The sequence below is a fragment of the Dinoponera quadriceps genome, unplaced genomic scaffold (assembly GCF_001313825.1).
Source record: "Dinoponera quadriceps isolate SergipeBrazil2010 unplaced genomic scaffold, ASM131382v1 scaffold3061, whole genome shotgun sequence".
NCBI classification, from domain to species: Eukaryota; Metazoa; Arthropoda; class Insecta; order Hymenoptera; family Formicidae; genus Dinoponera; species Dinoponera quadriceps.
In genome coordinates this window covers 915,415-979,573 of record NW_014557306.1, presented here as the reverse complement: position 1 = coordinate 979,573, position 64,159 = coordinate 915,415, and the positions used below count along the sequence as shown (strand labels likewise).

At 44.2% G+C, this 64,159-nt stretch overlaps 3 protein-coding genes across 5 annotated transcripts; all 3 read right to left on the bottom strand.

Annotated features, from left to right (window-relative positions):
- Positions 1–5,058: 5,058 nt before the first annotated feature.
- LOC106749024 lies at positions 5,059–15,920 on the bottom strand. The gene is made up of 2 exons (XM_014628051.1): positions 13,647–15,920; positions 5,059–6,628 (listed from the first exon to the last, which is right to left on the bottom strand). Exons 1-2 carry the CDS (start codon positions 14,353–14,355, stop codon positions 6,528–6,530), a joined length of 810 nt encoding a protein of 269 aa, XP_014483537.1. The 5' UTR covers positions 14,356–15,920; the 3' UTR covers positions 5,059–6,527.
- Positions 15,921–22,994: 7,074 nt separating this feature from the next.
- Positions 22,995–36,197, bottom strand: LOC106749026. 3 transcript variants are annotated; one of them, XM_014628054.1, is made up of 3 exons: positions 36,048–36,197; positions 23,974–24,178; positions 22,995–23,709 (listed from the first exon to the last, which is right to left on the bottom strand). In XM_014628054.1, the coding sequence occupies exons 1-3, from the start codon at positions 36,065–36,067 to the stop codon at positions 23,509–23,511; spliced, it is 426 nt and encodes a 141-aa protein (XP_014483540.1). In that variant the 5' UTR covers positions 36,068–36,197; the 3' UTR covers positions 22,995–23,508. The 3 variants fall into 3 exon arrangements, with proteins under 3 accessions (XP_014483540.1, XP_014483541.1, XP_014483539.1); XM_014628055.1 differs by lacking the exon at positions 36,048–36,197 and adding an exon at positions 27,375–27,522; XM_014628053.1 differs by lacking the exon at positions 36,048–36,197 and adding an exon at positions 26,114–26,364.
- Positions 36,198–46,542: 10,345 nt separating this feature from the next.
- LOC106749025 lies at positions 46,543–52,972 on the bottom strand. The gene is made up of 2 exons (XM_014628052.1): positions 52,339–52,972; positions 46,543–47,327 (listed from the first exon to the last, which is right to left on the bottom strand). The coding sequence occupies exons 1-2, from the start codon at positions 52,628–52,630 to the stop codon at positions 47,140–47,142; spliced, it is 480 nt and encodes a 159-aa protein (XP_014483538.1). The 5' UTR covers positions 52,631–52,972; the 3' UTR covers positions 46,543–47,139.
- Positions 52,973–64,159: the final 11,187 nt, after the last annotated feature.

Sequence of the window (64,159 nt, the reverse complement as noted above, 5' to 3'; positions counted from 1 at the left end):
ATATATATATATATATATATTGGTATAATTAAATATGTTATATTAGTACCCACCGAATAAATATTTATTTTTTTTACATATTTTTCTCTCAGTGTATCGACTTTGTATAAATTTGAATAAAGCATTAAAAGATAGCATCGTATTTATTATTATTCATTATTCGTATTTATTATTCGTATTTATTATTTTAGCGATTATTTAACTCGTAATAATTCTCATCGATACTTGTGACCCAAAGTAATTTAATCGAGTCGTTTGAAGATGTTCGAAACGGGTATTCGTGCCGAAATTCTTTACCTAAGGTCGAGCTGAAAATATATATGGTATTGTATTCACTCGGAAATTCTATATGTTGCGACGATTTATCATAAATATTCTTACGACCATATTCTCATTGAGCAAATTCAGGGGCTCGTCCGATTCATTCGGAAATCGCCGGCGACACGCGAGCGCGTGTATCGTCTAAAAATATTACTGGTGGGCCGAGGTATGCGCCTAGCAACAGAGATTGCATAGAAGCATAACTATAGAGTGAACGCCGCGTCGCGTGTCTCTACGTCGCGTCGCAACGAGGACACGGAATGCGAGAAAAAGTCGCGATTCACGCGCCAGGTGGATGCATGCGAAGTTACGAAAATTCGTCATCACTCGAAAGGTTATAATCTCGAGACAATGTCCCGAAATATAACTTTCCCAAAACATTGAAAAACATACAATGGCCCGGAAATGCTATAGCATATTATTACAAAATTAATACTAGGAAAAAGTGCGTTAAAATACAATTTTTTCCGAAATATCGGAAGTAAGCAAATGTCTCAAAAAGTTTAATACCATAATTGATACAAGATAAAAAAAGTTACTATATTATTGTCATTATATTGTCATTATATCGATCCCAAAGATTGTCTCCTGGCATCGCTAAATACAGTATTGATAAGGAAAAACAAATGGGAGATGGCAAAAATTGTAAGTAAAATGTAAGTGAAATGAAAAACCTCTTGACTCATTTTCTCTCTCGATAATACAATAAATCACGCAAATAAAAATCGGTGAGTCACGTGACGATATTAAAGCGATTGTGCACGCTGAAACAGTGAATATTTCATACATGATGCGCGTAAAGTGCCGGGACTTTTCACATCAACGACCTCCTCAGTCAGTTTGCGTTAATTTACTTGCAAATTTGGCAGCGCGAAGTGCAGCTTTGGTTCGCGCTTTACGACACACTGCTATACGTCGATAAACAACGTGTTGGCCAACGAAACGTTCCAGCTCGCTAATTGCACTCGCGACACTGGCGTGATATATCATTGTAATTGATGTAAACGATATAAAACAGCCCGCGGCCCTTACCACTTGATTACGAATAACCATGCTAAAATACTTTGTATGACGTACGTGAGTGGTACTTTAAATCGTCTCACGTAAAATGTCATCTTGCAAATATGCTTACAAAGGGACTCGGGAGTTATTAAATTTTGAGAAATTTGAAACTCTGCGGGAAGATAATGTACTTATGATCTTAATAACGGAATTAACTCCTATTTTGGCTGAAAAACGATTCTAAAAGTGAAAATATTCCTTCAAAGGAAACGATTTTTCTTACTATTAATTTCGAAAAACTTTAGTGGATTAATATAAAATATCACTTATTCGAGGACAGAATCAACGAATCGCAAAGTATTCGGCGATTTTAAGGAATTCATCTTCGTTCTCGATGAAAACTGTCTAAATATCTTTCATTATTCCCTCGTAGAGAAATCTTTTGTATATTTTTAGCAGTTTGTCTCATAGCGACGTTATTCGTACCATTTTTCGGAGATCTGTACTCTGTGTATTTCTTGTACTTTTCATAAATAACGCATAATTTTTCACGGTCGATATGGTACTATGTTATATATATTGCCGTTGTTAGCTACGCTCTCCGCGTCGGAATTCGACCGTTACAACCGCAAAATTGGCCTTTGAGCAGCGATCGAAGGGACGTAAAGGTGAAATGAAATCACTTAACGGCGAGCACCTGTTCCGGGCTATCGGGAACAAGCTCTTTTACTTGCGCAAGTCGCGCACTTGCACCTGCCACAATTTCCCTTGATAGCCGGATTTTGCGGTGTAGCCGAAGAAGAACACGCGGCGCTTGATCAATCCTTGATATCCTCCTGTCGCGAAAAAGCGTTAAAGCGCCTGTTTTTCTTCGCGAAAAATAGAAAGAGGAGAAGAACACGTGAAGCACGTGAGATTGGATATTGCTAATCGTGTGCTAACATATATTCGGAGAATAGTAGTTTGTACTAAAAAAAACAATACTTGAGAATATGTTTAAAAAACACACAACCATGTTAAATTAACATATTCATTTTGTTAAAGTGGCATAACAATTTAAATAGATTGTACACAATTTTTACTATATATTAGATGTATCGGTGTAATATTCGCTATTTCTTATCAAATTAAAAATTTATTAATTTATGAATTTAAAGAATTTATTAAGATTAAATTTAAAGTTCACAAATTGATGAAGAACCAACAATATAAGGGATCATAAAGGAGCTGAAAAATTATTTGGATTTAAATTACTTTTCAGTTTTATCACTTTAATAATAGCGAATTACTCAGGATACATCCGACAGTGGAAAACATTTTTAAGGCGGAACATTCATAGGCGGATTTTATACTTGAGATCGTTTTAATTTCATTTTAAAATGCTACATAGCAAATAAAGCAACTTTAACAGCATTTTAAGATGAATTTAAGATCGAATTATGAACATTGCATTTAAACTCGGTGTTCGAGGAAAGATTTGTCGCGGGAAGCACTTTGTGAGAGGAAATGAAAACGCTTTTTATATAGATAGATCCTTTTTCTTTAATAAACAAGTGGGACACGATTCACTTATGTTAGTTAGTTAGTTAGTATTTAGACTCTTTTATAGTTATAGTTTATAGAATTATACACAATATATAATAATATTGTCGTTACACACATAATTTTATCGTTGGGTTACCGATTAGAGGCATGATTCAACACTGGGTGGTCTTTCTCTCGCTCTTTTTCTTTCATTCATGGTCTCTCTCTCTCTCTCTCTCTCTCTCTCTCTCTTGCTTTCTGTTCTTTTCTCCCTTTTTTTTATTTTATCCTTTATCTTACAAGATTCATACATACATAGGATCGCTCGCTCATTCGCACATACACATACCCACATACGCACATATATGAATCGTCGACTTTTATCCATGATTTATGATTTTTCATACTTCTTGGCTATCGCATATACATATATGATCTAATTATCATAGATAAAAAGTACACGCTAAGTTACGTTTACTGAGATCATACTAATACATCACAGGGTTACATAGACGTAAGATTTTTCTCTTTTTGCTACTTTTTTTTTGTTAGTTTTCCCCGCTGCAGGCACCAAACGTCGCAACTTTTTTTCAGATCTTGCGAGATTCCAAGATTCGTGGTTATTGTTTCTTCGGTTTCATTTCCAGTAATGGGGAGATATAAAACGCCGGCTCATTTATTATATTAATAATTTAATTTCAACTTGATAGTAATTAAAAAGAAAGAAGCACGATTATTTTGTAGAATTTGAACGTTACCAAATTCTGCTCGTTACTTCCTGTCAAATGAGATGCGTCACCAGCGAGATGCGTGTTATACCTCATGGTACCAAATTGCCAGATTAAATCGATTCGCTTCTTCCCTCATTGAGACTTGCATTAACGTTGAAATCACAAGGTGCCAAGTATGCCACGAACGTGCGCTTCGCGCCCGCGAAATTGACGATTCTTACCAACCACCGAACCGATTGCATTGCGAATTTCCAAAAGTGAAATGTTCAATTTTTCATTTTCGCTTCGCGCGGAGGAAAATTGATTTTGAAAATTGCGATTGACGCGTCGATAACTTCAAGCTTAATTTGCATTTTACACGACGCTTTTCTCTTCCTCTTACTTTGTCTGCCTATCGCGCTCAATGTCGCAGGCGGACCTTGAAAAATTGCCTGTAACCACCAGTCGTATTTTTGAGTTATAATCTCAAAAAAGAAAAATGGCGGGCGGGAAAGTATTGGGACGAGTTGGGAGACAAGGTAGAATATACCTTGAACGAAGAACAGGATATTAATAAATGGGAGATCGCGTGTGCGCCCGATGTATAAACACAGCTACTCGTTATAAAAAGAAAAAACAAATTCAATTAAGAATATATAATTACGTGGTACGCTAATATTACGCTCTATAACAATTCGTTGGCGACAAACGAAGTAAACGTTGGCTTTCGCAATTTGGATGTATCATCCCGCGTTGTTAAATGCTTAATTCGTTCGACCTCAACAAAGAGTCTGTCAATGGAAATCTTTTTCTCCGTATCGATTACGAAAATAAAAAATTGGCAAATTATTTAACCTCTCGTTAGGCGCCCAAAAATTTGATTTTTTGCGGTATGTATTCTCCTTAAAGAAAAAGAAAGAACAGAAAGTTATATACTATCATGGAAGAAACTCGTTCCTTGAGGTAGTATATATACTGTTATGACTAACAAAAAGTTAATGTCATTTGCGATTGGCTTGGCAGCATTTTCATAGGAAATCAGCAGATCGTAATCAGCAAATATTTCCTGTCATCACTGCAATGTTCTTTTTTTTCAGTCGCGAAGTTAGGGAAAATCAAAACTTTCCATTAATTTTTCGTTCAACCCGACATTAATGTGCAAAACCTTACATTTTTCTACATCAATTGGAACGTGAAAAAATGCAAAATGACTGAAAAACACTTTTCAGACAGATTTTCGAAAAAAATATCGCGTCGTGAGAACGAGCAATTCAATTTGACCGAGAGTTAAGTTGTGAAGACATCGAATATTTTCATAGAATAGACCGTTATCTCTTAACTGGTAACATAAATAGATCGGAAGCAATATGTAAGAGAGAAAGCCAAAGTTTTTTTTTGCGCGGAAGTTGTAAATTCACATGCCTCTCGCGTTGCTATCTGTCGGGAATAAACGCGACGTAGGATGAAAAAGGGGAAAGAAGAAAGGAGTCGGATTTCTTTGTTTTTTTTTACAGGTAAAGAAAAAATCGCGGGGTGATTTGGCATCGGCTGTACTTTCTTAAAATCGTACAGGAGATCAATGCTTAAACTCGGGTAACAAACTATAGCTAAATTCTCGCTCTCGCTCTCTCTCTCTCTTTCTCTCGCTCTCTCTCCTTCTTCCTTGATACTGGTCACATTTTAGCCACGGAATCACGCCTTTTGCGTTTTTATCGCCTAATTGTACCTGATTGTTCGATTCTTCTGTGAATTTCAAAGAAAGCAATGTAAAATTTCGAAAATATGAGATTTCGATAAAATTCCATCAAGTTTTAAGTTCCGTAAAGTTTCGTGAAATTTATTCTAATTTATTAATTCGATGGGAGATACCTGAGAATATCGCGCGTGTTTCAAGGATTGAACGTCGAAACCAGCGCAATATGTTCCGCGAGAACTGTTTCCAATGGGACACCGGTTTCCACGGGTACTCCAAGGAGAACTCGTCGCTGAGTACTCGGGGAAATAGGAACGCAATAGCCGCGATCCCAACAGTTTTTGAACCAGCTCAAGCGATTCGTTTCGTCGGATCCAATCAATACATGCGATATACTCTGCCTTAGAATCTAGTTAACTAATTCCTACGAATAGCCTATGAACAGCGTATATTTCGTAGCTCCTCGTGCTCTCTTTTTCTCTCCCCTCCCTCTCTCTCTCATTCACCCACTCACTCGCTCGCTGATTCGTTCGTCCTTTCACTCGCTCACTCATTTATTCACCTATTCACTCTTCCACTCAATCTCTCGTAAAATGCTGTGTAACGACATCGTTTAATCTTTTTTTTTTATATATGATTGTTGTGTGGAAACAAAGAATATATTACATTAATTAATTTGGACAAATCATAATTCTATCTACAATCTAATTTTCTTCTCCGAAATTTACTTATTCTGTCTATCCTAAAAGAAAAATAGTGCTGTATATTATAAAAAATAGCGACAGCCACTGTCGTACTTTTTTTCCTCTCTCCTCTCTCTCTCTCTTTCTCTTCTCTCTACCGAGCGTCTTTTACTTTGACACGGTATCTGTCTTGATTTTTACCGTTTCCTTCGTCCCACGGCTTTTCTCTTTCGCTATTGCTCTCGCAATCCTCGCGGTACTACAAAGCGACGTTACCAGCGAAGATATATAGAGAACGACGGCGCTACTACCATCTCTCACTTCGGTCTCCCCCCCCACCCCCACCCCCGACTCGTCCAATCCATTCGTCTCTCCGTCGGTTTCGCCCGCGGCGGATAAATCTATGTGAATGGCACAGCCAACGAGGAGGACCTCGTGCCTCCTGCCGGAGCGTCTCTGCGCCCTCTTTTTCCCCGTTCCTCCCAGTGGTACGATGTCCCGTTTCCGGTACTATCTTTCGTCGCGTCCACGCGCGTAGACGAGGTGGAAGAAGACGTCGAGAGGCCGAAGGAGGAAGGAGGAAGCTGAAGGTTTTTAGCTGCGTATTTGGCCCGCGTTGCGAGCGATCTTCTCCGGCGGTTCTATCATGCTCTTCGTGGTGCCGTTCAGGCCGCGCTTACGACTCTTCATGAAATCTGCAACAGACAACGGGAAGAATACGTCTTTACATGAATCCGTGCGAGAAACTCATTGAAAAGAAATATTAATGGATAAGATTACCATGTACGCACAAGATCATGTAGGAAAAGGATCGTGAGCCATTGGAGTGACTGGATTGAAGCTTGAAGTTTCCAAATTTCTCGTAGATATTATTTTTACTAGGTCTTTTTGGAGACAGGAATAGGATTTATATTTCTTTTATAATATAACACAAACTGAAGAATGCGACAACTTCGAAGATATTATTCTTAAAATATTTTTAAAGAAAATATTCTCCAAATATATGTTTCTTTCTATACATGTATAGTGTTAATTCAAGAGGATCTGCACTATATTGAAACGTTTCTTAATATTTCACACGATGAATTTTTTTTCAATAAATTATAACGTTCGTTTAATAGCAGTCGGGGCTTTTATAGGCCGGATACTTTTATTTCTCAATATTTTCTTCTTTATTTCCATATTTCTTTCTTTTCTCATTATCTTTAACACAGCATACATTTTTCTTAAAATTATGTAATTAATTACACATTGTGTCTAACGTACGAAAGAGATAATTTCCCGTAAATAAATAAATAAATTTGATGACGACGACTTCGTGTATTTTCAGACCCAAAATGAAGTCGCCAAGTTTGTCGACTCGAGATTTGAGATACGCTTCAATCGTACAAACATACGAATTTTATAATTAAGATAATTTCAAGCGGAAGTGCTAACGCGAGGTTACTGCGGCTCCACAGATCGACACGACTATCGCTTGTTATTACGCATATTTTGCACTTTTCCTTTCATCGGAATCACGTCGCATCGGGTATGAGTTAGCGTATGTTGCGCGTCTCCGAAATAAAACGGGCACATTTCGCGACTTATCTCGAATTCCGATTTCTCACAACCACGTGCAGCAGTGTCACACTTGACCTCTTGCAATCTCGGCTTTACTAACGGTGGTATGCATGCGAAATCTCCGGCGCGATAACCTTGGAAATGTAATATCGGCGCACCGCGCTCGTTAATTATAACACGGCGAGATAAGGCGCGCGAGGTCGCGATTTTATATTGTTCTTATTGCTCTCGGCCGACAGCTCGAGCTGCAACTTCTTCCAAGCGGACCCGAATGTCATTACAACGGAGCGGACATATTCAGTCACACCGAGAAATCTCTCTTGTCACGCGTGTGTATAACGTGTAAACAGTTTCGACCGAGAGCCACAATCGCGCCGAGACACGAGCCCGGCCAGTCATGACTCATAAATCGATGCGCCGGTACGAGGACGGAGCCCGTAGCTGCGCCACAAAGGCACCCTCGCGAACCCCTTCGGGGTGGTTATACCATTTGGCGATGTTTCCACGTTGAAATTGAGCGCATCTGTCCAATTTTCGGTGCGAAAGTCCGCCGAGCCACGCGACAAAGCGGGAGAAGCGATCCCTTTCCTTCGCCGAACGCGGAAAAATCAATATCACGACGAGAGACTCGTCGCTTCCCTTCGAGACCCCGACAGCAGACGTTGAGCGACGTTCGCGAGTCGGTGAATTTCGCCGATATTTCTGCACGACGTACCATCCCCGATACGTGGGGTGTACTTTAAATAGCCGGCGTGCGAGAGGTATGCGGGCGCGCTAATCCTGATTTTAAATGCCGACCCCTTCGAACCATCCGTATGCCCACGGCAGACCCTTCGGGAGGACGAGGGGGCGCGATTGCGTGCACAGCTGATGGCCCCACGCGTGCAAACGCGCGTCACAAAGGGGAGCGGACGAGCCGGCTGAGAGGGAGGGTGGGGGTCACGGTGGAGAGCAAAGCACGGGGGTGCATTCGACGGGGCCGACCACCCCATATGGATCGCAACAGCTGACCGCCGCCGGCTCATTAATAAAGTACGTTAGGAATATCGTTCGGCGCCCCTATGACCGCCGCGTGTATATATCTGTACGACCGTACGTTACTTCGCTTCGCTGCTCCCCCGTACGCGGGGAAATTAAGCGGCGCAGATAGGAAACCCAATGTAGGGCTTCCCCAATCGCGCGTGTTCGTGTGTGTCTGTGAACACGTGTATACACGGCGTTCCGGAAGTCGCGCGCTTCCTCCCAAGCGGCGCGTATGATAGCGGAGGACCAGCAGTTACGAGAAACGACGATTGTTTCGAGTGCGTAGATAGCCACGCGTGCGAGAGTCAATGGTAAAATATCAAAAGTCGCACGCTTTCTCCGCAGCGTGCGATGACGGAGAATCATCGATTGTTTCGATGTATGGAGATAACCGCGCGTACGGCGGACTGAAAAACATCTAGAAGATAAGAAATCTTTGTTCGAACGGTATTAATAAGATATTTATTCAAATCTAATTTCTTTCATTTAAATATATATAGAAGCAAGTAATATAAACGATCGTTCTTTTTTTTTTTATGAAAAGCTACATATAATTTTTCATTTGAAGGAAAAAAAAATCGTTTCTCAGTGTTAAAACGTGTATATATTAGAACATGTTTAAGTATTATATCTTCAGTATATATATTTCTCTCAGTGTAATAACAAATGTAGAGATCGAATTGTCGAAATCAAATAACTCTTTCTCTTTGTCCACAAATCAAGTATATAAAATAAGAGCCGCGGACAATATGAGATGAACATAGAAAACATGATCTCACCGGCGATCCGTGACAGATTCCAAGCAGCTTTTCGGCTTTTCGCGGCACGGAGACACGACGCATCGAATGCGTTTTACATGCGTGCGCACATGCGTCTCGCGCGACGACGCACCACGTCCAGAAATAGTCGCGACGCGTGGGTGGTGTGCACGGTCAAATAATAAACAGAGGAAAAAAAGGGCGAACTAGATCCCGCGCGAGGTTTACAGTCGCGTGAACGAGCTGCGCGGCTGCGTTGGCAAAACGAGGAAAGAAAGCTCTGTCGCGAAGATTGAAAGCGCGAAGGTAAGAGCTGTTTTCGAACTGTTTTTTCGCGCGATAAATAATCCCACTCGCGTCGGGCGTATCGTTTTTTTCCTCTTTCCATAAAGCAGTCAAGAGATCGATGCTTATCTCTTAATCGTATTATACCCTCCCGCCTCCTCTCCCCACCACGGCCCGCTGCTCCGTCTCTCTTCGCTCAATTAACTCAATCTCCTCTCATCTTCGCACAGCCGATTAATTTTTATCGAGCGACTTTCCAAACAGAAAACCGCGGATCGGGCTCGAACTTGGCGCTGCTAAATATCGTCGACGATAACGCGCATCGGACAAACGTACGTGGTAGCGTTGTCGCGATAACTTCCTGCGGAAATGATAACGCGCGCATAAGTGGATCGCGTAGAAATATTTGATAAACGATCGGTAGTTTCCCCGTTTCCGCCGTTTTCGAGTGGAATTATCGGCAAATATCGCTTGCGCGCTTTCATCGCGTTCCTCTCGGACCGAGTGAACGTGTCTCGTTTGTGTTAGAAAAAATGTCGCAACGATATCAAGAACATCAAGGATACGAGAGGCGAGGGAGCGGCTCAATCGAGGTCGATCTACTCGACGAGCGTGGAAATGAACTCTCGTAAATACGTGACGTATACTATGTCAAACAATGACGTATCCTCGTCGCGGGACTAGAATGCAGCGCTATTTATTTTTGGTGTCATTGCGATGCAGACCGGCGGGTGATTCCGCTTATCTGCGACCGAGGAGGAAAGAAAGAAAAAATATTTACAGCCAGCGTCTCCTTTCAACGTTATCGTGGCACGCGATAATGCAGTTCCGATAATTCACCTCTCGCCTCTCGTCAACACAATTAATTTCTCATTGCCGTGGCTCATCTCGGAGAAAGTTTATCACCGATTATAAGACATTTCGTGCACTTTGGTGAATACTATAATCTTGCTAAATTCCTCGATTTGCTCCTCTCATATCGCTCCGTTACAAATAACGCAGCTGCTGTACCGTTGAGCACTTGATAATTATTTCCTCAACGGGGAATCGTCCCGAATATATTCATATATTTTCGCCACGAATCCGTATCATTGACGCTGTACCCACACGTGAGAGACAAAACGAGAGGAAGGTGCAAACAAGGAAAATATACGGGTGATCGGAGCGAGCGTACTTCGTCCTTATCACCGGTTGCTTGCGTAATTCTATGCGCAAATTGCGACAATCCTCCCCCCAATCGGACTGACCTAGGATACACGTTTCCCGCATAAATCGGCCGAGCAAATTAACCGCGATAAATCGCACGATAAAACGGCTATGCCTAATGTCGGCTGGCCGTCTATCTTTGCTGGTTGATGTGGCGTCATTTTTCGCGCAACGGATAATACAGCTGAAAATCTTCCGAAGAATTGTAAAATACGTACTGCGCATTCAGGTAAAATATTAAATACTCGTTTCAAGTATTTCATAAGTTTGTACATCCGCAAGTATATCATAAGTATTCACCGTAAAATTTATTCAAAATGAACTCTGAATCCTGGCAAGTTTAGTACTTCAATCAAGAATATTAAATTAAAACATTAAAACTAAAACTTCGGTTTACTTGTTTCAATTAACCGAACTTAACTTTTCTTTGACAAAGTTTATAATGTTCTTGAAAGGAACAAAATCTTTTGAGTAAATGGATAACAAACTTTTTTCATACTTGGGTCGAATATATTCTGACACTATCATCGAGAAAAAATGTTCTTTGTTCAAGATAACTATTAATCTTAAAAAAAAAAATTAACCGAGTAATTGCTTTTTTTCGCAATACAAATAATATTTTACTAGGTACAACATTGATGACTATACGCCGACTATACGCGAGCGACGGAAAATTGCGACTCGTCCACACACCGGAAACGCGCGCGTTGATTCAGTTTTTCGTGGGATCGAAATCTTCATCTCTCGTAGAAATGTCGATCTTCCATATAACGCGATCGTTATATCGCTTTCCCTCGACGTCGTCGAAAATGGCATTCAACGCTACATTTTATCGTTAACAAACGATAATATTGCAAATGATAACATTGCAAACGATAACATTGCAAATTTTCGCGCAAACGGAAAAATCCGATTTCCTCGACCGGCCGGTAGAACGGCCGATTGTAAGGTAAATATACGCGGATAATGCGATTCCTCGTGAAGCGCGATGAGTGAAGTCCAACGTGGAAACAATGCAAATCATTTCCCGCCCAATTACAACAGGCGGCGGCGTGCCTTTCGCGCATATGCGATGCAGGTGTAAACAAACTTTTTATCGTGGCCAAACCTCGCCTCCGTGAGCCGGCTGATATGTGGATGACTTACGAACAGATTAAAGGAGCCGCGGAAAGCGGCGCCGTGCGCGCATCTTACAATCACGCGGAGCATCACCACACCACGTCGTCATCGTGCGACACGCGTCGTTTCATCGCGGCCGAATCATCGTTCGTTCGTGGCCGATAACGTCGCAGCCGTTACGTATTATAATTTCGTATGTAGCGCGTGCGCGCGATCAAACAACATCCGAAAAACAAACATTGCCCGGTTGCACGCGTTTATATAATCGGCCGTCGGCACGTCGATGCCTTTTAGCGCGCGCCGCGAATAGAATTTAATCTAATGCAAATAGAAGCAACGAATTCACGAGCGACACCCGGAGAGTTCCTTTCCGTGAGATCTAGTTAAATCGAGATCACTACACTGAGAGAAATCGTACTGAAATTATAGCCATTTTCAGTTTTAATTACATCTTCGGGTTCAAATCCGAAAATAATAATAGCTGTACGCATGTGAGATTATTATCATGGACATTATACGGGGAAAAATATCATTCGATTGTTAAGAAAGCTGATTGATTACTCAGTTTACCTCCTTTCTTTTAAATAATTATTTTCAATAAAAAAATGTTTTCTTGATACAATAGTCCTAAAATCTATTTATCGCAAATTTTACGAAAACTCATTATCACGTATTTGAAAGAGGAATTTATTCTCTTTTCAAGAATATTGTAAACTTTATCGAGAGAAGATAAGTTTAATTCGGTTAATTTGACGCAAATCGAAGTTTGTTTTAACTTAATATTCTTGATTGAAGTATAAATTTACCAGGATTCAGAATATATTTTGAATAAATTTAATGCTTATGACGAATTTATTTATGCGGGTATATAAACTTATGACAACACGATGATAAAAAAAAAAGAACGTTAACAATAAACCGATCTACTTATGATTTTCGATTATCGTTCAATAAACGCATCTGATACTGTGACCAATGTCAACAATCGTTACGTGAGACTTTCCTCGTGTGAAATACTCAGATCTGAATTTCGAGTTAGATCTGATTTTCTCTCAGTTGAATCGCAAGATATTTTGTAAATCGCGATTCAACAAAAAAAACTCGCATTTAACTCTAAATTCCAACTGGAATATCTCGCTTGAGACAAGTTTTAAGTTACAATTCACAGATTTAAAACGCTCATTCAGCTTTTGGAGCCGATCGTTTCGTACTTCTACATCATAAGATTTGAAAGTGGTCTCAGACCCAACAGTTTTCTGTGAGCGATTATACCGCTGAACACATTAAACAGTTGCTACAATCGTTCATGCAGCTTTTTCACCTCATTGTTTTTTATTTTCAGATCCCAATTAAATCTGAAATCTGAGAGCGGACCCAACTAGATCCGAGAATTTTCACTGAGCGTGAACTCGAAGCGACAAAATATCACGTAATTTCCGACAAAAAGACGTTTCCCGCGCTGTCACGTCGTGATAACGCATGAATCTTAGAAAGCGTCCGGCAGCGCTGGAAATACTTTATTCTAAAAATAACGTTAGAATTTCGAGCTCAAACTGACCTAGACTCACCTATTGTGGATTCATACCCTAAATGTCGAGTGCACTTATCGCACGGATTCTCGATACTACAACAACTAGTTCGATGAATTTCCCGGTCGCTTTGTACCTTTGGATCCCGATTAGATCCGAGAATTCTCACCGGGCGGTGCGACGGTACCGAATGCGCGCAACAAGGTAAACAACGCTCGTTCCACTCTTACCTGTGATAGCTGACTGCTTCCTGGCAGCGAGGGGTAATACAGGTGTGGTCGGCTCGATGGGGCACCTCTTCCTCTTGGCGTTCGCGTCCAAGAGCTCGCCGGGCGTCGTGGCGTCGCCGATCTCGGGCACTCTGGCTTCCTGCGGCGGCGTCCTCTCCGTCGCACCGATCGCCATCAACGTCGCCGCCGACGTGGCGTTCGTCGTCTCGGTCTGCTCGGTGATCCTCGCGGTGATCATGGTGGTGCTGCTGGTCGTCGTTATCGACGTCGCGACCACCGTCGTCGTCGTCGATGAGGCGGTCGTCGCGACGGTGTCATCGGCGCGCGACTTGCGCGACGCGCCGGGCGCGTGTTTCCTCAGATAGGGCATGCCGCGGAGAGCGTAGGGCTCTGGCACGACATCCTGCGCCGTCACCAGCTCCCATTCGTAGCGCAAGTTCGGCCGCGGTATCTCCAGGTGAAAGTCGAAACCCCATCGCTCGGCGTCGAGCAGGGATTGGGCGCGAAGTTCGCGCTCGGCGAGCGCCCTGGCCGCTACGTGGTCCACCGGGCCGAAGAGATCGCGACGTACGCGGGCGAGCGCGGCCCTGCTCGGCACTGGTCGCCCGCCGCCGCCTCCTGCGCCTCCGCCACCGCCGCCGCCGCCTCCTCCGCCTAGGTTCCTGCTCATTTCCGTCATCATCGCCGGGTTCAGTACTCGTGCGCTCATATTTCGTCGCGCTCTATCGCCGCCGCGGCGCTCCACAACGGCAAAGAACGCTCTCCTCCTCCCGCTCTCCCACCACCCTCTCTCTCTTTCACTTGATCTCGTCCTCCTATCTACGTTGTTCCGCTCTCGCGCCGCTCTTTTCGCGGGAACGAACGCGGAGGGAATGCGAAAACACTCGCCCTCGGAGAGAAGAAAGAGGTTAGGGAATGAATAGCGCGGACTGTCCCTTCTCCCGAAGTTGCTTCGTTTTCTTTCTCTCTCACTCACTCTCTTTCACCACGCGATCGTGCGCGACTCCGCGCGATAACAGCACGCTTCTTCTTCTTCCAGCATCAGCCGTGACGCGGGGATGACGATGATTCCTTCTGGGAATCTCGTCCCCGTTGCCGTGCGTCCGTCGCTCGTTGAAATAATCGCGGCTACGTACCGCGGCCGACGGAACGTGGCAACGTCGCCTGCCGTGGCGCGACCCACCGAATTTCGAATAATGGCCGCGCCGCTGGTGCTGCTGACGATGATGCTGCCTATTGATGCTGCTGGTTTCGTCAGCTTCGGCCGTCGCAACGCCGAGCTCCACCGACGCGACGTCTCCCCGCGGTGAAGGTGAGCGGCGACGACGACGATGCTCGGGTGACACTATTCAGGTTACCGCCGAGGAGCGGAGCTCACAGGACAACGCGTGTACGGGGTCGTAACAGCAGTCACGCTTGGCAACGCAGTATGGCCACGGTTACTATGGGCCGGAGCGAGATAGCGGCGAGAAACGCGAAAACAGACTCAAGCTCGCGCGCGAACCCGCTGCTGCATCGCGCCGAACGATCCGTCAAGGTCGACGCGAGGACGCTCCTCTCGTGAAAACGCGACGAAATACACGCGCGCGCAGTCACACACATACACACTCTCCTTCTCTCTCCTCCCGACACCGCCGCTTCGCTCTTTCTCTCTCTCTCTCTTTCTCCTCGCAACACGACGATTCCTTCGGCGTAGCCTGCGGAGAACGGGCGATTCGGCAACGTCGCACTCCGGCACTTGCGCGTGAATATACCCGAGCGACGGCCGAGAGAGCGTGTTACGTGTCCCGCGCGAATTTTGTGGTCCAACGTCCAGATTGTCCGTGACTCTGTGTGTGTGTCTCTCACTACTCACTCACTCTTTCCGATTAGTCTTTTTTCCTACGTTTTCTCTGTCTCCTTGCTACGATTCCCCGTCTCACATTCCACACACGACCGAGCACTGGCCAGGAGCGCACACTGGAGACGCGATAACGCGTGCACCGGGGGTCGAGAGGAAATCCCCGTCGGAAAAACGCTATATTGCACACGGCCCGCAACGGCACGCCGCGGTGGGGGCGGTCTCCGAGTCAATAAACATGGAAAATACGCGTCTCGAGGCGCTTCCCGCCAAACACGCCGACTGTCAAGACGGGCGCGCGCGCGTGGGTCCCACCGGGGTCGGGAAGTAACGTGCGGGCACGATTGCGCAGTTACGTGACGCCGTACACGACGATACGTGCGCGATATGCGGCTCACGGAGCTGCGCGGAGGTACCTAACGACCGTGAGAAGCGCTCTCTAGCGACTGAAGCGCGCTTCTCTCGCTGCGGGCGAGCGAGCCTCCCTCGCGAGCTCGGCCGTCTCCGGCCGGCCGATCGGCCACCTTCGCCGTTTCCCCGTCTCCCGACCCCGCCGGGCCAATCGCGCGCCGAGCGAGAAGAGGGACGAAATAACCGCCATTCGCGATGTATAGTCACCTCGACGCGACTGCGGTCTCCGCCGTGTGGGTTGTTCTGTGCGGCCCGCCAGGCGGAGAGATCTTGTACAGTTAATCGGTCCTTACTACCACGGGAGCACGGTCAAACGGAATGCCGAACGCAACCTCCGCTTCTGCCTGCATTCACGCGTTCACCGCTCTCTTCCAGGTTCCGGGCAGTTGCGAAATTGCAAGGCGGATTCCTCGCCAGAGTTATCGGTAGAGATGTCCGATAAGTGTGAGCGTCAGCTCGCGATGATTCTTCCCGAGGTATATATATATATATATATATATATCCTGAGGGTGACTCTCTCCAAACTCCAGTTAATTCGATCGACGATTATATGTATACATATGTATACAACCGGCGGAACATGGCCAACAGCAAATTCGTTGTCTGACAGTGACCAAAAGATTAGTCATTCCGGCCAAGTTCGTCTCGCATGCTTTCGTGCTGAAAGCATTGTTCTATCTTCCTTCAGCATGTAATGAGAAATGAAGACAGAACGAGGCTTTCGGCACGAAAGCACGCAAGACGAACTCAGTTTCTGTGCGTATGTTAACAGAATAGAACGGTTAATCCTCGATTTTAGGAAGAGAAGACGCGATGATTTCTCTCACTGTTTTAACAAGCTGTTTTACATTGACTCTGCCGGCTGAGTTAATCGTCGATAGCTTGGTTAGAATTTGGAAAAGGTCATCCGGAATGTTCCAAATATTCATGTTCGAGTCGGGAGTTAGATGTGAGTTTGGCGGTCAAATTACAACCGTAAAGGCCGAATGTCACACTTGTATCGTGTGATTCAACGGGAAAAACTCAGATCTTAATTCTAGATTGAGATCTGTATCGTGCATGTGAGATAAGCTTCGAATAACGACTGCCGATACTCGGATCGGCGAGTTTACGTGAAACTTTTCACGTTTCGCGTCTCCGCTCTGAGAGAAAAGTCACACGATCGCGACCTTTCAATTAATCCTCGTCTCGTTTATCGTCACAGAGATGTCCCGTCGATCTTCCGGGCGCGTCAATGTCCCATGAAGAATAAAGCCGCTGTATTTTTCTTCACGCCGAGCATTATTCACCTCTCGACCAAGCGATCAACGTTGAATGAAACCGTGGCTTTAATTTGTCGCTTTAATTGCCCATCACACGCTTGTATTCATGAACGGTAGCGTCACGAGAAAGAGAGAGAGAGAGAAAGCGGGCGCGTCCTCCGGCTTGAGAGAGCGCGGGAGACGCGAGAAATAAATAAATCCAGTCTCCAAAACAACATGCGTAATCTTATCGCGCGCGTATATTTGGTGGATTTCCATGTTTGCACGACGCGAGGCGTTACACACGGTGAAGTTATTTGCATACCGCCCGGATTATCGCCGAAGTTTTATACTGCGCGATAGATCCGTCGCGCGAAAAATCTGAACGAGAGTGTCGGGCTAGTCCGCACATAGAAACAAGATGTTATCGTAATTTTCATGAGGCGACGCGAACTCTCCGAACCGGAGAGAAGCGGTGAACGATATGAAACGACCCTCCATTCCGGTCTCCACGTTCGGTTGTGATCTACAATAGTAAACCGGAACCATTATTTACTATTTGTTATTATTTAGCAAAAGATTAAAACCTTTTGCTCTAAACGCTTAAATGCAACTCAATTTCTAGCAAAAAATGTTTCCCACGCTATCAGACACGTCACAAATCCTAAGATTTAAGCGGTTATTACGATTATTTGGCAGCGTGGGAAACGTGCTTTGTCAGAAATAACGTTACGTTTTATTGTTTAGAGAAGAAGACTCTCACCACACCTATTGTAGATTCGGACTTAAGATAACGCATCTGAAGTTACTTGGCAAAAGTGACGAGATAATTCGATCGAGGGATCTAGAAAAGACCCTTTAAGGACCAACGCTGGGTGATAATTGCGCAAACGAGTTAAGTTGCACAATTAATTTGCAATGATGTATGGAATGACGAACGAAAAAAAAAATTTTCGTATTTAAAATAAAAATAAAAATCGTATTTTTTTGTGAGCGCTGTGCTCGATTCAGCGCACGCGATTATAGCGGATCATGAGGATCGAGCGCACGTTGCAACGTCGGCCGCGACGACGTAAAGTCGACGGGACGAATTGGAACTTTTCATTGATAATTGTCAATTTACTCGGTCGCTCGCGTCTCGCGTAAGCGGCACGCGAGGCGGCCCACGGGCAAGACTGCACGGCAACTCGCGGCGAGCGGAGCGTAGATAAACGATCGCGAAGGCCAATTGGAGAGCGCGTTCGCCACAAAGCCGACGCTGCCGACGGCGTGTTGGCGTGAGCGCTGCCTCGACACACCGCCATAACGCGGCGCGAGTATTTCGAATTTCCGAACGCGACCCGCCGCGCGAGAACCCGGACTGAATCGGCGAGTGATTCTTCGGTTAATTTTAGAAGAATATCGAGGTGTCGCGAACATTCGATAAGACTTGTACCCCAAGTAGTACATGTTAGATTCATGCACGTAACGTTTTATGATCACATTACATATGTATATCATCATATTGCATACGTTTAAAGAACGTGTATGAAACTAACTGTGCTATCTAAATGTGTGTGTATATATATATATATACATATACGAGAGCATTCAACAATTACGTCACATAACGAGGGAGGAGAGGGTTTATTAGCGCACATGATGACGAGAGGGGGAGGAAGAGGAAAGGCCATGGAACGTCACATTTAGATGACATAACTTGTGACTATGAATGTGCGTGTGTTATCTACTTTGTTTGCATTCACGAAACATTTGGTTACACTTAGTGAACATTTTTAAGTTTTAACATGATTTTGTGTTAATGATCAAAATATTGATTTTTTAAATATTTTTATTCTTCTAAAAACACAATTTTTATAGTCAAAATTATACAGTCAAGATTATAAAATAAAGTAACTAATTTGATTTGATATATATTTGTAGTTTAGAAAAAGTAAATAGCGTACAGTCTAATATTTGGTAATGTGATTATAAACAATTTTTCCTTATTCTATTCCTTATTCTATGCGGAAGCGATGGGAAGAGAGTCATATGTCACATAATATTGGAAGAAGGTCCGAATATTTTGTGACGAAAAGGAGGAAGAATAAAAAATATTCAAATTTCGTGCTACGTAATTATTGAATGACCTCATATGTATATGTAATCAGTAGCAGAAAGGTTGCAACATTTTTTTTCACAATGTATTCGTACACAATACGAGAGAACTTGTTTTTTTAATATTCCTCAGGAGATAAATTTTCGTATTAGATGCGAGATATATTCCTGTTAAATGCGTTATGAAGTTCATTGAGTTTGCAACTTTTCTTCCTGTATATCTGTTTTATCAGGATTATGACGAAAATAAAAGTGCTCATCGAGTATTTATTCGAGTTAAGCCATTATCAGATTATTGAAGATCAAGAATTGTTGATTAAAGATTACAGCGTTCCACGAATCAGGAATTAACTTCGTTCGATTAACTGGCTTTTTCTCGATCGGTCAACTTCTAATTTCCGGGCGAAAGAAAAAGATCTTCGATTTGCAATCCTCAATCTTCGGTATCTTGTCTGATACGGGCATTATTTTGTCTCGACACCCGGTGAAAGGAAACTCGACTCGCCGCCGCACCGGTGTGGTGGTACGCTGCGGCGTTTCGGGACACGAAAATCCCACGCAGCATCCAGGAAGTGGTGAGAGGTGGCACCGGATGCATCTCAATAAGGGGAGACGAGCGAACGAGTTTGCGTAAAACAATTCTTTCTGCGTTTCGCAGGCAGNGAAATGGGGGGGGGGGGAGAAAGAGAAAGAGACCACTGGCTTGCGTTCATTGTCCGCCGTGTAAGTGCATTTCAGTGAGGTGTCCCGTTACACAGATGTGCTTTATAACTCGCGATAAAGCGAAGGATATCCACTGCCCGCTTCCCGTGATACTTATTACAAAGTACATCCGCCGAATAATTAATTAATCGGGCGATCATTAATCGAGTAATCAAGCAGGCTCGCTATTACTCATCGCATTTTTAACACTGCTCGGTTCAAAACAAAATAATTCTCTCTCTTTCTTGGTGTTATAAGAGTTAATGGATACACCGAGAGGAAATAAATCAACGAACATCCTCGTTCAGAAAAATACTGTAATATCCACCGAATGAACTAAGCGTTCGTGCGATGATACATCGCGGCGATGTGGATCGCTATCAGATCGTGGTCATTGAATCGGCTGATGACTCGTCAAAGTAACTGTTCATTGAGAGAAAAAATATTTATAATCGCATAAGCGAAACAAGTATAGTCAGAAGAACGATTTTTTTTTGTGTCAACGATAATAACCTTATGCATATTTTTACTATTATTTTTGTGGTTAAAGGTGTAAAAAGGGTATAGTTAAAGTGAAAAATAACTCTAATTTCTCTCAGTGTATAATTTGTCCGATCGACTTGATATTCGCTCGGATAAATTCCGCTCATCCAAGTGAAATTCTGTCGATCTCGCTGTTCTCTGTTTTTCTCGGTGTGTCGGCGAAGCTTTTATTTATGTTTATACGTTACACGTGTGCGCAGGTGGTTGACGACGTGGAGGGAAACAAACATCGCTTGCTTCACGGACAAGGCGTACTATCCAAAGCGCGGCGGCTACACAGATTATTTCTACAGGTTAGTAGTTAATGTTTACTCACCGGCGAGGCAAGACGTACGACCGGAAGACGCGTGGCCGCATCTGCATCACGTGTTTACCATCGGCAGAGAGTCACCTGTTCCATCGTTTCGCTACTAGAGCCGGCTTTGCCGGTGTCGCGTTATCTCCTTGCGTGCCAGCAAAGAAGATAGTAACGATGGCAAAATTGCAACCGCGATAAATTACTTTTATCGAGCTCAAGGTGGCGGGTCGAGGTTGAGAACGGGAGCATTGTTTCGCAAATGCCGAGAAAAAGCCGGTTTTCCTTCGCGGTATCTCGGCGACCGCGAGTCGAGACTTCACGCCAGACAGACAGACAGAAGTGTATCGAAATGGCACGAATATCGAAATACACTGCCGATCAAAAGCTCGACGCGTTGACTGTCACCGGTGACTTCAGGGAGGTTTGGTTTTTGATGTCATATTAAAATCAGCGTGTTATTTTAAAATGCTAATTAACTATGGATATTTTAGGCTTTCGCGATTTGAATAAATATTCCACTTGGTTTTCGAGTTAGCATTTCAGTTCTTCAGGCCGAGGAACGATCCGAAACTAATATTAATTAATTATACATATTATTCAGCGAAACTCACGCAATAACAATTTATCATTGATTATTAATTTACTATTTCCCGCAAAAAGTATCTATGGGAGTCTCACGTCGCAGTTGGCGCATGCGGCGGAGAATTCTTTTCACACGCTAACTGAGAGATAACTCGCACTTGGCAGTCCGTGTATTAAAGTGATCCGGAAGAAGGGGGGGAGGGGAAACTAATGATCAATGAATATGTTACGTGGTGTCTTTCGCTTCTTAAAAATACCGAGAAGCACGAGACGCAAGGCGGGCGTGTTCCTGTTGGCCGCGATGGGATCGTGACTCTTCCGAAAAACGAGACTTTCTCGTGAGCATCCCGACATTAAGATCCGTTCGCGTTCGCGGAAAGTTCTTTATCGAAAGGACCCTCAATGCTCGGTCAGAACAATGTGTGTGGTGCACGTTGTGCGGGAATATTCTTTGTCGTCGTCGCGATTGTGCCCACTTCCGTGGGAATTCGCGGAACGGAAGTGCAATTTCTGGCTGGTGCCGAGTCGGTGGCCAGCTTCCATGCCGCGAGCAACGCGAAAAAAGGGCGATCCTTAAAGAAACGATGCCAGGTGCTGCTCTCGCGCCTTTTCACAAATACGCCGCGCAAGTTCGACGAAACCGTGATACTCGTGGTATCGGCCCTTCGCCAGCGAATATCCCACATATACGACGAAGGTACGTAAACTTGTTTGCTTGCAAAACGGTTTAGACACCGTGAAGTTGGGAACACAGCGAACTTAATCACAACTGAGAGTCGCATCTGTGACGCACGGTGATGCCTAAATGTACGTTCGCGGAAATACTTCGTGACTTTTTTATTACACAAAGGCATGAATGGAACACGATGTAGAGATTAAAGTGAGGAAATATCGATTAGTTAAAACTCCAACTCCAAGATCAAAAAAGTGTGTTACTATTGAATTCCACTATTGTGTTACTATTGAATTCCAAAATAGTGACCGCTCGCTTCGAGACAAATGTTTTATCTCGCGCGCGCGCGCGACTTACGCTTAACGAGTTGCAACAAACACACGAGTATCGTTTCACCAAACACGTGCGCCTGGAGTTACTCCTCTTTGTTGAAGTGCAGAGGTAGGAGAAGGGAAGGAGAAGCCGGGGAATCTCAAAAATGAAACGCACGCTCTGAATATTTAATAAATAATGCTGTGATATTTATTTCATTCTTCATATATTATCGTATTCTGTTCTATATATATATGTGTATATATATATTATCACTCAAGTACAATCGCGTATATTGCACATTCATTTTGTTAAATAAATAATATTACGCGATATTGTAAAAATTAATAAAAGTAATTTAGTTCGACATCGAAGATTCCTTCCCTTTTATCCGCGCGAATTTTACTTTTTTATAGGATTTACGCGCATTTATGAAAATGGAAAATTCAACCCAGTAAGCAAGAAATCATTAATATAGTGTTATTACATAATAATATTTTATAAATATGTAACATTTTCAAATATGTAATCTTTAATGTTATATACAATTTGTTATTGTTACTGATATTTGACCCAAATATTAAAAATAATATTTTTGCACTATGATTTGGATATTTACAAATATTATATTATCAAGTAACAATTAAAAAAAATATATATAAAATATCATGTTAAAATGTTTATAAAATCTATATAAAATCCATTTTTCAAAAGATTGATTCAATGTTTCCCGCTTACTAGGTGGTTTCTGCGAGATGTACCGCTGGACTATTATTTATACAGATAAATAATCTAGTTTAATTAATATACATAATTTCATTGTTCGAAAGTCGTTAATTTATCACATTATCTATTTATAAGTCTTGAAAACATCGATCGTTCTCGTTACTCGTACGAATATCGAACTTCATCGCATATTCTCAAAAAATATACGAGTAACTTTCACCGCTCATATCCTTCCGATTTTTCGTATCCGCGAAAGATGAGTCGTTAATTACAGAATACAAAATCTCTCAGCTATTTCAATTACTACGTTTTCTTGACGGTCTACATCTACTGTAATAAATATGAAATAATATCACGATACTCAGTCAGAAGACTCAATTCAATTTCTCTCCATTCCTGCCTTTTTCTTGTCATCGCGTGCTCCGACCGCCTGATCGTTATTCTCTTTCTTCCGCATCCGTCTTTGCTGCATCCGTCTTTGCCGCCTCCTCTGGCCGTCCCTCTTGTAAATCGGGCGCCCCGTTCTTCAACTGCGCGAAATCAGAGATTTCATTTCCGTCACGGTCGACCCTCACCCATTCGTAACGACCGGACAACGGCACTTCGTTCTCGAAATCGAAGTTCCATCTTTCTTTGGCCTGTCAATTGATAAACATATATAAAACATATATAAAATAACATAAATATAAGTGCCCGACGCAACAACTGATTACTGTTGTTTGCGTCGAAAATGTAATCGGAAGAAATTCGTTTGGACGCATATATGCATTCATAATAACATTCGAGACGCTAATTATACCGAATCAAGGCGTTTTAATTCGCAACAACCTTGGCCCGCTCAGATTTAATGGAATTTATGAACGAAAATGTGAAAAAGGAGAACACTCCTTTCTGTTTCTTACATTATCTCGATCTCGCCGTGCTTCCTCGAATAAGCGATTGACCAAGTTATCGTTCTCGCCATTGCTCGTTCGTCCATTGTCGTTCTTGTCGTTTGTCGATTGTTCATTACTATCCACGTCGTCCTGGAAAAGCCTTCTGCAAACATTTCGGCGTCTAATCCCTTCTTGTTGGTCGACGTTCTTTTCGTCCATCGTCAGGCGGGCCCTTATCAGGAAAATGAAATTGTTTACTCGTGTTTGTACGACTCGCTACAAGACGGAAATTTTATTTAAAGAAATTTATCAAATCGGCTGTTAATGTCAGACAGTAGAATTTTATAAAAAGTACGTCTTAAACTTGTGTTGGTCGATTTTTGTCAAATTTTAATTAAATTTTATTTTTTAATTAAATAATTATTAATAGTCGTTACTTGAAACTCGTTTTTTTTTTTAGACATCTCTTGGACATCTTAGAAGTTTACGTTGTTGTCTGAGTTGCCTCCTACTTTCGTATTTATCACGATCGAGCATCATGCTTGGATGATAGTGACCTTGATATTTCCGGGTAAAGCCAACAAATATAACCAAACAGCCGAGCAAGTTTCTTTACGGAATAACAGTACTTAACAGTATACCGTATTAATCGTGCGAAGCGATAGCGGCCGAGTTAGAGGCATTACACTTCACGTTTTGTAAACAAGGTGGCACACATTGAGTCGAGGTCTTTGCGTTTGGACAAGGCTCTCTATGCATGCAAACGGCGAGAAAGAAAGAGAGAGAGAGAGAGAGAAAGGCAGAAGAGAAACCCGTAATACTGTTGGTTAACGTGCCGTCGGGCGGGTGTATCGGAATGCATCTCACTTCCGGCACACGCCATCGCGGACGCATGCCGAAGAACATAATATTTATTACTCTCGTATGTAGGATTCTCGGAAGTCCTTTATTTTGCACGCGCTCGACCTTTTTCAAACTGCGAGCGCAATATACGCGTTACGATTAATCAGCATAAATCGGTCGAATATTTCTATACTCCAATACTCGGATATTACCCGGGTGCTCAAAATCGAGAAATTCTTTTTCCAACGGTATCATGTATTTATCTTTATTTAAATACATTCTCCGCGTCAGTCTGCATGTAAAAGTATCAAGGTAAGGTCAATGAAAAGTGAGTAATTACGAAAAATTGTCATTGTTTGGAAAATAAATACCTCGTTAGACATTCTATATTTTATTTCACATTTTAATATGTGTGTAAAGACTGAGTATTCAATCGTGTGTGGGTTGACCTTAATACTTTTGCATTATCGCGTGCATCATTACGAGACGATTCGGCATTCGTCATCGCCGAATCATACCTTTCACAGCGCCGAGAAACAAGTCGTCGCCGAATACTCGCGGCTAAGCGCGAACTAAGCGTCATCGTTAAGGATATTATTCTTACGAATTCATTCATAAATAGCGTCATTTTAGATCGAGAGGCTCTTGTTTTTTTTCTTCGCGGGCTCTATCTATATATATTACAATTTATCAAACGGGTAGTACAGGTTTACACGCCTTTCCTTGACCCACTTATTCCGACGTACAACTAATCCGCGCAAATATCCGCTTATAATATAGTTTTTATTGCACGTGATGTAAATTGATCGTCGGGTTAATCGAGGAATTCGATTGAAAGGAAGCCTGCAAAATATATGAAATTGGATCTTAAAGAGGATAACCCAAAAGAGTGGAGTAGTCTTTGCTCCACAATGGAAGGAAGAAAATAACGTCGAAACATTAGGTCTAGCCATCACAATCATCAGACGCGAGTCTTATTGAAAATGTCTGGGCATTGATAAAGTTAAAATTGTGTGGGAAAAAAATATACACGATAAAAACAGATTCGTTCGATATTTATCTCGACAGCATGCTATAAAATCGGTAGGAAGGTATGCCTGGAAGATGTCGGGCAATAATTAATTGGCAACGACGGCGATTGAACGCCTTGTTAATGCAAAAACGTTGCAGTACTGATTGTGTAGTACATGTGTAATTTTTTTCATTTTTTATAATAAATAAAATTAAAAATTTTACGCCGGTCACGCTCTTATTAAACTGGTTGTACGCAAACTGATAAGCCGGGTTCGACGAGTTCAACCTGTTCACGCGATCGTCCACTTACTTTCCCGCGGCATCCCTCATTCCGTCTCCCGTGAGTGTGTCGAACGGCGATAAGGTATCGACTTTATTCACTGCTAATTATACAGGCGAGCGCACTCGATCCGGATCGTACTTTCCTCGCTACTTCGCGGATCACACGCGCTCATTTATCCCGTCTTGACACGCGCGTCTCTTTAACACCATTCCGTCCGACGCCCGGTTTAACAGCCTCGGTTGCCGTCGCCAGTCGGTGTGTCACCCGATCGATAAGCGCCTTTCAGTCGGGGGTGCGGATCCGCGATTCCCCGGGGCTGATTTCGTGCGCGCGCATCGCACTTTAGGGGTGCCTTCGTTTGTCAACGCGCGTTTCCACCAACAAGAGGTCTGTTCTTTTTAGCTAAACTGTCATCGAAAATTTCTTTCTTTTCCCTTCAACGCTAGAGGATATATACTCCGACAGAAACGTATGGAATGGCAGTTGTCGTTTGCGTAACGGAGGCGATCCGACGCATTGATCGTTATACTGTCTGCCCATCCTCCCCCCGCGCGTTTCCGAAGGAACGTAATAAAGTTCATGAAATGCGCGATGACGAATTTTCATGGAAGTTGGTCGAAAGGGAGCCTCGTGTCGCGAGAGATGAACGATGAAATACGCGATGAAACGGCAGGGTTAACGGCTTGTTTCGCGCATGCGTTCTCTCGTAATGTCGTTCCCGTGCGAATCTAGGCTAGTCAGCTGCAATCGAGATGCAGCAAATGAGTCTAGGCGGTCTATGGGGCTAGTTGAGACACGACGAGGCTCGGAAGTGTGTACTAACTATTAAACGCTTTTCTTTGATTTTCCTCCATTCTACGATTTGAGCCAGTTTTCTTTTAAAACCTCTCCCACTTAAAACATCCGCTACATTACGTTATCTGGATCGTCATCGATTCAGCACACTTATAAAATTGGACGAACAGTTTTCTTTCACTCGAACACTTACGAGTATACGAAATAAATTAATAAACAGTCGCAAAATTAATTTGTACCTGGAACGTTCCTCTCTAACCTCCTTTCTCATGATTTCGTAAATGTTAGTTTAACGATTATTCATTGATTGTTTGAATAAAAAGAAAGTGTTCGTCCAATTTTACAAGTCTACTGAATCGATCAGAAACGTCATGTTTTGGATATATCATTTTATTTGAAAGTATAACGAAAACAATCTTGCGTGTTCTCGTTTCATTAAACAAGGTCAGGCAGCGAATAATCAGGAGCCTTGATATATGTAAAATTAAATTACCGGTATTACAAGTCTGGTGTAAAAAGTGTTGCTGCAGTCCACACTATTCACGTATCGCACTCGCAGCACGGCGCGTGACATGCGCGCGAAAAGCGTCTCGAGCGCGTCGGAACGTCTAAGACGGAGAGACTCGTGCCGCAGACTGACGCGAGACCGTCGGACTGCAACTAGCCCCATAGACCGCCTAGACTCATTTGCTGCATCTCGATTGCAGCTGACTAGCCTAGATTCGCACGGGAACGACATTGCGAGAGAACGCATGCGCGAAACAAGCCGTTAACCCTGCCGTTTCATCGCGTATTTCATCGGCGATCGTTTATCTCTCGCGACACGAGGCTCCCTTTCGACCGACTTCCATGAAAATTCGTCATCGCGCATTTCATGAACTTTATTACGTTTCTTCGGAANGGGGGGGGGGGGGAGAATGGGCAGACAGTATGACGATCAATGCGTCGGATCGCCTCCGTTATGCTCTAAATTAAAGGTGTTTTTCACCAGGCTCGGATTAATCTAACCGACGATTTTTAATTATTGCCAACCAAGCTGTTACCTGCTCTATTTTGCTGACACAGATAGAGAGATCGTTAATTTTCTTTTATTATTGTGCGTGTTGAACGAATTTGTTGCGCAAATCTGAAAATTGGCCTTGGCAAATTCTTGTTATTATTCATCGATTAATTTAATCTGAGTCGAATGAATTTTACCCTAACACGTTCCATGCAGGACTATAATTTTTCGTGACTTCCCGTGGATCGGTGGTCCTGTTACGAGCTAAATTTGATCTGCCGCATAACATGAGTCTCGTAATAATGATATACAAAACATTTTATGATTACTGACGCTTCGTCTCGGAGCTAAAATATCAAATTGACCCGAACGAAAAGTTTAGCATGCGATCACCGGTAATTGGCGATGTGCGCGTGTGATACCGTAACAATAGCGCTCCTGTAACATGCGATACTGTAACAATAGCGCTTAATGACGAGCGCGCCATCATTATTAATAGCGACGCTCGAAGCCAAGGTTACAATTTATCAAGAAGTGTATTATATAGGGTGTCCGAGAATTTTCTTGGGATCCATGCTGTGTAAAACATGAGAAGCTCAATAAAAAAGTCATGTATCATTTTGCAAAATTCGCATTTGCAAAATAATAGAAGGTTTTTGTCGTCCGATTTACTTAACCTTCCACCAGAGATGGAACTAGTTTTATTATGTAGTCAGATCCCTACTGGTAGTTGAAAGAACTGTGCGTCAGTATATCGAGATTGATTCGCTTATTTCCTTTCAAGCTTCTGCGTAGCAACCACGTGAACGAACGGGCCGAACGATTATTGCGCAAACGGTATGCACGTAAAGCGGCATAACGCGATCGATAACATCGATCGTGCCGGGTAACAGTAACAATATTTACCGCGTTATTATCGCTTTAGCACCGTTATTGGCCGTTGTGTAATCGTTATAGCACGCGTTTCGTAAGCGGTACGCGACGTGCAAGGTTCCTCCGCATTGTAAATTCAGCAAAGTTCCTGCGTAAGCGTCTACGTAATGTCTCTGACGAGACAATGCACTTTCGTTTAATTCTCGTGAATTTCCGCGAAGTCGTAATTACGTGTTAGATTACCGCAAAAGTGTTTTTTCTCTTCCTCCGACGATTTTCACTTCGAGTCGCATCTAAACGCTTCTCTAATTATAGAATGGACACGGTGCATATTGCACATCGATGTTATGATTTCTCACACAACAACCGCTGCGTAAAACCAAACAACAACAATATGTGTTACAACTTATGTTATATCGTACTTATATTGTCGAGTGGAAAATTATAACATTAATGCAATATATTATTGCTACTTGTTTACCGAGTTGTAGTTGTGCAATTTTATTTAACTTTTATAGCACAGACAAATCGTAATTGATTGTTTTATACATTTATTCATGAATAGGTGGAAAATCGTCCGCTGTGGGATTAAATCTGTTACGAGAACATTTTCTCCGGATGAAGGGAAAGTTATTGAAAAGGAATGAATATTTCGAACGATAGGGATCATTTCGAAGTAATCGCGTAATTCCGCTCGGTAATTCTACTCAACGAGCGATCAGTATGCAAGAGGGAGGGGAAGCTTCGGCTCAGGTGAGAGATTCGAAAAATCCGGTTCGCGCGGCCGCGCGTAACGCAGTTCTTTCGTTCCGCGCCTCGACACCTGTGCAAGAGAAGAGACCCCTGAGTAAATTTGCCTCACCCCTGCCGCTTGTGGAGTCGGCTGAAAATGCGAAGGGAGCACGACACCGGAGTGTGTCTATGCAGGGCCGGTAATTATTCCGCTTGAGTTACCAAACGGCAAACGGACAGTCGCTTAGCGCCTCGAAGAAACTTCTGCCGGGTCCCCTCCTGGACACCATGAACAGGCCATGCATCTCTTACCGCGAGACAAGATTCCCGATGCCACTCGAGATAGCGCTAATCTATGCCGCCGTAAAACTGTACGCGTCTGCTTTTAAAACTCCCGATTTCTTTCGCGCCGCAGCGATACACGCGATGGTCGCGTCACGTGATTCGATTCACGTTATCGAAAGCACGTGTGCGGAAATGCCTGCCGAGTGAGAAAGATAAGCGGAATTGCGTATGTGGAAAAACAAAGAAAGAATTTACGGCATTATTTAAGGCCTTTACGAACAAAGCACTGGGTATTAATATTGTCAATATTAATATGTATTGTTGGAGGATGTAATGCGTGAATGTGCGTTATCGCACGTGGGGTTGAAATTTGGAGCAATCTTCGAGCGAAAATTAAAAAATAATTTTTTTTTCAGTTTAACATCAGTATAAAAACGAAAATATGCAAAAAATAAAATTGCGCAAAATATGTCGATATTAACATAAATAAGCAAGAGAAACGATTGCGCGCGCGCACGAACATTCCTGCCGGAAGTCCTAATGGCAAAAAAATGACAATAGTTTTATATTCTATGGAGCGATATACGTTAGAAAGGAAATGGTTTGTTGAAAACGAGTGTCCGGAAGATCTCCATAATCGACGTATCCGCGAATCAAACCTTGATTTCTCCATAAACCGGGCGGAACGCCGCATTAACTCGGTATTACCGAGATTTCGACAGTATTCATTGCAACAATCAATGTTTGCAACCTCACCAAATGTATGTGCAAATAAGTATGTTCTGCCACCATATGCTATAAACGAAATATCAAATAAGACATCTTTTTACTTGGCTGCACCAGAAGAAGAATTTACAAGTCTTTAGGAATGAGTTAGTAGTTGCTTTTTTTAAAGTAGAATTCATTATACCGCTGCTCGTTACGTATTTAAGGAATAACTCGTTGCCTTGACCGTTACTCCAGAAACAACGAGTCATTACAGTTTCCGTTACCTTCCTTATCGATTGTTAGGAACTCTTTATCCTTTCATTACCCGTTACTGCCGTTACATAAATTACCCGTTACGTTACATAAATACGTCAATTCGCGATAAAAGTAACGATTATGTTCGTTACTGTTACAGAAAATATATAATTACGTCGCCGTTGTTGTCATTGACGAAGAGAAACGATGTGTTGCCAGGCCTTCACTGAGAAGAAGCGACTTGTGTAATAACGGTGACGGTGTTACGAAAAACTCGTTACTTTCCGACTTTCCGGGGATAATTAAATAGTCATATTGTACAAGGCGAGGAAATCCTCGGATATGCATGAAGAAACGTTCGTATTCAGTTTTCGTTCCGTTCCCTTCGCCATCGACGACGGTTTAGCGTCGCGTGTGACTACGCGTAAATACCTCTAACTCGGCGTACGCCTGATCAATATTAACGTTCGAACGGCACACCGTTACTATCCGAGGAGGCCGTCGCAACGGTGATGTACATTCTTCGGCCGTTCGATCACGTACTGCGGTGTAACTTCGCGTCGAGAGAAAATGTTATTTAATCATTTTATAGAAGAAATTGTTGGCATTTGCAATTATATAATCACATAAATAAGACAAATATAATCAGAAGAACCGTTTTTTTAGTAATTATTACGATAGCGTCAGTGACAACATTTTACATATATATTGCTATTACTATTGTTTGAATTAAAACCAGAAGAGAACATAGTTGAGACCGTAAATGGCCGACTATGATTTTATTGGGATTTCTTTCAATGTTTGGACGAGTAAGATAAAGTATACATAATGACACCTGTTATATTGAATACTGTTGGTGATTAACTCGTTGAGTGCCGTGACGGTCACCAATGACCGGCACTGCGATACTATCGCGCATCTCATTAAGTTACGTATAAAGTATAATTAACTGCGTTTGAAAAATCGGTTGTACGGTTGGTAAAAATTCATGCCTATTTCTCATCGCTGCACTGAAAGTGATATCTCACTGAAGTTATGTCCTCAACTATATTTTCTTCTTATGTTTTTAACCCAAAATAGTAATAGTAAAATGCAGGTTATTACTCCTTGACATTATTCACGAAAGAAAGACTCAGTTCTCGCAACTGAATAGGGACGAAATAAACATTTAGTGACGAGAAATGAGAACACGGTGAAAAGAAGAAAAGAAAATTCGGTGGCAAGAAATGATGTCTCTGTTACAGTGACTGAGAACATTTGTGTGAGCACTCGGTCGCATTAAAATCCGGTTGAGGCAACTCAGAGCAATTGGCTGAGTTAAAACCTCCTACAGGTTAAATCTTTCTGTTTCTACAGCCGACCTTCCGTCTGGATCTCAAGCAAGAAATCTCCGCAAAAAAATCAATTGTACCGAACAGAATTGTTTTTCCATGCAGTAACACTTATTAGAAAAATATAGAGGTACTCTTGGTGTAATCTCTTCATTTATGTGATCATAGTTACAAGCATCAAATATCTTCTTCTCAGGTGTGTTCGTCAAAATGATACAGTTCGCATTTCGCGCTCGGGCGTTCACCTTCGCATTCAATCGAAGTCGTCGCTTGATGAAGCGATCGTCGGGCGAATTCCACGAGAGGAAGCCGTTCGTCAAAGTAAGGAACCGTGGTTCCTAAATGCGCCTAATTCCCTTTTGGGCACGTTCGACGAGCCCCTTCTGGATCCTCGCGTCGCGCGCATTTGCATCGGAAATCACGCGCCTTAATTCCGAGTGACGGGGGAGTCGGTCGCGCCTTCCTCCGACCTCGCACGAGGAAGGCTCTCTCTGTGAGCGATTCCCTATGAATGGAATGCATATTCATTTGTTTCTTCGCGGTAGCAACGGTGCACGTGTTGCTTTCCACGGGTCCGACATATGCTAAAATCTTTCTCGCGCCAACTGTCGCTTCCTGCATGAATCCACGGACCTTGAAATGTATTCTTCGCGAAAAGAAATCACCCCGGTCACGCTCCGCGCGGCGAGAAGGAGGCTCAGGTTGCCTTGCGAAGGGACAGGTTGCACACGGGGTGTAGGAAGCGACGGAGTGTTCGCTTTGCCTTCTCTTCGTAAAGTCGTAACGGATTGTAACGCGCCGCGTGTCGCGTCCTGTCAACGATCCGCAATTTCCCGCGTGGCTCGCCGAGATCCGAGATTCCACGTGTGTTTCGAAATCGCTTCTTTAGGATTAATGCCACGTTTAGCACGTGTCCGGATATGCTTTTCGTTTTATTCCGAGTTTATTTATTTGCAAATATTTCAAATTCAAGCATATTTCTTCGTATATTGAAATATATTCTCAAGTTCAACGTTTCTCACGCCTCGTACATCTCGCGAATTGACGAAATTCCCGCTCGATGTGGCTTTTCTTTATTTTAATCTTCGAATGAACACACGAAGTTGTGCGCTAACCCGTGGAATTTTCTCGCGCTAAGATCGATAATTTTGGATGAGCTGATTACTCCCTTCTGTACACTGCAGAGTACATCTGCCGCGAAATCCGGTGACCGTATCTTTGGCCACCGAAGAAAGCCCTCGAGGTGTCATACGGTGCCCTTTTACAAACGCTTAATGAATCCCTCCGTGACCGCTCGGATTCGAAGTTAGCTCACAACCCTCATGTCTTTCCGCAGCGTAAACGTGCTTTAAATCGTTATAAAAAAGCAACCCTCCTATCTGGGCTGGGCTCCCCTTTTCCCCCTCCACTTCGAACGAGAATATTTCCTGTCGGATGTTTTCATCCGGCAGAAGCGGTTTTTCCAAGGGCGGAAAGCTGCGCATGAAAAGTCTCATCACGTGCGGCCAATCTGCTTGCACTGTAAACCGCGGTCATTTATAAGCACACGGGAAAAAGAAAGAGAGGAAAAGAGAGAGTGAGAGAGGGGGGGGGGGAGACTGCGGGGAAGAAGAAACCAACCGCGGAATGCTCGGAAAAAATAAATCACCGCAATTAACGACGTCTGCGTCCTATTTCTTTCTTTTTTTCTCCCTTCTTTTTCTTCTCGGGTTGTAAAGATCTTTTTCATTTTATTTCCCTCCTCAAGAAGGGTGATATAAAGTGAAGAAAGAAGTCAAGCGGATCATAAGTCTCTCGTTCGGTGTCGGAACGAGACTGAGTCTCTACCCACACGTCGTGTAATCTACCCGCCCCCTTAGATCTTCCGTTGCTAGACGAAAATAGATTCACGTAGGTCGCGGCCGCAGCCGCGGAATTCAGTCTAGTATTTATTTCGCATCCGTGCATTCGCTCGCATGCGGCAGGTCAGTGACGCGTGTTCATCCCACGCTGAAGAGACAGACGATTCGGCGACAATACTTCGGCGATTTTGGCAAACTTCGTGAGAATACATACAAACTTTATTTATAGCCTTACAAGGACCTTGGAACGTAATAACATCGATATATTCGGGTTGTTCCGCAAAATTAAAAGCTTATTCGTAAAAAAATGTTTTTACTCATTATCACATGAAAAAAGAATTGAGCATTCTCTCATCGATAACGTAACAGGGATTGGTATAATCATCGTTGTTTTGTAAGATCTTAGCCATTTTTCGGGCAGCTGGCTAATTTCTCATTATAGGAAAACTTTGGTGGTTATAAGTTGACAAAGTCGTTTCCCAATTAATTTATATCCATTAATATAAGGATGTATACTATATTATGAGAACAATATTTGAAGATCGATGGAAAGATGGTGGAACTGAGAATTTCGATCGCGTGTTCCGTCGCTTCGAGGCGAGTCGCTCATTAGGGTTGAAATCAACGTCTCGTTGAGGAACGTCTGGAAATGAAATCTTCCTTTATATTACGCTTCTCGATGCGACTTCCGGCCGCGTGTACTCTAGGCGCGACAAATTCCGAGAGGCCGCACACGCAAGCAGCACCGAGCTCGTGCATTGTTTTACCGAGACGGTGACGAACCCGATGGGATATTGTTCTCGATATAGCCGAGAAACGCAGGACATAAGGAGGAGGGGCCCTGTGGGCGCATTCAACCTGGCCCCGGAATTTAAAACCCCGACACAATTATCTTTCCCCGGAGAGAGAAATCCAAGACTTACGCCGCGAATTCGAGGAGCGCAGGAAAGGCCAGGCCAACGACGGCGTAACGTTACACTGTTAAATCCCGTATGTGACGCTAGTCACGAGCCCTCTCTCTTTCCCTCTCTCTCTTTCCCCCCTTCTGCCCTCCCTCTATGTCACTTTCCTTACCGTCGCGAGTTACCGGATGTGAGAGCCGCAAGATCGCGAAATCTGTGCGATATATTTCACGATAAAACCACGATCGTCCGCTTCGCGTGGGTGTGCGAGTACGTCTCTCACGGTTAAAAATGAGATTATCTGTCTCGCAAGTAGGTTCCTCTTGTATTTGTGAGAACTTATGTGAGAGAATTGAAATAAAAAGCATATTAATGCTATCGATATAAAGCAGATATTTGTGTATCTGGGTACGCAAACTCGCGAATTCAACGGGTACTTAAATTTAAGATGAGGTAAGATCGACGAAAAACGTCTGGCAAAAATATCTCATATTTTTGCACTGAAGGAAAAAAGTGCTACATTCAAGTAAATATTTGCTAAAGAGTATTGGAATAATCGTTTTACCTGGATTGAATATTACTTAAATGCAGCATATTGAAGAGAAAATGCCATATTCAGGTAATATTTAATCAAGTAAAATAATTACTCCGATACTCCTTAGCGAATATTTATTTGAATGTAGCACGTTTTCTTTCAGTGTGATATAAAAACTAAGCATTTTTCAAAGTACCTACTTTTTTGTTAACCTTATCTTAACATATTTGCATATGATAACTTGAAGAGAATAAGAGAATAACACTGAGAAAAAAGTACAAATTTATTTCTGGAATATAGAGTTGATTTCACAGAAATAAACCTTATATTCCACAAGTCAAGTTTTTAACCAATTTTTTTCTCTGTTTAAGTAGGAATAATATAAATAAATAACTATTTATATATTCGGATATCCGGTGATTTGAAAAAAATACCCGAAAGACTTGAATAACCACCGGGGTATCCGGGTGGTATTCCAGATACCCGGTTACCTGGAATTGCCACCACTGCATACTCTAAACGAGCGATACGAATTAGTCATCCTGCGGCTTTCATCCGTGATACGATAACCTTTGTTCAGACCTGATAAAAGGTAATAAATAAATATGATTGTAAACATTGCATCCCCGTATCGAATACTGCAAGACTGCTCCTCCTCTCCCGATTTCACCACCGTTCTAGACGGGCGAGTAATTTACGCTCACCTGTGTCTTGCCGCCAACATGACGCTCCTCCGAGAAAGAACTCGCGCGCGTCGGTCAGCCGAAAATCGCTTCCTCGCGCAGAGATCCTCGCGTTTCACTCGCGCCGAACAAACGGCGGAATTCCGCGATCGGAGTAACCGTTCTTCGCAAGTTTACCGCAACGACTGAAGCTTCATGCTCCTCGTCAGCGGGATGCGGAACGGCGCACCAGGCGCTGCACTATCAATGCCAGCGCTTCTACGTATTTTAAAGGGGCCCCTGCACCGAACTGCATACCGTTGCGGTTAATCCATCTACGTACGTCTATTTATAAGTGGAACACGCATGGGCACTGTGGATTTCGAAGCCGGGTGCATGCGTGCACGCGTGCACGCAAGCTCGTGGAGGGCCGTGTATCGCGGAGAAACCTCCGTGCCGTCGATTTTATTTATAGAATGACGTGGGACGGGGCCGTTGCCTGCGGGAGGGCTCCTCCTTACCGGAGGAGTAAAGAGAAAGAGAGGCAGATAGAGAGAAAATGAGAGACACACCGGGGTGTGCGTCAAACAACAAGGGGATACCGTACAAGCCGGGGAAAGGAAGTCCATTTCCGGGGAAAAGAGGGAAAACTCAAATTCGCCGGCAGTCTCGAAAATGTACTCGCCGATCCGTTTCGACAGTTCGACGATATGTTTACGCACGCACATTGACGTGTCACACGCTGTGTCAGACGTGACCACAGAATCAGATCATCGGACTGTCCAGGTGATTTAACGGCGGTGGACGTGTAAAGAAGCGACACTCGTGAATTCGTTCCGGCGATTTTCGCACTCTCCGCTCGTTGTTAAAAAAAACTGGTGGTGTTAATCCCGACTACCGCATCCTGATTATTACCTGGGTATCCGAGGCTCGAGTTTTACCTGGGAACCCGGGTACTAAAGTATCTCTTAAATTACCTTTATTGTGCGGTGGTACCTGCGCACCCGGACATTCGAGCACACATTCAGTTGTTTATTCTTGTTATTATCTCTTCTCATTTGTTCTTCTTCGTCAGTCCACACATAAAAGTATCAAAACAAAGCCGGCAAAAAGTGAATGATTCGCGAAATATTTAGTTTTTACACAATGATATTCGTCGAAATAAAATATGGAATATCTGGCGAAATATTCACTTTTTGCCGGCACTTTTTGTCGATTCTACCTCAATTTCTTTTGCGTTCCTCCTATTATTAATAAAAATGTCATAAATATTTATGGCTTGAAGCATAAAATTTAATTATAAAAATTAATTCTATAGAATTAATAAATCAAGAGAGGAGTTAACGAGGTATCGTCAAAGTAAGTTTTTATTAGTCTATAGACCATCTTTAAATATGCGCAAGCCATTCTTAAGAGTGTCAAAATGGCAGAAAAATGTTGACTTGGGATTACTCGAATTAGAGCCTAGACGATCCGTGGCAACATAGTTTCCAAGTTGTTACCGCCTACTACGTGTTACAAAGAGCGTGCTTTCGTAGCATTTTTTTTTCTTTCTTCGAGCCACCGGTACACCGGATGCGACATATACAGCGCGCTGCGAGTCATAAAAGTACGTTAACCCGCTTGGCAACAAATTTCCGACCGTTTCTTTTTTGCCCGAGCGTCGGCACTTCCTTCGCCTCCGTGATAATTTTAAAACGCGTCCTCCTCCTGCTCCTCCTCTTCCTCCACCACCTCCTCCACCTTTTGCAATTCGCCTGTTCGCTGCCGACCGTTATCTCGATGTAGCGCACTTTCGGCAAGTAATCGAAAATGTACCCAAAACGAGAACCGACGTCGGCCGTGCATTTTCATCGGGCGATCAACGACTCGCTACGGGAAGCAATCTCGGAATTTAAGCGTGCCTTATTTCCTCGCTTCTCGCGCGATTCGGCCACCTCTCCGCCACTTTTTAAATACCTCGCGCGAACTCTCAGTGTAAGAGCTCGCTTTTCGTCCGGTCCTTAAGTCTCATCGTTAAAGTAAAAAAAAAAAACGAAATTTACGACTCTCGACTCGACTACGCTTTTCTCAGGTAACGAAGTGTTATTTACGATAGAAGCTTGTTTGTCCATTCGTCGGACGTGAACGACTACACTATAAAGAAGGATCCATCTGAACCACTCGAATCAAGTTAAGCGAACTCAATTTCACACGGTGCTGCACGGACTGCACGCGGCGAACTAATTGTCCTAATTCTCTCAGCGAAATCTCGATATTCTTATATGTTAAATTAACGTATTCACCTTGTTAACATGTTATTTTTTAACATATTTACCTCGTTAAAGGTAACACAAAAATTTCGGTGGATTATCTGTATCACAAATTTGTTTCCGTGTACATTCGTCGGATTTGACACTATTCTTCTTTTTTTTTAATTTTACTTTTAACTCGATTGCAGTTCGCGTAACGAAATTCACGTGACCCTGAAAACTTGGTTCTTTGTTGCGGACTTTTTGTCAGCATGCGTTCTAATCTACGATCATAACGCGCAAGTGAGCGAATCAGTGTGTGGGGAGAAAAATTAAGAGAGAAAAACACGGGATTTCTCGCGAGGTCACTTAAATAACGATGCGTGTTCATCGTGACCGCATCTTTGAGCTCATCTTAACCGCCGCTAAGAGCGATTTCTTCGAGTGCCGTGGAAAAGTAATCAATGCTCTCGGCGCACGAAGGGAAGAAGGTTAGCAGGCGCGCGATCATTTCCAGTGCAGTTGCGGAGGCGGTGGTACGGAACGGCCGAAACACAAACGGACACTCGCTTTTTCGCTCTTTATATTCAGGCTGGAAGTGATTTCACGCTTCGCAGGACTTCTCTTTGGCCTCCAGACAGGATCTAGGCGAGGCATCCTGCCTGCGATCTTCCTTCCTCACAAGTCCCCGCTCGTCGTTTACTAATTATTTTTCTTGCATTCTTTGCGACGCGTTTCTTAAAATCAAGCCTGGCAACACCTTATTACCGCTAATCGCCACAATTAACGCCCATCGCTTGAGATTTGCATCAGATGGGTCTTAAAACGCGCAATTTCTTCGGAAACAAGAGAATAGGTACGAGAATCAAGATAGAAGAGATACTAGGAGAAAGAAAAAAAAGAGAGAAAATAATCTTAACGGGAAATTAAGAATTGTGATGCAATGAGAAAACAAATTTAGGCATTTGTAACGGTAATCGCAAAAGCGAAAGGATTATAGTCAGGAGAATTTTTTTAGTAATGTGTTATTATACACGGTGAAAAATTTTGCGTTAAAAACGGTCCACTGAAATGTTTCGTCACATCATATTTTCGTTAATCATAAGAACGAGAAATGTCTCCTTCAACCAAAACACATCCGGTCAGTTCATTGTCACGTTAATTCAACATCAATCTTTTCTTCCGCGTGATGATCGACCCGAAGAGCGAAGAGGAAGAACAAGAGGAGAGGTAGAAGCGAGAAAAGAGGAGCGAGTATCGTAAGACGCGCATTACCGAGCTCGTAGGGTTAAGAATACAATATGTCAAGATTGAAAGGGGAGAGGATCCAATGGTTAATAGTAGTTCAGGGACATCGGTTATGGCAGCAGATGGACGATAACTCGCGCGGATCTGCTCGCTAAAAAGAGTGTCTGAGAACAGTCTCGTCGGCAACAGTTTCTGCGGCGGCGTGGTCGCGATCGAATTTGCGACGATTCTCACAAGGAGCCGTCAGAGAGAGAGAGAGAGGGAGAGGAAAAGAGAAGGAGAGAGAGAGCGTTGGCTCTCTGGGATTCGTAACCTGGTCGGCTCGACACGGTCAGTTTTTGCGGTGTCTTGGTCCACCGACCAAGAGAATCGGAGGAAAGGCCCCTCCGTGAGAGATCCCCAGACGGACGGACGGGGGAACCGCACGCAGCAAACGCACTCACTTCGTACGGTGTAAACCATAATCCATCGACGACGATGGATCGATCGAACTTGGACGGAGCCGAGGGGAAAGCTACTGAAATTTCATCGGGAGCCAGAAAAACGCATCGAGTGGGGACCTGCTTCTCTTCCTTTCTCTCTGTCTGATTCTCTTTCTCTCTCTTTCTCTCTCTCTCTCTCTCTCTCTCTCTCAAGCGATATTCACTCACTATTCATATCATTATTATCGTACATTCGTGCATTATCATGCTATTTGTTTCTCTATATTATTTACTCACATTCTTTTGCGAAGTATCGTTGATAATTGTTTTCTCATTCTCCATCATCCTGCGGTTCGTTGTCTTTGGAGTCCTCATTTTGTTTTGCAGTATCATAATTCTTTTATTATTATATTATATACTTTCTTATACTTAAATTATTATATTATATTTAAATACTGTATATTACATTCATTCTATGTATTAGCGGGTCACTTGTAATGCATTATGTTCTTTGTGTATCCGAAAGTGTCTTACTCGAAAGTTGAAAAGATTCCTTTCCCCTTGTTCTATTTCTCTCTCTCTCTCTCTCTCTCTCTCTCTCTCTCTATTTCGTTCGCTCGCTCTTGAGATTTCCAAAATGTGTGCAGATATCAGACGGGAGAGCAATGAGTACGCGACGTACGTTCAAACATTGGTTTAACCAATCGTGGAAAAATGATTAAATATAAAAAATAATATCGTGAATCACCGGCTGATCATGGCATGCGTGCGCGGCATGAAAGAACGGTTTCTTCTTCAAATAATCGAATCACTCGGTTCACGTGCTCACCTCATTAAGCCGAAGCTCGAATGGCGCACAAGTGCTAATGACAGATTTAAGATATCTCCGCACTCGCATTTAACTGTCAATGGGATTATTGTTAGCTTAACGATGAGCGATGCATGGCGGCGGATGAAGATGTCGATTGAAATCGCAAGCCCGATATCGCACGGCGGTGCAATATCGCCGACGCAATCTCCGTGTGAAAAACGCGTGATAATTGTCGCCTCGATCGACGAGTGGTTATTAACGAACGGAATTTGGCTATTACGACCAACTTTACGCGCACTTTTACTTTATTTATCACACTAAACGTATACATTTTTATTTATACCACCGGCTTTTAATCGAACGTACACATTTCCTCTTCAATATTTGACGAGTAAGATTAATATTATATTCGTAAATAAAACCGATAATCTTTCACCCTCGAAAAAGATTTGAATTTTGGTAAATACATAAAATATCTATTTTGAGGTAAAAGGCTTCGTTCGATTCTCCTGAAAATTACAAGTTTAATTGGAACGTGGGAAGTGGGGTCAACGTAGACGAATCTCAGTTGAAGATCCAACATTCGACGACAGGCAATATTTTACCTCATTCGTTCTGTGCGTACGCTCGTTCTATCCAAAGCACCCGGAGAACGAAATATACATTCGAACGGTAGCGAGACTCGAAATTCATTATCCCCTCGGAGCTGGCGAATAACTTAGTGGAATTGGAAAGTGCGAAGAGCCAAATGATATGCAAAGAGAAACGGGCGAATGTGTGATCGGCGGACGCCGGCCTGAGCGGACACTCGAACCAGTTCTCGCGAAAGCCAAAAGTGAAAGGGGTCGGACAAAAAGCGGGCCTCCCGATATGAATGTCCTTTAATTAGAGCGGCTGGCCGGATCTTCCTCGGGCGCGTGTTTACTACGGGGCATTAGTTAATATACGTTGCAAACGTCAACGGCGCGGGGCGAGGGGGACGGGCGCGTGCTACCGTTGACGAGTGAAATGCTACCGGGCGAGTTCGTTTTCGCCATTGTGGACATCATTTCGCGATCCCCCGATCGGACGTTGTTGCACGCATTTTCGGACCACCCCGATCCACCGGAAAGATCGTAATTTATCGCCGCTGCCGACACGCGCTTTCTTGCCAACGATTCTTCCCGCGACGCCTCGTTCGTCGCCCGGCGCGCCGGTGACGGTTGAGGTTTTTGGCGGGAGAGAACGGCCCGTTGCCGGTTCACTTGTCACAGATACAGTCCGATAATCGGAGAGATGTGACATTTTGCCTCGATGAGTTTCGTCTCCCGTCGGATGATGGGAGAGAATTTGCTTGCTCAGTAATTCGCGGAAGATTCAGTTTCTTACTTTCTTGCTTATATATATATGAGAATATGAGTCTTGAATTGACACTCATTTTTTTCCATGCACAGTGTTAGTGATAATAACCTTATATGCACATTGCTGTGTTGTTTTTGGTGGTTAACACCATGAGAACGAAAGGTATAGCTGAAAATAACTATAACTTCTCTCGGTATATATCGAATGTCGGACGGCTTCTGAATATCATTCAGAAACAAGAATATATACTGAGATAAACTCCCACTAAGATTTTAGTCGTTTTCCACCTCAATTATCTCTTCTTCTGGTTTCAATCTAAAAATAATAGTAGCAGTATGCATTTAAGGTTATTACTGACACTAACAGTAGCAACGTTCACCAGAAAAATGACTCTTCTGACGATAATTCTTCCGCTCGAGCGATTACAGTTACAGGCACCAGAAGCTTTTTTCCTCGGTGTAATAACGAATGTAATCACGATTTTTCTGCCACTGCCTGCACAATACGCGAACGATTCAATACGAACTTTGTACACAATTACCGTAATAGATGACACTCGAGACGGATGAGACGGGCATGATCCCTCCGAGTCTTTAACGGAGATTTTATCTTTTACCTTATATTCTCGGCTCACGTGCGTCATCAAAGTCTTTAAAAGAGGAATAAAAGGATATTATGGACAAAGGAAACTTCACCGTGTGCGTGTGTGTGTGTGTGCACGCAAAATGCGTCTAAATTGAAATTGTTCGCTCGCCTCGTCAGTGATGGATGTGACGAAATATTCGTTTGATTAACAGGCTGACTGTGATACGAGTATAAATCAAGAAAAAAAAAAAACTATGATCGATAGGGTTCCGTGCATTAAAGGAGGATATTTGACGGATCGCTCGATCGCGGTGCGATTTGTCGAAATCGATTGCACCGGTAATTTGTCGCGCTCAGGTGGCGTCCCGATATTGTATTCCCATGTAAATTTGCCCCACTGTTAATTCGATCAATTATAAGTGGGGAGCGTTGCGCGCGTATCGATGATAGATGCCCGGTGAACGTACATTCGATAGCGCACCTGGAGGTGACCTCCTGTCGATCGAACCGACGGAAGCATCGAATTTCAAAATGTGAAAGGCTTGAAAGCCAGCTTTGGACGATCTACGATAATGCAGCTTGCTTCAGCTTCGTTTCACAGTGAGCATGCTTACAAATTTCACTCTTTCTCTTTTTCTCCCGCTCTTATAATTTCTCGCTTGATTCTACGGTGCAGAATGCATCTGCAAACTACGTACTATTTTTTAAAATAATTCCGCATACGGGAGTCGACTGGAATTTACTCGAGTTGAGCTTCAACTCTTTGCACTCGAAGAGCAACGTAATGGCCGTTCAATTAGAAATTTCTTACAAAATTCTAAATCTAAAAGCGTGACCGAAACATCCTGTGCATTGAATCATATGTGATATTTATAATTTGTTTTACAACAGAACTCTTTCTTTGTACACGTCCAACTCGACACTTTCCCCTACGTGCGTACGTAAGCCCAAACTTGTCGAGTTCAGTGATTTCGCACTAATCACCCGGTAGATATTAATCGAACCGTCCGTTGCAACGTGTAACGGTCGAGAGTCCATTTACGAAGCGGCGTTTCGTCGATATTCGATTTAACGATATACGGTTCGGCGCGCTCTCGGAGGGCTCCGCATTAGTTACCATTATCGAAACGACCAACTAGGATGACAGCCATTAAAACCACGAACCAGCTGCTTCCCTTCGTTCACGGAGTTCCCTCATGGTTTGGAAGACCCCACGATGTACTGTGCATTATAATTAACCGTACAGGGACCTCGCCGCGCCACCCCCGTATTCATGATCATACCTACCCACGTATAAAGCACGAGCGAACTGCCCACCTACGTCGAAAAAATCGGCTAAGAAGAACCGAGTCCTCAGGGTTACGTGCATTTTTGTCGGGCGAACCGCAGTCGAGTCGAATTGAGCAAAAATCAAGTCTGACGCGGGAATTTAAATCGCAAAATTTAGTCAACGATAAAAGAAAATGTTCGGAAATTCAACGTCGTTGAAGTTTGGAGAGATCTTCGGACGAAAATTGAAAACAATTTCCCCTCAAATTAGACTTCAGATAAAAAGGCAGAGTAAAAGTGACAGTTACTGTGAGAAATATTCATACGTACGATATAAGCGCTTTCTTTTCAATAATCAAAACGTTGATCTAATTGTGTAACACAAGTATAGCACGAGTAAAATTTTATTGAAAGAATCAAGCCGTTTAATACGCCATATAAAACTTTTCGGTTCAGTTCGTTTAACTCAATTCGAGTCGTTTCTGATCTTAGAAGATCAGATCTACATCCCTCGAAATAGTGTCTTCGCACACGTCTAAGAAATAGAACATTGTTGCGATATAATGAGGACACATTAGGCACAGATTTCGATGCCACATGCGTAGAACCGCACGCAATAGGCGTGTACAGCAACGAACGTTGCCGTGTCGGCCCATAGTTTACCCCCATGCGCGTATCGCGATCACCATGGCACGCGTCCAGGTGGATGTTACAGAACGTCCGTTACAAAATGCGATTCGTGCTGCTCAGCTGCCTAATTTTCGATGATTCCGACTCGAGTGTTTCCACGTGTCGATGAACCGCCAGATAACGTCGATTCGCCTGTCGCTTCATAACGCTCGCACAACGTATCATTAATTTAAATGGCTCGACCCAATGCGTGAGAGAAGCCAAACGCGATGATTTTTTGTGGTGATATATAATACCATGCGAAGCGGCTACTTTCTCAATCAATCCGGTCATTTAATTAATTTGATAGTGTTCACTGAATTTTGCCGCAAGTCCACTTCCAGTTCTAAAGGACGTGTTTTATCTTAGACACGCGATTGGTCTTGATTTCTTCGTGCATACGCATTGTGCAACTGTGCAAAGTTTATCTAGGTAAACGGTTCTTTATAATGTTCCTATAATAAGAGTTGCGACATAGAAGTGACGATTTCTGTTTGGTTGAGCTGTTTCATGGCGGATCAGCGTAACTGTAAGGGATTACTATATTGTTGATCATAAACATCCTTGTCACTTTGCTAATTTTTTTTCAATACATTTCCCACGCAGCAGAAATATCCAAAATATTATAAATAAATATAACGGAAATGTTCTACAGACGTTGCGATATCTTTAGGACATCCCCATGATATATTTGGGGTATTTCTGCTGTGTAGGTTGGTTTAACAGCTATCGGTGTTATATTGAAGGAAAGCGCAATGGATTCAATTTAATGTTAGAAAAATAAACCAATACAGACGCGCGTTATATTGTTAATTATTATTTTTATATTGAGAGTACAAATTAGTTCAGTCCGTTTTTCGTGGTCGAAAATGCATTTATTTCAGAACAAAATGAATGAACAGATTAATCAAAATATTGTCCATCGCTGGCTACTACTTTTTTCCCACCTCTCAGGCAATTTTCGAATTCCATCTCGAAAAAATGTCTCGTCTTTTGAGGCGATCCAAGTTAGGAGCCAATTTTCGATTTCTGCGAAAGAAATGAACCGGTGACCTGCCAAATCGTGCTGCATCCGTCGGAACAACCAATAATCAGAAGCAGCAATGTCCGGCGAATACGGCGGGTGCGGTAAAATATCCCACTTGAGCGTTTCCAAATAATTTTTTACGACTTTTGCGACATGAGGCCGAGCGTTATCATCCAGAAGAATAACTTTGTCATGTCTTTGTTCGTATTCCGGCCGTTTTTCTCATAATGCACGGCTCAAGTGCTAACTTCCAATGATTCTGCAAGCTCCCCTTGCGTTTGACTCGAATCTTCATCGAATAATGCCTCCAATTCTTTATCTTCGAATCTTTTTGGCTGTCCAGAGCGAGGCTTGTCTTCAACGCTGAAATCACCATTCTTGAAACGTCGAAACCATTCCCTACATGATTTATCAGTTGGAGCATTGTCATCATAAACTTCTACAAGCATTCGATGCGCTTCAGCTACACTTTTCTTCCAATTAAAGCAGAAAACTAAAACCTCCCGCAAACGTTACTTAGTTAACACAAAATTTGACATATTCAACATAGTAAAAAACAGGGGTTTTGTATGAAACTCAAAGCGATATAAACTGAATATTATTGACAGATGTCTAACCTCTCTGAAACCACCGAAATCAACTGTCACTATGAAACATTCGTAACAGCCAGAGCCATGTTTTGAAAACGGACCGAACTAATTTGTACTCCTAATATAAAAAAATGTCGGTCCGTGTAATTAAATAAACGTCAGAATAAAATTCGTTGACAAGGAAAATGACGTTATTACCGAGTCTATAAATGGCGGCGGTTTGTCGCAATTCTTATTACAAAAAATCTAATTCTTTACGGTTACTTCGCCGGCCGATGTGGGGCGATAGGGATGAGAAATAAAGAGCAACGCACGTACGAATGAAAGCACGATAGTTTATTAATATTCCTTTAAATTACTAGATGACTAGAAGAGTTTCCTAATCCTAAACCAACATAGGAATTTCTCCTGTCTCTCGCGTGACGAGAGTGCGGAGCTGCGAGTTGGCGTTTTGTGATCGGTTAAGTCTTTGGAGGTGCTGCATCGTCGCTTCATCGAAGAAGCGACCGCTTCAGGCTCCCGATGGACTATCCTGCCGATAAGGAATCTCTAATAGGCGACGCGAAATCTGTCAGCGCGAAACTGCCGATACGACGCGGTAAGCCGCGAGCGCTCGAGAGGGGGAGCGAGACTCTCCGACTCGGACGCGTTCCAAGCCGAGACGATGAATCATCGATCGTAAAAAGCGGCCATTTCGGCCGGGAATTATAATACGACAGTGAGTCGTCCATCCAAACCTCCATAAGTCTAAACTTGATTCGAATTATTTACAAAATTTAATTAATACACCGCGATCGCGATTAATTGTAAGAGAGGGGGACTCGCCCCCAGCAAATTCGATGATAATGATGCACGGAAATGTGGCGAAGGAATAAATATGTAAATTCCGATAGCATAGATAAAGTCTGATGTACGTAAAGCGTTCGTTAAGGATGCACGTTTCATTTCGACGCCATCGTCTTCTTCGGCGACATCATCTTCTTCGGCGACATCGTCTTCGCTGCCGATGAAATCGCGGCAGTCGTCTTCGCCGCTTTCGACGAATCCATGTTTTGTTGCTTCGACACATCCACCGAGGATGACAGAGGCTTTTTATTCACATCGCATATTTTTCGAGCTCGCCAGTAATCTGCAACAGGAAAAAACAACAGGAACATGAATAATGTGTTACTTAACAGTCAAAAGTTTGCGAAAGTATTCTATTTGGTATTCCGAATGTTCGATTGATCGGACAATGCGGACGACGGTTGAAATAATACGCCGAGACTCGTTTGTTAGGCATATTTGGTATAAAAATCGGCGAAATAATATTTTATTTCTCAATATAATAACGCGATATTATAAGGCCATTTGTTCGCGTTCCAAATGATACGAATAATTTCAATCAAGTCTTAGGATTATTTACATTACTATTTATCAAAACTCGCTGGTCTTTCCATTCGCTTGCACATTGTGTTTGGATATGCGTGTGCACGCCTGTTGATTATTTGACTAATCTATCATTAGGATCAACTTACGTTACATCCTGACACGGCAATTAAAATTACTTACGCTGCTAAAGTTTCAGATATCCATATATTACGACTAATTTAGCTACTACTGAAGCTAATTCCTTTGTCCCGCGAAGGGCGAGTGAGTTAATAAACTTTAAGGCTTTATTGGAGCTCAGTGAGCACTTGCGAATTGGAATCGCGTAAAAACAAGCCGTAAAGCGTTTCTCGTGGTTTTGCGACGGACCCATGAAGATTTCACGCGAGTCGCCGAGGTCATCTCGTTGCGATGCTGCGTAACCTGTATGGAAGCATCCGTGCGGGAGCAGCGTGAAATTTCCACAACAAAGACTACACACGGACGCAACATCGTCTTAGGGGCACCCTACTTTCGATCAGGTAGCCACCTGAGCGCCCTACCCTCGTTTCCCTTTATATTCCGTCTTTTTCTCCCTTTTTTCTTTCTTCGCCGACTGACAGGTGCGATCTAACGTTAGGCCGTACCGGTTTGGCGAAATCTCCTCTCGTGTCTACGACGTGCCTCGATACGACGAAACGCGGAAAGATGTGCGCGCGAGACAAAGTTTTAATACCCCTCGGCTCTACGTCAACATCGCTTGGCGTTTTTCTCAAACGGATTTTCCTTCCCTTCCGTTTACGACGTAGCTTTTATAGTCTCACAGAGCGCCCCGGAACTATCGGCCGACCGCATCCGGAATTATCCTTGTAAACACAGCTTTCTTCATCGGCTTGAAGAGAGAAAGAGACGATCGAAGTGCCGCGAAATGGCACTCGCGTATCGGCTGTTTCGGCTGATAACAAAAAAAGATGGAAAAGGAGGAAACAAAATTCACGAAACAGCCATATGTCGAGGACACGATCCCTTTCTCTCTGCGTTTCTCACTTCTTAGTATCGGTTCTCGCCATATGGCGCGCGAAACCAAACTCTTCCTCGACCGATGTTCTCTATTTTTTTCTTTCTCTCCTTCTCTCTCTCTCTCTCTCGTACCTTTTTTCCGGAGCACGAGTCGCGATTTCGCTCGCCGACATCTGCCTCCGCGCATCAACGTGCCGCGAAGCGGAGATCCTAGATGCGTTCCCGGCTCGGCTTCCCAAACGCCTACCTGTCCATATGTCTCTCGGGCGTCCCTGGGAATATTCCTCTTTGTTCGCGTATCCGCGGCATTATCGCGACCACGGCGCTTTTTTCATCCTAGGAGGTAAGAATCGGAGAGACCACTACTACTACATTCGAGGCGGCCCCCGATTTTTCGGAAGAGCCACGCGAATACGCTTTAAGTCGCGCGATCGAGGGTCGCTTTTGTCGTGTTCTCGTCGTTCGATCGAGAGAACGTCCAGGCCCTTTCTACCACCACCATGACACGCACCCCGATCGCTTCTCGTTTTCCCGATACGATCTGTGCGTGTCTCTCGGCCCGCTCGTACAACAGCGGCCGTACGAGGAATCGCTTTTCCGCTCCCGGCTCGATCGCTGCGAGATGCTACGGGGAGATGGAAAATGCCCTTAGTTATCTCTCGCTTGGGGAATTTATCGATCTTGACGCGGAAACTTGACGCTCATTTTTCAGGTCGCTTCAACGAACTTTTCAATGGCAAGATAAGAGACAAATTACGACAACACGACAACGAAAGCACCAATGTTACGGTCCCTGATATTTTACCGGATCAGCAACCGAGACGAATTTCGCCAGCCTGCCGACGTCGTCGCTCCGAGCCGACCTCCTCTGCGTTACTACTCGCGCACCGAGAGCGCAGCTTATCCCAGCAGGTGGTGCGTGACCTTCGAAAGGTCCCGGTATCGCGTGTTCGCGGGTCTGATTTAATCGTGGGAAGAGAGACACTAGTCGTCATGGGCCCGTAGAAAGGGCTAACAGGTGTCGGTGGAAAAGGAGGATGGTTGCGCCGCCGCGTCGTGCCGCTCCGTTGAATTTTTCGAGGGTCCCGTGACGTCGCCGTCCCTGCTCAAGGGAGTCACCGTCGTAGGAAATTATCAGGACGGATTATAAGCACGACAAGGTTGGGAGAAACCAAGTTGCTCGGAAAGGTTGGGAAAGCCAGGTTTTCTACCCCGCCAGAGTATGATTACCGCCCTCGAGTGTCTCGAGCGAGGGACCGTTCCAATTGAACAAAGAAGCTCCAAAAGAAGCAGTCAAAGTTAGGTTAAAGTAAATCTGTCTAAATTTGACTAATCAGACTGGTTCAAATCCAACCTGGTGTGCATGTGAAAAATCACAGACACAAAGGTCGACGCACCTCAAAATGCAGCCGACGTTCAACGGAAGAATTTGTCTTTGAGAGATTGCTGGAACACGGATTTCCTTGCTGAATGTCGGATGCGTTTCGAAACGTATCGAGAAAAGAAAAAAGAAAAAACAAACATGCGTCAACCTTTGGCCGCTAAAATTTCAGATTCTTTTACACAAGGAATAAAATATTAATCTGAAAAAAAGAAAGAAACTGTCAGAAATAACCGCTCGGTATTTCTAAGCCGTATATATTTAAACCGGCGAGTTTCTGACTCTACTTTCGAACTAGAAACATCACTCAAGTCGCTCGCATGCAAAGAACATGCAAAATACTGCACCTTGGCCGAAGAAATGTAATGTCCATTGTGCACTACGCTTCATGCGATGGTCGAGCGGACAGACACACCACTATGTAAGAGCCGAAGAATCCAAGGAATGCGATCGCGAGTTCGTCTTTACTCCTTGGAATCTAGGGCCCCACGATGACTCACGACGGGGCCCTTCAGGTACTTCGCGTCGCTCGCCTCGGATGTATGACTCACGACGAGAGTGATTCACTTTCGATCGCGGCCTTCGACGCTACCGCGTCGTTGCATACCCAGCAAGCAGACTTTCCCACGATCATACACTCCATGCGTTCCCCGCTTATCAATCTGCTCTTTCGTGATAACGCGAGCACTTTCTACCGTGTACATATTCGGTCGTTGTACACGAGACAGTCGATACTTTCCCAAACATGATGCAACTGTTGAAAGCCAAATCAAAATTGTGGTAAATATACAAGCAGAGAATATTATAGTTTTTCTTATGAAATATATATATATTCTTTTACATTTGATCATGTTTTTAGTAAGACCCTTTTCGAGTCGAAATTTGGATGCTACTTTGACGCCCTCAAAGATAGTTCGCGTTTATTTAGATGGTCCATGGACTGATATAAGCCTGCTCTTAACCTTTAATTCTATAGATTTAATTTTAACGCTGCCTTGAACAACCTATTTTGACACTAAAACAGCGAAAACGAAAATTTCAGACATCGTTAAGGTCAAAATAGGAGTAAAATTACATTATCAGAATAAATTAATAATTAAAATTAATCTTGCTACTTTAATCCCTGTTATATTACAGAATTAAAAACTTAACATATTGCTGAAATTTCGATTGAGCCAATTTGACCTATTCCTTTTACCGAACTAGCTGCAACGAGTTCAGCGAAAAAGATCATTTGCCTCGAGGGACCCGACCACAGAGACGTGACGTCGAAGTTGAAGAATTGGAAAAATGTAAACGGTTGTCCGTCTAGCTCGATAACAGTCGTCGACAGTGTTGACTGCGGAGGGAAAATCAAATTGCACGGAGGAAAACCGCCATTTCGAAACCATAATCGTAATCAGCCAGCGAGCGTGTCCTTTTGTGGAAAAAGGCACGACGGATCCTCGCGGTTCGGCCCAAGTTTGCCTGCCAAGTTGAAGGCTCCGACGAACGGCGGGACGCGTGCTTCCTCGCGTAAGAACGATAGCCCAGCGGGACGGGTCGCCCGAAGGAGCGCGTAAGACAAGTAGCCGAGAACACTCAGGCAAGGAACGACCGGTGGCCGGAGGGAGCAGAGAGGAAGGCAGAGGGAGGGGACGGACTTAGAATAAGAAAACAGGTCGGAGCCACGCGACCAGGCCGCGCGCCCAACTTCCCTCTCCACTTGGAGCCCGGCTTTCCCGCCAAAAAGCGCGCGACGCCACGAGAGAGCGGCGAAGCCCACTTCGCGATATCGAGGCCGCTCCGCTTCCCAGCGAACGGAGCGAATGTTCGCGCATCGCTCGCAATGATTCCCAACATCGAGCCTCGGACGATCATACCTCAGCTCGGAGCTCTCTCCGGACAAAGGCTTCAACTCGGCTTGACGTTCGATCGGCCTCGGCGAAATCGGGCACTAGCTACAACCGGCCGTCGATCACTCGAGCGATACCTCGCAATCGCCGAGTAACCCGCGACGGAGGAGAAAAGCGCGACCGGTGTGACACCGCGCGCGCGCGCGCGCGATCGGTGTTGCATAATTCGTTTCCCGCCTCCTGTGAACATCACGCCGTGGTATGCCATATTGAGTTATGCGTAAGAGATATTTTTAGACCTCGGCTGCGAGCGTCAACGCCGAGGAAGAACCGGCCGGAAGAAGCCGGAATATCCCTTTCCATTTCCCCGTTGCCGGGCGGGCTCGCGGCGATTTTTTTTTTCGGCTTTCCGGCGCGCGGGAGAAAATTTCCGAAGGCGCGTCGCGCATGACTCATCGCTCCTAATCTCATGCATATTCGTCCGTAACGATTGAGTTCGCGCGCCGATATCGCTGATGATATTTCGCGAGGGAGAGAGAGAGAGAAATGTTGCTCACCATGAATGCTGGTCTGCCTTGAATACGGATTATTATTCCGTTTTTTGTTGCACGCCGGCTCGCTCCTCTCGTTGGTCCGTCTCTGATAATTGTTCTCCTTGTCTTCGGCGCAGGGGTCCACTCCCCATCTCGCGGCGAACTTGCTTCTCTGCTCGTCCAGCGCCTCCTGGAGCAGCTCGATGGTCTCGCGGGAGCTCGGCCGGCCGAAGAGGCAGCGTGGTACTCGCGAGGCCATGCTCTTGTTGGGCAACACCGTGACGTAGAGTTCGCAACAGATCGAGGCTACCAGCATCTCGGGACCCTCTTTGCGTTTACCGACGGGTGTGTGCGTGCGTGTGTCGAGTCGAGAGCGGCCGATCCTCCGGGCGATCCTCCTCTCTTATCGATCTCGATTACTTTCCGCCGGCTTTCCCGCGCAAATCCCGCGCTCGGCCGAGTAGGTGCGACGACGAGCGGCGTGGACGTCCGATTTTCGCCGTTTCTCCTTGCCGACGGGTGCCGCGAGACCGGTGGATCCGTCGGTGACGCGAGTCCGCTCGATCCCTCCGACTTCTCTGTGATGTTTCCTCCCGCGCGAGTGATCCGTCGCGCGATACCGTCCCTCGAAATCCTCGTGCGCCGCAGTCCTCCTCACCGTTTCACGGCCGAACTCGTTCTGGTGGGATCGTTCGTTCCGCACGGCGAAACTAGCTCGCTTCACGTTGTCCGTTTGAGCGGAGCCACGAGGTCCGGTGGTCCCTACCACCAGCCGCGGCGATTCAAATCTGATTGGTGCGCAGAGCGGGCTGCGCGGCAAAAATGGCGCGAGTTTTTCCTCGCCTCGTCCTCGTCGCACGCGGCCCGCCGACCGTCGTGCGTTCCTTCGGACGCGCGCGTGCGCGCTCCACGTGTCCCCCCACCGCCGTCGCGGCCTCGTTCGCCTCGAAAACCGTCCAACGGATTATGCTAAGCGATCTCTCGCGGCGGCCGCGTGGAAGGGAAGAGAACACGGCGAGCTTACCTTTTCTTCTCCCTCTTCCTTTTCTTATAAGTAGCGCCCCGTAGGAGCGATCACGATCGCCTTTCGAGACGAGCTTTCTGCCTTCGAGTTGCTTTCTCGATCGAGCCGTGCGATCGATCGCGGGAAAAGTGCGTCCCCTCCTCTCTCTCTTTCCCACTTTTTTCTCCGTTATTGCATCATAATTTGTGATTTTCCTTTCTGTCCGTTTGATAAACGCGACTCAGTTGGCATTTCCATCGGAAGATTTGGAGTAGGGGAAGAAGTTAATCACTTTGAAATTATGGAGATACAATAGATTTGGCGAAGAGCGGGATTTTCGGTTCGCGTAAGCGTGCGGCTGCTAATGAGATTACCGAACAATTCGTTCGACTGTCGTGGGCACGGCACTGCCTCTGGCATTTTCGCGGCAAGAGTCGGGCGTTTTGCAGCAAGAAGAAAAAACGGTCGACCGAGCAGGTGAAGCAGACGGAGAGCGAGAGGGAGAGACCAAGTGGAAGTATGTCCCGGGCGGAGAATCGCCCTTCGAGTCGCCGCAAATCCTTCCCGGGCGGCGTAGAACTTTTGGCAGGTCCACGACGTATAAATAAAAGCCGTCGTGTAACAGTAGTTGCGTGGTTTTCGTACGATTAACCTCGCGATGATACGAAGAGTGCGTCGTATGGCGGGAGCATCGCGACATTTTTATCTCAGTAAATTTTAGCATTCAGTAATAATAGTGAAATTTGTGAGAATTACTGAAAAATAATCCTTCTTATTGGATATCCGATCTGATGCGTTCTGAAGCTCGTCGAGGTAAAAGTGTTGTAAGCTTTTTCATTCACTAATTATTTCTTTCAGAATTTTCGGAAGATGAATTTTCTTACCAGATACTGAAAGCGTGTACTGAAAGTGATTGAAATAAAAGTGTTGCAAATTTTCTCCCACTGACTATGCGAGCAAGTTGAATCTAGCGACATCAATATGTCTGTCTGTCTCTAAAATGGAAACGGATATCCGCGCGGAACAATTTTCAAAATCTCGGCGTTACGTGTACATGTTTCCTCGCGAGCGTTTCCTCTCTCTCTCTCTCTCTCTTGTGCTGACACAGCGGCTGCATCTCCGGTGAAATGCCGACTTCCTCTTTGCTTAAACGCAGGCACATCGATATCCGTGGGGGATTTCGAGTTTCGAGTCCGCGCTCGAGTTCCCCATTGGGTTGCCGCTTCCGGCCTCGGTCAGCCAGACCGGAACACGCCGAGGCTCTCGGGTACACCGTGACGTCAGAGTATCGTCAAAAATTAGGGAGAAACCGATCTGCAGGGGTCTCACCAGGATGTAGTTAATGCCGCGACTTTAACTCCTACCGAAGACGATTATTACCGGCCCGTTCATTTTCCACGCTTATGAACGACCTAATGGAGGACACGTTCACGAGACACGGCGGTACGATTTTTGAAAATGCCGGACGCCACGCATTACCGCCGCGAGCGGTACGTCAGAGCATTTAATTTAGCTTCCGCGAGATCTCCGCGAAAAACTTACGAATTATATTAGGAATTCTCCTAGATTGCGCAACATTGCGTGCGTAACGTCACCTTGACGTCAATTCTGGTCGAGTTTTTCAAGTATTATTCAAATACCCATGATATATCTACTTACTTATTCTTTCTATTATTTCTTCTTATTTCTTCCTCAAATAATTCTATGCTTAAAAATATTAAAGTAAAGTCAACGAAAATTAAATACCCGGCGAAATATGTAGTTTTTATGTTAGGATCCATGCGAAAATAAGATATGAAATACTTGGCAAAATACCAAACGTCGTTTCGCTGTTATATTACCGTCATTCGTAAATGAATACTTACGTAAAGGGGAATATATTCCGAGTCGAGGGTAGGAATCGAATACAATGAAATATCCTCAAGAAAGGAGCGTCGAGACGCAAAATCGTCTCGGGGCGCGCGCGTCCAACGTTTCTTTCAAATCCGTTCTCTCGTTTCACCGATCGTGACCGATCGGTTCTTCTTCGCTTACGGAGGAAAGCGCCGTGTGAAAGGATACTCGACAGCTGACACTCCGCCAGGGAGAAAGTGAGAGAACGAAAGACACCGAACGGACGGACGGACGGGCGAAGAAGTCGTCGCGAAGAATGAGCTACGAAAATAAGGTTCGAAGCTCCACTACCCTTTAGCCAGCGGCGCGAGCACCTGGCAGCATATGCGCCGCCAGGGTTAAACGAAAAAGGACGAGCGTCTTCTCTTTCCGCGAATCCTCTTCTGTTCACGCTCGGCAGCGGCCGAAAAGTGCGGAATGAGAAAACCTCGCGCGGCTCCTCTCTTCGCGCGTCGAAATTAACGGGAGCGCGCCGCGTGTCGACGTATGGCTCGGTCAGCTGTTGGCCGTGATTCATGCCGAGCACGTATCATCGGCGGACTACGAATTACGTTTGCGAACACTGTAGGATCTCTGCCCGACGCCTCGCGCGTTCGGCCTTTTTGCCGTCGATGGCAACAAGTGGCCTCTTCAACGGTTCGCCAGTATTTACGCCAATTCTTCTCCGGCAACTTTCAAGATAAACTCAGCCTTAAAGTCATTTTCGGAGGTAAAAGTATTAATGCCCCTAGACATGTCCTAAATTCTAGGCCTCTGTCCGTTTGAATCTCGAAATAAGAAGACTCGGAATCTCGATATGAAGGGAAAATGTTTCCTTCATATTTCAACGTGTCAGGCGCAATGTCCGAACAGTTGATTCTAGAAATTTATCATTCTTGTGAAATGTAACTTGATTGACGTTTAATTGACTTATTTTTCCTCTTGGGAAAGTGAGGCTCATATTAATAGTCGGATCTTATATTCCTAATCTATCTTATGTTCAAAATCGCGTCGAGTTCATCTTGAGATGTTTCGTAACTAATAAAATGAGCCGTACAGCATCTGAAGATGAACTCGAGACGATCTTTGATATATAAGATCCGGCTATTAAGAGAGTCTGATCTTTAATTTATATGCTAATTGCGCGAGTAGCGAAAGTCCGTACAAATGTTTAATCGCGTTTTATATCTTGCATAAGAATGACTAATCGTGTGCAATCCCACGTTTATAAATTGCGACTGAAGGCAACGGTCCGACGCTCGGAGGACGTCAAGGTGAAGATGGTTGACGTTCCAGACGGAAATTCGTCGACGTCTGTACATCGTCCGTGTGTTGAGCTTGTCACAGGCGACAAGGATAAGTGGCGAAGGGGGTGCGCGTGGACGCAGCTGCCGCGGGATGCGGCGCACGCTTTGGAAATTCAAAAATTTCCACTGCGACATAAATAGAACGTGCGGATGCTGCGTTTGTTGTGAAGGAAACGCAGGGAAAAATAGAGAGACACGGAGAGATTAAGTCGACGCTAGTGAAACTAGACGTCAATCGGCGGATAAACACCAGAATAATAGTACAGCGATTGCATAGCAACACGAATTAAAACAGCCGAGTAATATAATATAAAATATAATATAATATAATATATGATTAATATAAATATAATATAAAATATAATATAAAATATAATAAAAAATAATATAAAACATAATATAAATAAAATATAATATAAAATATTAAAAAGTGTAGTATTTACCAAATTTTACCTACGAATATAATACTTTGCAAAACACAAATTATACAACAGCTGAGTGTATCTAAAATATAATATTAATTATATACAGAAAAGTGTGTTGGATTCAAGTAAATAATTACTCCAGTATTCCTTTAGCAAATTTTTACTCGGATCAAGTGATATTTACTTTTCAAGTAAATTATCCAAGCAAAATATTTACATGATCCAAGTAAAATTTGTTTGATCCAAGTAAAAATTCGCCAAGAAGTATTGGAGTAATCATTTACTCGAATCTGTCATTTTCTTTTTCTCAGTACAACTTTTACGAATTATTCTCCAAATATAATATTTGCTCCTATAATTTGTCACATACATAATATCTCTCTCCTTTTCTCTCTCTCTCTCTCTCTCTCCCTCTCTCTCTCTATTTATCTATAATTTGTCTATAAAAATATAATGTTAACGAGTACTTATCGAGAAAGAAATATTTCGGAAATTAACACTCGGGAGCGATTCAGCCTTCAGAAGCGCCAGTTTCTTCGTCGAGTCTCGCCTTAGAGAGACGGGGAGAGATCCGGCCGTGTCGCGAGTGCGATCTAACGCTCGGAGATACGCCGTGGTCGACGATATACATCGTCTGGCCGCACCATGCATATCGGACTACTAAAGCGGCCGCGGGTAATCGCGCCATTTTACCCACGGCGTAAAAATCGCGCGCGCGCGCGTGCGCACCGGAGCGAGGCGAACATTTAACGCAGGATGTTGGCTCCACACTTTGTGATCCGTGCGTGCGCCCCGCCGTCGCGCCGTTTATTTTCCTCCATGCCGACGTCGCGCAGCCGTGTCTGCCACGCGAAGACGCGGCTGCACGGTGCAGAGGAGGCCGAAAGACAGAGAGAGAGAGAGAGAGACAAAGAGAGAAATCGCCAGCGAGAAATTAGCCACTTTTCAGAGAGCGACGCGAGGATGCGCGGCGGTGACACCGTTTCTCGCGACGGGCGAGCCGTCAAGGTCGACGGCACAATTTCAGCCAATTTAGCTCGCCCACGGCATGGACCCGTACGCATTTAAATTGCCGTCGGCTCCAATTTTGCTCTCTCTTCTCTTCCCTTCTCATCGATATCGAATTCGGCGATCGGTTCTAGCGTTGCCTGTTCGAAAATGATATTTCGTTGTCCGTTCCGCGCGGCGGCGAAAACGTAAAAACGAGGAGAGCACAATGCGGGAGGAAGGCGTGACGGCGAGCTTTTCGAATCTCCGGTGACCCAGCTGCCTGCCTCTCTGCGCGCTCCTCAATGCCTTCCACCTCCGCACGATAGCCGGCTCAGATAGGCCTGCGAATGCGCCGCAGCGGTGGTAGATCTGTCGACAAGCTGCCACCGGACGGGGTGGAACAGCTGTTTCGTGCGGTGGGAAGAGAGCCTTGTGAAATGTTTAAAGATCCGTGTGTATATACCGCGCGGGCGCCTGCGTTTTCCAGCGTGAAGACAAGTGCGGGGGAAATTCGCGGCGACGATCCGCCGAGCTCGAGGATAACGTCGCTCGACCGTCGACTTTTCCATCGCGTCCGGACGTTGCAGTCGCACCGTGCAATTGCTAACGATAGGCCTCGAGCGGGCAGCGAGAGGAAACCGCCGGGGAATAGCTGCTGTCGCGGATAAGTCTCTCCTTGTATCTCTCTTTATCTCTCTCTCTCTCTCTCTCTCTCCCATTCTCCCTGTCTCTCGCAGGCTCCTGGGAACGCGATTCCCGCCAATTTCTCGGCGGATGCTCGCGGCGGTGTAACGGCCGTTGGTCCGAGATGCTTCGAATGTGGCAGGTGCAACTCGGGCCAAACTTCATTAAACACAATCCCATCTGCGCCCTCATACTTCCACGGCGTCTCGTAGCCGCCGTAACTTTTCGAGAACGGGGGAGAGAGAGAGAGTGGGAGAGAAAGAGAGGAAGGTGGGAGGGGGAGAGAAAAAGGAGCCCTAGCAACTCCTGAACCTCCACTCGGTATATATCTGCTCTCTCCTTCCTTTCTTTTTCTTTCATCTTTGCTCACGGGACGGGCAGATTGACTCGTCGGACGGAGTTGCTCGGAACTACACGCTCTCTGCGTGACAACGACTGAATCGTGACAGGTGTCTGTTTCCGTGTAGGAGAGAGGGAGAGAGAGAATGAGGAGGAGAGAGAAGAAATACGGGTCGCGTTTAAACAATTTGAGTATCTCGCTCGAAGTAGGAAATAGCAGCCGTTTCTCACGTTTATTACGAAAGTACCGGGACTGAAGAGTTGTTTCTGCATTCTCGGGGAACGTAAAGGAAACGCGCGAGACTCTCCAGTCGCTGAGATATCGCCTTATTAATGCTGAAACCTGATCACCGGCTCCGCTTATCATTCCGATTTTTCCGACTTTTCGATTCTAGGGATCGAAGAACGAGAGGATAAGGCAAGGTGGCGATCAGGATTTTCCGTACCGATATAAATGGTAATACGATACGGAAAAAATGTGGAACGGATCGAATCGTTTCTTGGAAGAAAGAAGCCGCCACGTGGCTGGCTCTCGCGGCGCGCGTGCCCGGTCCTTCGGGCCTCCGGAGATTTATTGAGTTTAGGAATGCCCAGTCAGTCCGAAGGAAGAGGGACAATGGACACGGGGAGAAAAATGATTTGATACTCTCGTGACTGCAACTGCACGGCGAACTAATTATAGTGTGACAATTAGCAATTACCAAAGTAATTATGGGAAAACCACTTTTGCTATGAAAGCTGTTGTAGTGTTTCAGCCACGATGACCTTATGTCTGTATATTGCTATTTTTGTTAGAATAATTAACGTACGTTCAAACGTTCGCACAACTTCCGCACCGATTGCGTCGGCCAATGACGCGTGCAGATATATAATTGTAAGCGTATCGAATATGTGAGCGTGCGAAATTAAAGCCGGGGCAATGAAGCGAAACGCAGAACGTTCCTGCAATCTGCCCCTCGATAATTGATCTGCCAATTTCACCACCGTCATAATCGTTCGATTCGAGACGTGGCTTGGTTAAATCGTGGTGGTGATGTTTCTCCGTGATACGGCGATCCATTTATCGACACGACCGTTTGCGGGACGAAAACTTAGCTGGCGAAACTTGGATTTCCCGTAACTCACCTTAAGCACGACCTCCTCTTCGTGAAAGAGCATGGAGGCGCACAATGGGTCTCCCAAAAGGCCTTTAAACTTTAAAGGGACGACGCCCTAACAGCTGGCGTCGCTGCCTAAGTATGTTCCTTCCTGATACTTCGCGTCTTTACATATTTAAAATATCGATTTTCATTCTGACGTAGATCGGTCACACGATGGGGTAAAGCGCAAAAGGGGTGCCGCGAAAGTCACGGTTCTCGATCGAACTGCTCACAACCGTCGTATCATCGTCGTTCTTTCGGAATTTCCCACGAAAAGTGGAGCGATCACCGAGTCACTTGAATTCGAGCGACTTTTCATTCACTTAAAAGAGTGAATTCTCTACTCTGAATCGTCGGGAGGGTTCATTCGAAATGAAAAAATGAGTCTGATGTTCAATGACGCTTGTTCAATGCGTTCTGAGACTTATAAAAAAAAACGCAGAGAAATTGAGAGAGAGAGAGAGAGTAAGAAAATCGCGCAGATTCAAGACCCGGCTTTCGGTTTCGTCCGTTTGCAGCGCAACTCTCATAGAAATGATCGGGCACGACCGTCGCGCTCGCGCTTTACGCCTCGGCCGTCGCACGATGCAGTACCGACATTCCTCGTTGCGAGGCCAATTAACACCTGTAATCGTGAGTTTCACCGCGGCATCTGCCGCGACCGATACGATATCCAGATGTTGAACAGCAAGTATACACTATGGTATGCCTATGTGTGGCGCGCGTTTGATACTCTTTTTTTTTTTTCCTACCGGTATCGGTATGAAATACGAGCTCTTTCCGGCCTCGTACGTGTCGCCGGTCGAATACATCGTGAGCGAATACGGGGAGGACGATATTTGCCACGTTACGACAATATGTCGGAAGTTCCGGAAAATATATCGTCGTAACATACGACGGTGTGTTCGGGAAACGAGGTTATCAATGAAACAAATTTGACCCGTTCTCATTGTGATGTCCTCCTCTGGACGCACGTGTTCGTTTTATTTCGATTCGGCTAAACGAGAGAACTCCCTCTTCCTTGCTCTCTCTTTGTCTCTACGAAATGCCTTCCAACTGATCGACGCGTTCACACGATTGTGCATATGGCGCCATAAATATTACAATTTAGCGAGTAACGAGGTAATTGGGGTGGGCGTAGCCGTGACGAATGCAGGGGGCGATCAAAGCCCTGCCTCGAGCTATTTGTCGAGCTTAGCTAATTAAAGAATACTCTTTCCCAGCGCCATGTGCAACTTTAACGGGTTGTCCCGTGGAGCCGACGATCATCTATTCGATCTTATTAACACTAGTATAGACACTTATAGACACTAGAAACATCTAGTCGATGTTACATATTGAATATATATACATATAAATATATATGTTAAAATAGTTTAACGAAACAAACGATGGAGCAATCGTTAATTACAGACGAGGAGAGAAAAATGTTGCATTGGTGGGTTTGTAAAGATCCGAAAAATAATTTAGAGGAATGGTACAATGTCTCGAAAAATTATAATAATTATAATAATCTTGAAATTTAAATTTGGAATATCCCGAGATGCAACTTCACCGAAACGTTGGACGGTATACATTATCCCGAAATTAATATGAGGAGGATTAGTTGTATTAAAATAGGAGAGGCCGAGAGGCAGGATTATTTATTGTGATAGAAACTTTTTTCAGTTAATTCTAAAACATAAGTACATTTTAAACATAAATACTGTTTCGGGTGGTATTTAACTATACAAAGAAGATTTGTGGCACTCATCTTATTTCACCATTTTAATACCGCTCTTATAGCGAATAGACAGATAAATACTTCTTCTCTATTTTATAAAAGTAACACATACACATACACATATACATTCACGAAAATAAAAGGAGCACGTCTTTGTTCGGAACTTTACATGTCCAGCATTTCCCTCTCTCGAGGTTCCTATTTACGAAAGATTGACATGACGCGAAACTTTAACGCATATTTCGAAAGCTGTATCCTGATATAAAATCGTCTTTTCACGGTAAATTAGGTTCTGCGGGTGCTGCGGTGTTCTTCTTCTTTTTGCGCCATATTAAAAACAAGATGACAAGAATCAGAACGAAAATACCGGTTGTTCCACCAGCGATCGCATCTTTCTTAACATTTGCTTCCGTGATGTCTCCTCCATCTGAAACGATAATTTTTATTGCATTACGCTGTCGTGTCTGATTAGGTGACTGATTTTAATCCGTCGCGGACAATTTCTCTACCGCCACAATTATAAAATATTCATAATCAACAATCGTGCAAGACTATCGAAATCGCGGTACCTGTTCTCGAATCGGCTTTGGGACACTTGGTAAACGCAATCCAACTGATATTGGAGATAAGAACGTTCGTCTGATTTCCGACGTTTATTTCGGTTCCTAATCGGTGTATAAATACTCCGTGCTTCATCGATGTGGGGAACAATCGCAAGTGTCTATCCGTTGTATTCTCTCTTATTATCTTATCTGTCAAATGTAAAAAAAGAAACATTATCACAGAGTGTGCCGTTAGAAATTAGCGCCCTAAATAATGTCAAGTAACTCAGTTTCTGTATAAAAAGGACGACTTAGCCTATGCATATAATAGCGGAATGAAATCACGAAGGATTAAAATAGATTTCAGGCGAATTTAAAATGTGAATGAACCGCTTATTTTGAAAGTGATTTGTGCCTAATGCTAAAAAATGTCGATACTTTAGTTGTTTTACTTATATATAAGATCAATACAAAGGGAGGAAATGGATGAGAATTGAATTTATATCACTCTCGAAATAAGCAATATTTATCTCAAGCAATATTATTAATTCTCCATAATTAAATAATAAAAAAAATATGTTACGCATAACGTTCTTATTTGTTTTGGCCGTTGAATTGTTACACTCGAGCAAACTTACGTTGTGCATTCGAGAGATCATCGTCATTCAAATGCAGGTCGATGGAGATGGAATTGAGGAAGTACTTGTTACCGTCGTGATCATAGCGAAAAGTGATTTTATTTCTCTTAATGTCACCATCGGTTAGATTCTCGGCGGCGTTTTCCCAGCTCAGTACCATCTTAGCCGTTCTCTCATCGCAGACACCGCTCGCCTTTGCTTCCTTTGGAACCATTAAAATTGCCTAAAAGTGTCATTGTATCAGATTACTTAGTAAATAATAGCACTTACGAGGAAACAACGCGGAAACAATAAAAATATGTCAACTTTGCGTGTACAGGTGTGTCACTGGAACGAACTGTATCTTTAAAACGCTCGGAAATAGAAAAGAATCGTCACGAGACGAAATCAAACCGGTGTTAGACACTGCGCGTTTCTACGTTGCTTTCGCATACCTGCAAGTGACAGAAAAATATCCAATTTTGCTCTGAAAAATTTTCAGGCTCTTCATGACGTCTTTGTAAAATATATTCATACGGAGAAAAATATATGATTCCTTGAAAAAAGCTTTGAGTCTGCGTATTTGGATGATATTCGCGAGTTTGGATGTCCGGATGCCCGGCTGGTATTTACGGGTTTGGGTGTACCCAGATTGGATACTCGGGTGTAGAAATACCTGAGTTTCCCAAACTCAGCGCTCATTAATATATCTTACCCGAGAAGCATTCGTCGTGGATCGCACGTCGATTTGGACCGTCATGTTAGCCCGTACGCACGTCGCCCCAGTGCGCGCGTCTTTCGCGACGTAATTGAACGAGCCACAAGTAGATACATGCGTCGTCGTATCCACCATCGTCGTGGTCTCGATCTTGGCGGTTTGCTCGCCAGTTTCCGCAGTTTTTAATGTACCGTTCGGTGTCTCGACGGTGGTTCTCCTCGTCGGACGTGTCGCAGTGATCTCCGTTGTCCTTTTCGTAACAGCCGTGTCTACCGATTCCTTCGTCGTGAACATCGGCGTCGTCGGGTACGCGTTTGTAACATCCGTTTTCACGGTTGGTTTCGTCGTCTGTGACGTAACCGTTGTGACGCTCGACGAAGGCGACGTCTCGCTCGTTGCACTTGTCGGTGCATTTGTGGCAGATGTGGTCCATCTTGTTGAAAATATCGTGGTATTCGTTGTCGGCGCGGTTCTCGGCGTATCCGT

Coding starts and splice junctions, on each gene's coding strand:
- LOC106749025 (XM_014628052.1), bottom strand. CDS start 52,630: ATGCTGGTAGCCTCGATCTGTTGCGAACTCTACGTCACGGTGTTGCCC. Junction 47,328..52,338: donor AAGGCAGACCAGCATTCATG/GTGAGCAACATT, acceptor TTCCTGTTGCAG/ATTACTGGCGAGCTCGAAAA.
- LOC106749024 (XM_014628051.1), bottom strand. CDS start 14,355: ATGAGCGCACGAGTACTGAACCCGGCGATGATGACGGAAATGAGCAGG. Junction 6,629..13,646: donor GAAGCAGTCAGCTATCACAG/GTAAGAGTGGAA, acceptor TGTCTGTTGCAG/ATTTCATGAAGAGTCGTAAG.
- LOC106749026 (XM_014628054.1), bottom strand. CDS start 36,067: ATGTTGGCGGCAAGACACAG. Junction 24,179..36,047: donor ATGTTGGCGGCAAGACACAG/GTGAGCGTAAAT, acceptor TTTCCTGATAAG/GGCCCGCCTGACGATGGACG. Junction 23,710..23,973: donor CACGGCGAGATCGAGATAAT/GTAAGAAACAGA, acceptor ATCAATTGACAG/GCCAAAGAAAGATGGAACTT.